The sequence below is a fragment of the Sinocyclocheilus rhinocerous genome, unplaced genomic scaffold (genome assembly GCF_001515625.1).
Source record: "Sinocyclocheilus rhinocerous isolate Xijiao unplaced genomic scaffold, SAMN03320098_v1.1 scaffold953, whole genome shotgun sequence".
Taxonomy (NCBI): Eukaryota; Metazoa; Chordata; class Actinopteri; order Cypriniformes; family Cyprinidae; genus Sinocyclocheilus; species Sinocyclocheilus rhinocerous.
In genome coordinates this window covers 928,357-988,262 of record NW_015643169.1, presented here as the reverse complement: position 1 = coordinate 988,262, position 59,906 = coordinate 928,357, and the positions used below count along the sequence as shown (strand labels likewise).

At 36.2% G+C, this 59,906-nt stretch overlaps 5 protein-coding genes and 1 pseudogene across 6 annotated transcripts in view; 4 read left to right on the top strand and 2 right to left on the bottom strand.

Annotated features, from left to right (window-relative positions):
• Positions 1–320: 320 nt before the first annotated feature.
• Positions 321–6,437, top strand: LOC107757000 (prokineticin receptor 2-like). Its single transcript, XM_016574329.1, has 3 exons — positions 321–392; positions 1,676–2,209; positions 5,505–6,437. The coding sequence occupies exons 2-3, from the start codon at positions 1,749–1,751 to the stop codon at positions 6,229–6,231; spliced, it is 1,188 nt and encodes a 395-aa protein (XP_016429815.1). The 5' UTR covers positions 321–392; positions 1,676–1,748; the 3' UTR covers positions 6,232–6,437.
• Positions 6,438–14,254: 7,817 nt separating this feature from the next.
• Positions 14,255–28,970, bottom strand: LOC107757037 (aprataxin and PNK-like factor). The gene is given in 12 exon segments (XM_016574388.1): positions 14,255–15,159; positions 17,661–17,707; positions 18,674–18,793; positions 19,626–19,818; positions 19,821–19,890; positions 21,240–21,427; positions 22,697–22,781; positions 23,476–23,647; positions 24,608–24,768; positions 26,056–26,127; positions 28,357–28,449; positions 28,861–28,970. Coding segments are annotated over 11 exon segments (1,392 nt in total). The 5' UTR covers positions 28,861–28,970; the 3' UTR covers positions 14,255–14,968.
• Positions 28,971–28,973: 3 nt separating this feature from the next.
• On the top strand, positions 28,974–30,181 carry LOC107757039 (F-box only protein 48-like; annotated as a pseudogene).
• Positions 30,182–31,658: 1,477 nt separating this feature from the next.
• cnrip1a (cannabinoid receptor interacting protein 1a) lies at positions 31,659–35,482 on the top strand. The gene is made up of 3 exons (XM_016574389.1): positions 31,659–31,919; positions 32,288–32,432; positions 33,948–35,482. The coding sequence occupies exons 1-3, from the start codon at positions 31,741–31,743 to the stop codon at positions 34,110–34,112; spliced, it is 489 nt and encodes a 162-aa protein (XP_016429875.1). The 5' UTR covers positions 31,659–31,740; the 3' UTR covers positions 34,113–35,482.
• A 404-nt stretch (positions 35,483–35,886) lies between these two features.
• On the top strand, positions 35,887–53,534 carry LOC107757036 (calcineurin subunit B type 1-like). 2 transcript variants are annotated; one of them, XM_016574386.1, is made up of 6 exons: positions 35,887–36,245; positions 42,000–42,039; positions 48,631–48,807; positions 49,267–49,326; positions 49,527–49,711; positions 51,646–53,534. In XM_016574386.1, the coding sequence occupies exons 1-6, from the start codon at positions 36,243–36,245 to the stop codon at positions 51,691–51,693; spliced, it is 513 nt and encodes a 170-aa protein (XP_016429872.1). In that variant the 5' UTR covers positions 35,887–36,242; the 3' UTR covers positions 51,694–53,534. The 2 variants fall into 2 exon arrangements, with proteins under 2 accessions (XP_016429872.1, XP_016429873.1); XM_016574387.1 differs by lacking the exons at positions 35,887–36,245; positions 42,000–42,039 and adding an exon at positions 48,267–48,347.
• A 5,175-nt stretch (positions 53,535–58,709) lies between these two features.
• Positions 58,710–59,906, bottom strand: part of LOC107757035 (ewing's tumor-associated antigen 1 homolog) — a 5,721-nt gene continuing 4,524 nt past the window's right edge. Inside the window, exon 6 of the mRNA XM_016574385.1 lies at positions 58,710–59,456. Coding sequence (XP_016429871.1) covers positions 59,335–59,456 — 122 coding nt within the window. The 3' untranslated portion in view covers positions 58,710–59,334. The remainder of the gene's footprint in view (positions 59,457–59,906) is intronic.

Sequence of the window (59,906 nt, the reverse complement as noted above, 5' to 3'; positions counted from 1 at the left end):
TGTCCGTTTAAACGTCTGCGTTTAGCTTCAAATGGCGTCTTTGACGACAGTATTCTATAAAAATTATTTGCATTCCGATCTTGACATCAAAAGGCACAAAAATATATTTTTTCTTTTATTCCATGAATTTTACCCATTTACCTCCACTTGTTCCCAGTGTTTTTCTGCAACCACTATGCGCGCGCAGCTGCAAGTGACGTAACTGTACTCTAAATTGATCTATGGGCTCAAGTGGCTGTTTGTATAGCCGCTAGAGGGCAGGAGGCGCTGAGCGCTGCTTCAATCATCCATCAGCTGAGAGGACAGATCACATCCAGCAGAAACTAGAGAAGACACATCTGAAGATGCGCACATGTCCTCCCGCGGAGAACAAGACCACTAATGCTGTGAAGGTAGGATATACATGACTTTTTATTTCTGAAGGGAAAGTGCGATTGTTCAGTGCTTTTTTTCCAGCAGATTTGCGCTTTTTTTTCCTATAGAAAGTTTGTAAGCATTTAAATTTGTTGGGTTCTTTTAAATGCTAATGAATACCAGTAAACAGCTCACAATAAAATCAGTTTTAGAAGTGCAGAATACATGTTATTCACCAAAGACTTAAGTGCGTGCATTACTTGTTCACTGTGCATGCTTTATTGTAAATAATTTATTATAAATATATGTTACTCTGTGTTTGCTGATGCTAATGCAGTTATTTGTGCTTGTTTTGTCCCTGACAATTTCAATCTAATCTAATCTAATTTCATTTAATCGAATCGAATCAAAGTGCTATCTGTAGTTTTTTCTTCATCCTTAAATATATATATATATATATTTTTTTTTTTTTTTTCACTATACAGTTTACATTTATGTAGCTCGATGCAAGTCCATTTGCCCTTTAGGCCAGGTTGGTAAAAAAGCTACGTATCATTTAATAGTACACAGGGACTATTTGTAACACTCTTAAAAAAAGGTTCTTTATTGGCATTCATGGTTCCATGAAGAGCATTTACTATCCCTGGAACCTTTCCAGTGCAAAAAAAAAAAGTTTGTATAATGGAACAAGTTTCTTCAGATTATTAAAATATTCCTCACACTAAGAAAATATTATTCTTTTAGGAACTGCTCATTGAAATATTCTTTGGGACTAAAATATTTATTTTCCATTGCATTGCTGCAAAAACATCCTTTTGTAAACTATTTATAAAAGTACACAAGTACAGAAAAGGGGTAGTGATTTCCGTTCTGTTTGAAAGAAAAACAAGTTAAGTTTTAAGTAAACATGCATGAAAATTGAGCATTATCATAAATCCATCCCTAATGTGGCCATCTGTGAGCTTTTTGCCCTCCAATCTCTCAGTAAGCATCCGAGTTTCACAGAGAGTGAATGAGTTATGAATATGTCTTCTTCCATTAAAAGCACAGTTTTCAAATAATGTCATCAATGAACCATTTTGGGTTTCCCCAAAAAATAACTCTCAGTGAAAGAACCATTTTTTCTTCGGGTAAAGAACATTTTAATAATCAAAAGAACCTTTTTCCACGATAAAGAATATTTTTTGGAATGAAAAGTTTCTTAATGGAACCATCGATACCAATAAAGAACCTTTATTTTTAAGAGTGTAGGATAACACTAGTCCAACAATGAATGTTCTTTAAAAGTATGTTGTGGAAACTTATTTTCTTAATTTTGCAGCCAGCAACAAATGATGTGTTCAAACAAGAATATGAAAGATCCTGGTGCTCTGACAGACCAGTAAAAAGAGACGATGGGAGAAGCAAACAGCACCTCCACCGGAACATGGACTCTCATCCACCCATCGGGGAGCCCCCATGACCTCATGCCCAATTACGACATCCCCCTGGATTACCAGGTTCCGGTGGACGAGATCCCAGACACGACTCAGGGACGAGCGTTCTTCGTGGCTACAATCGTTATCGCGGTGGTCCTGGTCTGCATCATGCTGGTCTGCGGCATTGGGAATTGCCTCTTTATAGCCTCATTGGCACGCTACAAAAAACTAAGGAATCTCACCAATTTACTCATCGCCAACTTGGCAATATCAGACTTCCTGGTGGCGACTGTATGCTGTCCCTTTCTGGTGGATTATTACGTGGTCAAGCGGCTGTCATGGGATCATGGGATTGTGCTTTGCGTCTCCATTAACTACCTTAGGACTGTGTCTCTCTACGTGTCCACCAATGCCCTGCTAGCCATCGCGGTGGACAGGTGAGCATTTGTCTCTCTGAGCTCATGCAGCATGATGCTAAATGTTGTATACACTGTGGGTCAATGTATTTATTAAATAATCATGGTAAATTGGTTTTGGTCACAAGGAAACAAGCTTGTAGGACAAAATCTCCCATCATTTGCTGTAGCTGCATAACAAGGCCAAAATACACAGAAAAAACATCATTACACATTTAAAGCAACAAAATGAAGAACTAATGATGTGCATTAAGTTTTAAAAGGTTCCTGTCATTATGAGAAAGTGCCACTTACTACGAATAGGGTATTTTTTTTCCTTTTTTAAAAAAAAATTCAATTCAGTTCAGAAAGTATGCATTAAATTGATCAAAAATGAATTTACTATTAATCAAAGAATTATTTAAAAAATTCTCAGTTTCCACAAAAATATTAATATTAACTGTTTTCATCATTGATCAGTTTCTGAAGAATCATGTGACACTGAAGACTGGCGTAATGATGTTGAAAATTCAGATTTAACATCACAGGAATAAATTGCATTTTAAAATATATTCAAAAAGAAAGTGATTCAATTGTAATAATTTTTTTTTTTTTACTGTATTTAAAAGCAAATAAATGCAGCCTTGGTGAACAGAAGGGAATTATTTCAAAAACATAAAAAAATCTTACCAACTCCAAACTTCTGAATGGTAGTGTACATAATATTAATATTAAAGCTGCAGTCCGTAACTTTAGGCACTCTAGCGGTTAATAAACAGAACTGCGTGCGTCTTGCGGAAGAACATTGTAGCCGGAACTACTTCTCTCGGTTTATGTCTATGGCGAATCACGCAGGTACTGGTTTACTCCGCAGCGGTACCTACCCGAACCAGTCTAAAATAGTCCGAATATAAACACTTACTATAGGTGTACCGTAGTGATTCAGGACAAGCCAAAAACACGGGTTGGAAAATGCATTCATGGTGTACTCGATTATTATATTCATTTTGTAAATTTTGAACACAAAAAAGTTACGGACTGCAGCTTTAAATGTTACTTTTTTTTGTTGTTGTCTACTTTCTGCTGTCATACAGCTATCACAAGCTCTTATGCAGTTTTTAACATACATTTCCCATAGATTATTTAAAAAGTTTTCTTAACTTTGGTAACAGGGTTGTCTAATTTCGTTAATTTAATGTTGGATAATTTAGCTCTTTAAGTTTGTACCGTATTCATGAAAAGTGTCACGTGAAAAGAGAAACTGCTCAGCTTGTGCATTTTTTAAAAACCAAAATGACTTAAACATGCACAAAATCATATTTACGACTTCCAATCTTCTCAGAAGGACATGAAGGCAGGATTAGAGACTTCAGTTCAGATTTTAGTAGACTCAAATTTGGATTAGGTGCAGACTTCATTCATACATTCAGAGCATGCTTTCTGAGGTGCCGCTACACCTGCATGTGAGGAATTGCACGGAGCTTGCATCACGTTTGGCCAATCCCTGAGGCTAAGCTAGCTAATTAGCATGTCAATATTTGAATGGCCAGGCAGAACATCCTGCATTTAGCCTTCAGCAACAGCCTTAGACGTCAGCTGACGGGTCTGCTAGTCAGAAATTTAGCATCTGACACAACGTACAGTACATTCAACAGTCTCATCGCCTCTAAAGATCTTAATGTGAACCCATTAGTCAGTCCTTGCTGCAGTTTGGTTCTTAATCTATTCGCAAACACATTTCAGCAAATAATTTGACAAGCATTTATTTAAAAAATAAAATAAAACATATCGAGCTGCCTACCTGCTGTCTACTAAGGCAGCATCTTCTAAGACAGCATCCTACCTGAAATTAAGCCTTGTAAATTTAACTTATTGCTATAGATTTTGATATTAGCATGTCACTAAGACTTCCACACTGCTCTTATCTTACAATGCCATTCGTCAAATTGTCCAACCTGTTACTCCCGGCATGCTGTTTCCCATGAACTTTGACTTATTTGTGAACTTGTGAAGTAGCACAGATGATACATATCAATAGTAAATTTAATAAAGTAAAAAAAAAGTCTTTGGTCTTCCCATGCATTACAGTAACCACATGTATTTGGGGCGAAAGTAGATTCTGTTCACTCCTGCCGATCTAGCAGAGACTCCGTTATCCCTGTTGAGCCAGTGAAGATTGCAAAGGTTCCCTTTGGGAAGAACAGAACTCTTTGGAACTTTGGAATATCGGAATTTCAAGCACATACAGATGAGTTAACAAATTAAATTCATATTTACCAGTAAGAAATTTAGAATTATTACAGACAGTGGGACAGATTTTAGTGCATGAGAGAAAACCAGAAGAGCCCTGGGCAAAGATGTGCTGTTAATCAAAATGGACAGTGTTTAAATGGGTAGAAATAGTGCTGTATCTTTCATTTAGAGAACAAGTGATGGAGGAGCCTGTTATTCGTCATGAATGTCAAAAGGTTATGAAATATCTCATTAAGAACGGGGAGCAGTGATCAGATCAGACAGAGAGATCAGAGAGTCAGTATGTGTTAATAGACTGCTGTGCGCCAGACCCATAATCCTGAATCATTTTCTACTTCTGGACTGTTCCGAGGATTTGAGCTTTGAGATGTTTCATAAATACCAATACAAATCTACCATAAACCCCCACACACCAAACACCTGATCCATTCCAATTGCTCACAGTTTCCTAAAGCAGATTCAAATCCAGACCCAGTCCAAATTCTACAATTCAGAATTTAAGAACTGGCCACAGGAAGTTTGAACTGGAATTAAAGGAAGTGGAATTTACTGCATTGCAATTCAGAGAAGTTCAACAGGTATTCCATTCTGGAAAAATATAATATTAATATATCTGGATATATAGATGTATTAAATATAAAAATATATAATGTATATAATGAGTACAATAGGAGTCATTTTAGACAGATTTGTTTGTTCATCTATAAATATCAAATCTTTTAATATAAAAACTTTTTAAACTTTCAGAAAAAGCTTTTATCAAAATTTTGTTTTGATGAACACTCCTTTTCTAGCTAAAAATTGCACTTATTGAAGTCATTAAAAAATATTTGAATTCCAGTTCCTTTTCATTTAAATCTTGGTACAGTATGTTGCTTTTCATGAAGATTTACGTTGTTGTTGTCGTTTTAAATCTAGTCACTACATGTGGCGACATGTGTTTCCTTTTAAATTAGTTTTGTACTAAGGGGTCAATTGAATTTATTTTGTGACAACTATCATGAGTAAGTTGTTTTTTTTTTTTTACAATAATTATGTGCAACTGCATTCAGGCAGTTTTCTCAGCATTTTCTGTATTCAACAGGTACATGGCTATCGTTCATCCCCTGAAGCCCCGTATGAAGTATCAGACAGCGTACTGGATTATTTTTGGAGTTTGGATAATCCCAGTCCTTATCGCGGTGCCGTCGGCATACTTCGCTACAGAGCACGAATACCCACACAGCACGCTCGGCCACGACAAAAAGATCTTCTGCGCCCAGATCTGGTCTGCAGACCAGCAGCTCATGTATCGCTCCTACTTCCTCTTCATCTTCATCGTGGAGTTCCTGGGGCCCGTGGTCACCATGTCAGTCTGTTACGCGCGGATTTCCAGGGAGCTGTGGTTCAAGAGTGTCCCGGGATTTCCGACGAAGCAGCTGCGTAAACGGCTACGGCGGCGGCGCAGGACGGTGATGGCACTGATCGCGGTTCTGGTGGCGTATGTTATGTGCTGGGCGCCGTATTATAGTTTCACGTTGCTGCGCGACTTCTACCCGGCGCTGATCACGCGTGGCCGTAACTCGCTGGTCGTTTTCTACATCATCGAGTGCATCGCTATGAGCAACGGGGTCATTAACACTCTGTGTTTTGTGAGCGTTAGAAACAATGTCACAAAGTTCCTCAGAGCCGTCAAACTCGCTAACTGGCGCTCGCTAACGAGGGCGATTGTTGGCAAGATGGTCGAAGACGACATTAGGACTTCATCCTTGCGAGTGACAGAGGATGTGGAATGTACACGAATAAAGAGAAATGATGGAGAAATAAACTAGGTGATAAAAAGGCCTCAACAATGACATCATGTGGGTCAAGAAATGTCCATAAACAAATTTTGGAAGGAGCCACAGAGTCATGAACACATACGGGAACAAATAAATTAAGAATTAGCCTACTTGTTTTGGAAGCCAGAACAACAGAATTACCACCGCAAGAGGTTCAGATCACATGATAGACCAATGATATGGTTCAGCCAAGAGTTGTGATATGAAAAATTTAACTGATGAGACTGGCTTGTGTAAATGCTCCCAGATTAATATATTTATGTTTAATCCGCTACAGAAATAATTGCCCAGTTGATTAGGAAAAACATTGCTTCAAAGACCCCCTGATGTCAACATGCATTTTCAGTGATCAATGTAGATTTCCTGAAGGTGATAGACCAGAAGTAATGTTGCTGATCAAAACCCGAGTTAACAGATTTTAACAAAAGTGCCAGATGAAATGTTCAGTTTGTAAGTCCTATTCAGACTATTGTTCAATAAAAGTGGCTGTGCCTACATTTTTGCAAAAATTTTGCAGTTTCCAGCTGAAATGGACCAGTGTCAGTGAAACGCCAACTTTTATTGCTTTTCACACAAATCACAGGAGCAGATTATCAGTTGAAAAATACTTTTTCCTTGCACAATATACGTTATGACCCCAAAACACTTTTAACGTATGCATGACTTGTAAACTAATACATTTTGATGTCTGCATCACATAACCAGCTCCTTATATATGGCTTTTCTGATGTAGTAAACTTGCTCGGTAGCGCACATGGTACAGCATTGCATTTACCATGTGTCGCGCTCGGGTAAAAGACTTGTGAAACAATTCACAATAAAAGAACTCAAACACTAATAGAAGCAATCCGAAATGTCATGGTTTTTTGAGCAAATGCATTTTTCTCTCTCGTGTGCTTTTGTTAACACTATCATTTAAGTTTAGAATATAGGGTTTAGTGTAGGTGTACATTATTTATTAACCTTTTAGTGCCACTAAGTTCATTTCATTTCTGAACTGCGGCAATTTGAGGAACGATATACAGTATAATAAAACATTGACAGATTCTCATGCATTTGTTGCAGATCAAATTTCACCCACTTTTAGCGCCTCTCACTGGATATTTCACTTTGAATGTTTCACAAAACGTGCAAGAACCAACGTAATCGTTTTGCAGAAATCAATGCCACAGGTGTTTTACCAATGAGCCTGGGTTATAATCTTACTGTGCATTCATATCGTGTCACTTGGCTGTTCCCTGAATAAGTTTATTTGTTATACAAATAAACAGTTTGCAGTTGTCACTTGACCACAAAAAACATGTTTTTTATTAACCTTCCTTGTCTGTTAGGTCTTTTCAAAACACAAGGTTGAAAATTCATTCAAGCTGAAAAGGAAAAAATAAAAAATTGCATTAGTTCCATTTAGAAGTGTTTTATACAAGTGTCCCAAGGTATAAAAACATGATTAATGCAATTAACGTTAACATTTTGTTTTCTGATTATTGTACATACAATTATCTATTTAGGTTTGTTTTATCACATTTTTCTAATATATTAAATTTCATTGTATTTTTTTAAATTGACCTGAAACAGAAACGCTGTATCTATAATGGATAACAGTCACATCTGGAGTCAATCTGGAAAAACAGTCTGGATGCAACAGCTACCAAGTTAAAGCTACAATAATATCCGCCTACTGGGTTTTCACTAGACCAGAGGAACATTTAAAAACAAACAAACTTGGAAGCGTAAATCAGAGGTTAATTTAAAAACTGCAATTGTTATTACTCTGGGATCTTAAAAATATACAAATTGTAAAGTTAGTTTTCCTAGTGTTCAATCCATAAGCACACATGGGTAAAAGATGCAGTTTTGTGCCAAATCGATAAAAAGATTGTTTCCGTACAATGCCATCAATGGTTTGATCATATTTAAGACTTTCCGAGTCATTTAACGCACTGAGCAAATAGAGAACCGTGAGCAGAGCAGAGCTTGGGAGATATAAAAGTGAACGAAATCGCAGTATAACAAGTCTCGAGCAGCAAAAAAAGCCATCATTAGCAGAACCACTGGTCCCCTTGAGCATCATGAGCTAGGAATTATCATTGTGTGCCTGAATCTGAAAAACACCACATTCTGTTCTCGGTTAACTGCCTACGTAGGCTGCATTTTAAGATGCTATGTTGCCTCCAGACTCTTCGAAAAAATTAAATTTAAGATGGTGGATGAGGAGGGAAAAAAGGTGATTAGAAAAATATCAATCACTGACTAATTATTGAAATCAAATTAAATATATAACCAGGGATGCGCATAAGTTTTTCAGTCTGGTTCTCACGAGAGCACCTGGAGATTTGGAGCTCAAACAGCACATAGTGTGACCCATTAAATATAACTATAAAAAAAATTAAATAATTAATAACAGAACTTTACTGTAAAAAAATATGTTAGGACATTTTTTTGCACAAGCTTACAGACTGAACTTAAAATTTACAGTTAAAAAATATACAGTGGGTATAGAAAAGAAGACACAGTTTATGTTTTATCCAGCTGCATTTACTCCAAGTGAAAGATATAACACCAACATGTCAGAAAAATAAAAAACAGAATCACTGAGTTGGTAAAAGGATCACCCCCTCCTAAAAATGACTTGTAAACTCAATCAGGTGTAGGATCATCTTCTCACACAAAGCCATTTGACTTTCACCTGTGATCAGCTGTGCTCATTTTGATCAGCTCAGCATGAAAAGAGCTTTCCCGGAGCATTTCAGTCTTTGGTAGGTCTATGGGTGTCAAGGCACTGTCAAAAGATCTCCGGGAGAAAGTTGTGGACAGGCACAAGTCAGGAAAAGAAAAAGCCACATGACGAATTCTGGGAATGCATGCTTTAGCCACTATATGTAACTCTGAAATACTTTTATGCATCTTTTAGGGGGAAATAATGTACAAAGGTGTATCTTCTGAAAGGGTACCATCCCAGTGATGGCTTTTGATAGCTTTTTTTTTTTTTTTACCGTTAAAATTCATATTATTTTTACAATCCAGTTCAGTTTCATTTAGGATTCTGTCTATGTCGGCATCTCACTGTTTCAAGGATGTTGTGCCTCAAATAGGAAGAGAACAAATTTAAATAGTAAATAAAATTTTCAAAAGCATTCACACGTAATGGCCACATCCAATTTAACGCCACAACTTCTGCAAGAATTGAATTACTAATGCGTTAGATACCGATTTGTTCTAGTTGTTTGTCACTGAGTGAACAGGGTCAGTGTTGCAGAACTGTGAAGTGTGAAATCTAACAGCATGTGTGGAGGTCATCATGCAACAAAAACAGCGCATTAACAGGCATACAACATTGACTTTGAAAGGTCTGAAGCACTGACGGTAGTGCTTTATCACTTTACTGAGCTAATGAGAAAAACAGACAAACCCTAATGGTTTTAGCAGTTCCTGCTCTTAAAGTTGGAATAGAGGCATGCTAAATGTTAGAAACAGAAATTCAATGTCGCTATTTACCTCCATTCTCTTGGAGACTGATGCTGATTTATAAACAGGCAGCATTTCAGTGCAGCTGAGACCCTTCATAAGCAGTAAAAGCTGCCAATTTATGTATCTACAAATATACTGAATATACCACCATTCAAAAGTGTGGGGTCTATAAGATCAATATTGATAAATTTCCACAAAAATATGAAGCAGCTCAACTGTTTTCAACATTGAACCCTATCAAACACCTCTGCAGAGACCTGAAAACGGCTGTCCACCGACGGCCCCCATCCAACCTGATTGAGCTTGATAGGATTTACAGAGAAGAATGGCAGAATATCCCCCGATCCAGGAGTGCAAAGCTTGTTGCGTCATACCCAAAAAGAATCAAGGCTGTAGTTGCTGCCACCAAAGGTGCTTCAACTAAGTGATGAGTAAAGAGTCAGCCAGGTGTTTTTTTATGTAAGCTGTTTAAAACCACAATTAAATGTCCCTGCTGTCTAAATCAGCAGATTTCAGCTGGCTTTTCTTCAGGTCACTCATTCTACATTTGACCCAATATGCAACTCAACACAGGACCCAAATTAATCATTGTACAAAAGCTGACAAAAAAAATTAAATAGCATAAAAAGATAAATAATAAAATCCTTAAAATAAACACTAAAATATATAAAAATGAACACAAGGCCCAACAAATAAGAAAAAATTATCTGATGATGATATATGAAAACCAATTTTCCTTACTTAAAAAAATGTTTAATTAATATTTAATTGTTTTCCCTTAATGTTTATCTTTGGTCTTGAGAGTAGATGCATGGCTGATCTGTCTCTCTTTTCTGTGTGTCTGGAGGGATTGAGATTAAGCCAAAAAACAATACAAACCCCCCCCCAGATATCACATTCATCTCATTGAAATTTCGGAGAACTGACATCTACCAAAAAATAGGCTTTGTAATTGTGACTGCACTGACAGATGGGAGGTCAGGAATGAGCCTGTGTTGGTGGTAGCATGTTGTTATTTCACGTCTCTTAGAGATCAGCTTTAAATCCTGTATAGTGACTGGGTGAAACACGGGATGGGTTGAACTTGATCTGTGAGCTGTGATTCTCTGACTCAGTACAGCCAGGCCATCAACAGCATGAATTCAAACTGCTTGAGGAATGCGAGACGGATTAGGAAACCAAAACAATGGAAAAAAAACTTTTTTCTTCTTGAAAAACATTTTAAAAAAACAACAACATTAAGAAACACTACAAAAAGAAAGAAATAAAAAGAAAGAAATAGTATCTGTATTTTGGAATTAACTACAAATAATTTTTATAAAATTAATATGCATATTTAATTTGCGATCACAACTAAACTATGCATGACTGTATTTTTTATTACTTGCATTTAATAATATATATATATAAATTTTTTTTCTAAATCATTTATATCATTACCTAACAGTGAACAATTTTTACAGCACGTGCACACACACACATTCATTTATATCCATTCATAACATTAATATTAACATTAAACTTGAAATGTTAAAAATGTATTAGAATAAATTAAAATGCATAAGTTTATTAAAAATAATAAATTATGATAAAGTATTGTACAATGGTAAAATCTAATGCATTAACTGTGACTAATTAAACCTTACTGTAAAAGAGTTACCAATGTTTTTTAATGTCCCATAAAATGTTAAAACAGTGCAAATTTTTCATAAGAATATTTATATAAACTGGTGCATAATTTAAGAATTACAATTTACACTGAAAATTGTTCTGCTTGTGTTGCATAAATGAAGCCACACAGTTTTGTTTCGAATCATAGTGAGTGCCCTTGCTGTCTTCTGAGGGAGCATCCTAAATAAAGTGGAATCTTCTAAATGAATGATTTTGAATGCTCACACACATGAATCCTACAAAATAGTGTGCAAAACGCAGGAGACTTAAATCCCAAAAGATTTCAATAGTTTTAAAGGGCACGTGCAGTGCTGCCAAAGTAAGTGATTCTAGATGGTTGCATAATTACTCTACCTACCCTACCTTCTGGAACAAACTTACATTTGCAGCAGTGTTTAATTAAGCGAATGCTTCCAGAAGGACTAAACGTCTGGTTTGTTTCATGAGCAAGCGCAACTAAAAGCAAATGTCACAACATATCCTCCCTCACACAGTGTTCAATAACCTGAGATAGTAGAAAGAAACAGCATTCTCTCATCCGCCGAATAAAAGGAACTGGAAACATTGCCATGGAGACAGAAGGGAGGGCAGCTGGCACTGATTATCAGGACCATTGCCCTGAGAAAGAATCTCAATTCAACCCAGACCGAACTCCTTTAGATCCTTCTTTTGATGGATTAATTGAAACCTCCACGAGCGCAGCAGCTGATGAAGCAATACAGAGCAGCAATACTCACACAAGGTCATTTGAGGTCAACTACATGATCAAGACTATTTTCTAATTGTTGCTTTTTAGCTTTAATGTTTTGAAAAGCTTTTGAAATTGCATCCTGTTGCATTCTGTTCTCACCGTTTTTGAACCCAAGACATTTTATGCGAAACAACTCAGAATGTCTTAAAGGGATTGTTCACCCAAAAGTGAAAATTTGCTGTTAATTTACTCACTCTCGGGCCATCCAAGCTGTAGTAGGTGATTTTCTTTCTTCAGTAGAACAGTAAAGAAGATTTTTAGCTGAAACCGTGGTCCTTGGTGATTCATAAAATGCAAGTCAGAGGATCACAAATTTAATACCTATGGCTCCTGACAATATATTGAGGTCTTATATGAAGCGAAACGATCGGTGTGTGCAAGAAACTGATCATTATTTACAACAATGTTAGCTGTAATCCAGAACCTCAGGCAACGGGGAAGTTCAATTCTTTTCTGCAAACTGGTTCTTTCAGACAGTTTGTTTCAGTGAACTGGTTCAACTCACTAGTTAATTTACGTAATCATGCAATGACATAACTTATATGCAATTATATTATTACAGCACCCAATAATGATGTGAAACGTGGATGTTTTACATGTCTAAAGCAAATAAACGGAATAAACTTGTTTTCACCAGCTCACCTTTTTACATAAAAATTGAGAAACCATAAAAACGTTCATTTCGCCCCTTCATTCAAGTGCTCGGTTCACGCATGCGCATTTCACCGACTCATCGGACTTCATTCCGAGTCAGAACCAGTGTTGCCAACTTAGCGTTTTTTTCCAAAAAAAGCACCTAGTGACAAATCTAGCGACTTCTTGGACAAACCTCTAGTTTCTGAGACTTCTGCCTCACAAGTGCGAGGTCTTGTTTTCCCGCTGCACGCACACCTCTCTCAGCGAGTGACTGAGAGGAGCAGGACTTTACACTTCAAAAAGAAAGGAAAAATTGAAATCGCATCATATGACCCCTTTAAAATAGATATTCTGTTGCTTCTAACCTGAGTGATCATTTTATATGCAAATATAGCCGAAATCACAGCACAGCCATTCTCTTTATCTTTATGTGTATGTGGTTAATTATTAATCATGATTTTAGTGCATCTTGGAAGGGAGATCTGGTTATGTAGTCTTAATGGCCCACGTTTCAGTCACTATTTCATTTGCATCCCATTGTCTGACAACAGAAGGAGAAAAATGTATAAATGAAAAGAGTTTAGATCTGTGCTGAAACTTAAATTTGTGCTGCTTGAGCCACGGACTATTTCAGACAGTTCAGTCCCATTTGGTCCCACTGGTTCAACTAGTTCACCAAAAAGAACCGGTTCAAAAGAATGATTTCTTCACGAATCAGACAGACCGTTTGCTTGAGTCTATGGATTAATAGAGTGGTGCAGGGTTGACAGGTTTTCACAACAAAACCCGCCCAATTGCTATTTGCTACTCAAAACTAACCCAATCGCGTTCCGGGGGGTAAAATACAGTAAAATTTACCGGCTCCCGGGTAAATATCGCACTATTGGTGTCGCTTCAACCCGCGGACATGAAAAACAACCCGCGGCAACAGTGTTAAAGTAGCCCAATTCCGCGGGAAAACTGTAAATAATGTTCAGTTTCTTGCACAGACCAATCATTTAGCTTAAGTCCTCAATATATTGTCAAAGCCACGGGTATTAATTTTATGTTGCCTGATATGCTTTTTTTTTAATTATTATTTTCAAAAATGTGCAGCCTGCATTTTATGACCACGGTTTCGGCTAAAAATCTTCTTTGCTGCTCTACTGAAGAAAAAAAAGTCACCTACAACATGGATGGCCTGGAAGTGAGTAAATTAACAGCAAATGTAAATTTTTTTGGTAGAACTATCCCTTTAATCAGGTAACAAGGCCTGGTCCAAACACTAGGTTTTGTGATACACTTCCAGTTTTGACCTCACACTTGGAGACTCGTCATAATAGTCAAGTAATTTCAAATGTGCAGATCAATCATGAGTCAAATCTCCCGTGTGGCACGCTGTCAATGCAGAGCGTTCCAAATCAATTGCTCACGAGGGTCCATTTGACATACTGTGCACAAGTACGTGAACACAAACAATTCTGATTAAACCTCCATTTTGGGCGTTGATGCTTTATCTTACAAAACAGAAACAATGCAAGCTGCCTACCTCGACAGCATTTTAAGGCATAAAGGCATCCTTCCGATGTGAATGCTGTTGTAGACAGCCTGCCTACAAAGATACTTCCTTTTGTCCAAATTCTAAAGCTGCATCAGACAAGGTAAACCTCATAATGTTTATTCAATACCTCCTGTGCACTTCACCTAAAGAGTGCTATTTGTATGATGCACAGAGATACTCCCTAAGTAGTGTTCCAAGTCGCTCACATAGGGTTCCATTTCAGTTAGGAAGCCAAACTCATAAAGCAGCAATGTTATACTTGTACCTTTGCTGTTGCTCTATAAATGTCACTGGCAGATAAATAATGATTAAAGTAAAATGTATAAATGCCCAATGCACTGTAATTGTAGCAATAAAAAGCTTCTTTTTTTTTTAAAGTGTGCAACTAAACTAACTATTACCGTTTCTTCAGTGTTTATAATAGTGTTTACTTTTCCTATGACTCTAAACCCTGGTCCAATCAACAGAAAATCAACTATTAAGTATGATAAAGTACTCTATATGAGTTGTGCTAAATACATACATGAACTATTCCTTAAAATACGAAGGTAAAAGGTCATGAAAATAATCTAAGACTTAATAAAATGCCTCCTTGGAGAGTGTGAGATGTTTCATAGTTGTTGTGAGATTAGTGTCAAGAAGCTGTTTTCATGGAAAATACCCTAAACGAAAGTCACTTCTTCCTCGAATGCTTTCGCTTCTTTCTGCAGGCGTTTAATGTCCTCTTTGCCACTGTCGTCTGATTCGGGCACATAGTCCGAGTCTTCATCCACCTCCTCCTCCTCACTCTCATTATTAATAAAACTGTTTTCATAGTGATCATCATCCTCAGCAGCAGCAGCAGCGGTCTTGGCTGGGCAAACAAAACAGCATGAAATGTGGTTTGAATAAAAGATTTTGGACCCAGTTTACACTTGTATTTCACACTGACCCCTTGTGATCACCTAAAACGGTGTAAATATGGCTTGAGAAGCTTAGGCTATGCAAGATGCGGCTACAAGCTTCAATTTTTAAGATCTTCTGAGAACGATAAAGCTCTTAAAACAGCTGTGAGTGTCTGGGGTTTCTGGCTTTGTTTTTGTGAAGCGTTCGGCACGCACTACACCGTTTTCTGGAGGAAAATAAGCAAAACAATCTGTGACTTCATGAAGCATTAAATGCAAACCACTTATCAGTGAAAGCACTGCTAACAATTAAACATCACAAAAGCCTGCTAGATGTTTCTCCTAATATTAATTCTGATTGATGCTGATGCCCATATGTGCAGTCTGTTCCTCCCCAGGCTTCATGCAGCATGTTTTCAATTAGTTTAAGACGAGTTTAATTGCATTAAATGTGACTACAGCCCAGAGGAGCCTCAGGTGACTCACCAAATATTACGCTCATTCAGTCCCATGGAAAATGATTCAGACTCTGGCTTCACTGGGCGAACGGATTTGCGGGTGTTAAATATGCATGGGTTGTAACAATAAACATATTGTTTATTCTTCATCTCAGAATGTCAAAGTGACTGCATCTGCAGTGATGACCAATGCAACAAGCCTAGTCATTTTAAATTAAATTACAGATATAAAATTCCCCAAAACCCTTCGGATGAGGATTAAGACATGATGATTTTTAGGGAAGATGCCAGAGAGCTTTCAAAAAGACTGCTGTACTTATATAACAGGACCTTTCCTGGGGCAAAATGCCATTTTGTTGTAGATTATGTGATAAAGTGATAGAATTGATAGACTTTAGACAATTTCAAATAATTGTTTAACTTAAATGATTAACAAATACATTTTATAAGCTTGTCTACATAGGATATATTATTCGGATGAGGATTAAGACATGCTGATTTTTAGGGAAGATGCCAGAGAGCTTTCAAAAAGACTGCTGTACTTATATAACAGGACCTTTCCTGGGGCAAAATGCCATTTTGTTGTAGATTATGTGATAAAGTGATAGAGTTGATAGACTTTAGACAATTTAAAATAATTGTTTAACTTAAATGATTAACAAATACATTTTATAAGCTTGGCTACATAGGATATATTAGTTATTTTAGGGTAAAAGTAGTTCAAATATACCTGTATATGCACACACACACACACATTTTCTTTTAAACTAAAGGTTTCTTTATGTTTTTAAAAGACATCTCTTATTTTTACCAAGGCTGCCATTTTTTTTCAACAATTTATTTAGCATATTTATTTTACTGTATCAAAATACAGGAAAATGAAATAAAAAATGAAATATTATTACAATTTAAAATAAATATTTTCTATTAGAATATATTGTCAAATGTAATTTATTCCTGTGATCAAAGCTGAATTTTCAGCATCATTACTCCAGTCTTCAGTGCCACATGATCCTTCAGAAATCATGAAGATATGCTGATTTACTGCTCAAAAAACATTTCTGGTTATTATTAATGTTGAAAAAAGTTGTGCTGCTTAGTATTTTTGTACATTATCATTATAATTCATATACACACATATTTGAATTTTCTCTCTCTGTCTGTACATCCAAAACATTCTGGATTTGAAACATGTGCATCTAAATTTTTTTTAGCAACTGACCTTTAGTGTTCCATCTTTAAAGAAGCTATTAAGTGCTCCATTATCAACTAAGCGCCTGGTCATTTGAGACGTTTAACCTTCCAAAGCATTTCGAAGTAGAGATTTATGTTTCTAATTCAAGCGGCTCACGTAGATTTCGTGTTTTCCACCGCACAATTTATCACTGATGAAAACTTAAATGCAGGAAAAACCCTGTATAATTCTGACAGCAGTCCAGATGATGATCACAGCTCACACTTCTCACATCAACGCCGTGGCCTGCGGTGCAATTTCTCACTGCTCAACGGGTATATAGTGCAAATTAGACAGGACAGCAAGAAAGGAGAGGAGACCGGCAAGAAAGACTGATGGCATTTTTAAGAATTAGGAACAGTGTTCTGGAAAGCGCAACTAATATTTTTCCATTCCTTCTTAGATGAAAACTATTTATTTCACGTTAGAACAGCAATAATGTGGCGATTTAGCATGCACAGTCATAAAACGACATATTGCCCAAAAAAAAAACATTTTGGCAGCAATTATTAAGTTCTGGGGAGTAACTAAATCCATTTCTCTATATTTTAATTTATTGCCAAACAGGATCATAAAAGGAAGTAAACACGACATTATTCAGTTTAAAGTTGAGGACTGACTGAAACCTCTTACTCTTAATTAGTGGTGTCTGCTAAGGTAAGCATCACTTTTATTATTGCTAAACTTAGAGCTAGGGATCTGAATAAACCCTTTGTCTTACGCCAAGTATTTAACTGTGACACACAATTCACATTAATTCACATGTAAAAATACTCACGTGGTGATTTAGTGTGTTTGTACTCTTTCTTGTGAAGTAGATTCTTCCTGAAATATTGAAGCAAGCACAAAGAAGAAGAAACTTTAAACAAATGCTAGAGTTACACTTAATCTAATAGACTTTTCATTTAAGGCAGGCAAATTAAAACAAGCAAATCCATTGTTTTTTAACGCAATGGTCAACTTTGATATATTGGGCTATTTTGCTTACTTAAAATATCTTCTTTCAGACTAGTGGAAAGAAAGCATTCAAATTACACATTTAAGTGTTTATTTGATTCATTTTTATATATTTGTGTCTGTAGATTTCAATTACAATACATATTTTTGAAGGCTGTTTTCTCAAAATGAGTTTTTACACCAATCTTTCCAGTTTTTATCTTATATTCTGAGAATTTTACTGAGGGGTCTATTCATATGTAATTGGCCTGATTTAAAAAAAAAAAAGTATTTTGTTTCTGGCTGCTGACAATACTTTCTTATATGTGGAGCGATAAAATGAGATATACTCTGTAAAAACCTTTATGTCAACAAAATGGAAAAAGAATTTTGAACCTGGCTTTGTCCAGTGTTCAGATTTCTGTTCTGAAAATATGACAATGCCACGCTTGCATATTTAAACCTAACATTTCTGAAAACTAGTAATACAACATGATTTTGTTAATGTACTATGATTCATCTACTGGGGAAAATATGGTGATATCAAACAGTTCAAATGTTTACCCCATTAAACTGTGGTGTCTTGCTTTAATGTTGTCTTCCTGAGCTCCACTTATTGTGTTTCTTATAAAGATGTGTAAAAGTGGACAGTCTGGAATTTTTTGCATTTTTGTTTCATGTTTTGCATCTTTCTTTCAAAAACCATTTTCACTGAGAAGGAAGTTTTGAGTTCTAAAAGTAACAGTTTTCATAATACAATGAATTCTCAATTCAAAAGATCAAAATACTGTGATTCAACTCTATCGAAGCATTTAAATGAGGTACTGTGCTTTTGTTAAACTCATCTGTCGTCACCTGTAGCAGTGGGTGCCATACGGACAGTCCGGCCTGTCACTGTCAGCATCCTCTGCCTCCTCTTCCTCATAGTCGCTGTCTCCAGGGTGACTGCACTCCTGAAAGTGGACCGGATTTTTCCTGGCGTGAGGAAAAACACAATTGCCGAGTGAACTGCAATGCATGCTGGAACACAATAAGGCAAATAAATTCAATCACGAGCATTCATGCAACTTAATTACACTGACCGCTAATCTAGTTGGAAATTAAAGTACTATTCAGTAGCATTTCCGTTGTTAATTTCAGTTTGTCGTTATCATTCTATGACCCTTCATAATGCGATATTTCAATTTAGCTGTCAACAGAATGAAACGCTGAAAAAAATCATTGATAAATCACAACTGCCGCCACTTTTTTACCATGTAGTTTCTTTATGACCGTGCCTAAAGGACAGTTTGGAAAGGAAGGAACAAAAAATATGCAGGGTATGTGAGTCCCAACAGAAAACTGAACCGCATACAAATGCAAACAGTTTATCAGTGCACGTCACGCTTCACCCCTGCGTTTGAGGACAGCGCCCTCCAGCTACAATACAGATTTTGTGTTTTTATCTCTCAGCTTTTTAGGATTAAAAACAAACGTCAGCGAATAAGACATTAGGGAAAACGTGTGTTTGTCTTTGAAATACCATGCCAACCATTTCAGTCGAGCTGATTTACGCATTTTAAGCATCTCAGAGAAGCTTATGCTTGTGATGGTTTCATTCTTAATCCTCTTCTAGCATTTTATCTTGAGATAATATGAACTACATCAAACTAATTAGAAAATGCAGTGTTGATCTTCAAGGAATATTTCGAGTTATGTTTATGCCATTATGCATGAAGATGCCTGAACGTTGGCTTGTTTAAAGGCACAGTTCATAAAGCAAAAATTAATTCAGGGTTCTTCAGGCCTCAATCTTGCGGTACAGTACCTGTAGCAGGAGCTGCCGTAAGGACATGGAGTCCGTCACCGTTTTTTCACCTTACTGGTGCTCGTCTTGCTCTCTGTGATCTTTGAGCTCTGCGGCCGTCCCTGGCTGACCTGAGAATCACTGGCATCTTCTTCTTGTGTCTTTGAGTCTACAGCGTGAGCTCGTCTGACCTCAGCTCCTCTTCCCTCCCCATCATCACACCAGTGCTGTTCTCTCCATCCGGGACTAATCCGACTCTGCTGCTCTTGAGAGTGGGTGCATCATCCTGTCAGGACATGCATGCACACAGTAAATACTCCGTTCTGCTTACATTTCAATGCAACAAAATACAGGTATTAGCTCTATGTGACAATTCATGTAAACATATCTATCAGGATTTACAAATAAAATGTACTATTAAAAGTTAGAAAAAATTCAAAATGTTTAAAATGACAAAAATTTTACAGTGATTAAAATGAAAAGGAAGAAAATGTATTCACTATTATTATTTAATAATATTAATATACTGTACACAAAATGACAATATGCCACCAGAGTGACACACTGATTTATTAGGTAATACAAACATAAATATAAACACAAAATGCACAAGATTTTTATAGGTTACAGATTTTTTTTTAATAAAAATGTATTATATATATATATATTTTTACATTGCTAATTTTATAAAATGACAGCAACAGCAAATTATAAAAGTCAATAGATAAATAGTACAATTTATTAATGATAATACATAATAATAAAAATAATTATTACTGCTATTATGGAATCATGGTTTATAATAATAATAATAATAATAATGTTGTTGTTGTTATTAAGTACACAGCATTTATAATAAAAATAATTATTATTAACAATCATCATCATCATTACATTTTTCTACCTTGTGATATTTATAATTTGCTGTTGCTGTCATTTTATAAAACTGTATAATTATATAAACAGTGCACCCATCAAGTAACCACAAATTAAAAAGTTAATATTATATAATAAATAAAATATATTGTTACATTATTTATATAACGTAGTATTTATATAATATGATATGATATGATATATGAATGATATGACATCACATCACATCACATCACATAATATAATATAATATAATATAATAACATAGATAAATAGTACAATTTATTAATGATAATACATAATAATAAAAATAATTATTACTGCTATTATGGAATCATGGTTTATAATAATAATAATAATAATAATGTTGTTGTTGTTATTAAGTACACAGCATTTATAATAAAAATAATTATTATTAACAATCATCATCATCATTACATTTTTCTACCTTGTGATATTTATAATTTGCTGTTGCTGTCATTTTATAAAACTGTATAATTATATAAACAGTGCACCCATCAAGTAACCACAAATTAAAAAGTTAATATTATATAATAAATAAAATATATTGTTACATTATTTATATAACGTAGTATTTATATAATATGATATGATATGATATATGAATGATATGACATCACATCACATCACATCACATAATATAATATAATATAATATAATAACATAGTGAACAATAATATATTGTAATGTACTGGGGTCAATAATCCCACATTGTGTACAATATCTCAGCTCATTTACCACAGGCGCAGACTCGTCTCCAGAGTCACTCTTCGGTCTCTCTGCTTTTCTTTTGGGCATCACTTCCTCCACCTTCTCTTCCTCAGATGACACCTGTGCGGCACGAGCCCGTTTGGGTCCAGTTGCCCTCTTGGATGTAGCTCCTTGTTTGGGTTTTGTAGGAGTTGCCTTTACCGCTGAGCTCTCGCCTTCTCCAAAATAGACAGAAAAAACACTGTGTTATTGATGGATAATGTCAATACTCACTTTTTCCTGAAACACCCCAGAGGGGCTCCAGATGTGACCTGTGGCACTGAGAAGGTCAGAGATGAGAGGTGACATGGATGTTTTGCAGACAGAGAGAACAGTACAGTACATGAGTCAGCCAAACATCTATCCATCACGTTAAGTGTGTGCAGAGGAAACAGGGTCTGATGGGAGAATATTCATGAGGATCCTTAATTGAATCATTGAGAAACATTTGCAACCAATTTCACTTCCATAATGTAACAATATTCAACAAGAAAACAACGTAGCACTTCATTGTATCCATGAGGAATCATTTCAGATTGTAAATGTGTTTCAAACATTACTCTCCATAAAATTATGTATTTTGATGTTATACAAAAAATTGCTTAAAATATAAATCTTAAATAAATAAATATTATAATTAAATATATGACATGCTTAAAATATTAAATAAATATATACATACAAAAAATTATCCTATGCACATTTATTTATGTAAAATTAAGCTCACATTTCACCAAAATGATATATTTTCAGAGAATTAACATATGAAACAGAAAATAGTAGTAAATACGTCAGTGGGATTTGATGCATCACCTCTTTCACCAGTCTTTTTAATTTTATGTTGCCATTAATAAAGAAATCCAAAAACCAGATGACAGCAATATAAAATTATGGGTAAGGATGTAACATCACACCCTGAATGGTTAAAAAAGGCTTTTGAAGACTTGTTCACTGTAATGGACTTCATGTATCAGAGGGTTAAATACTGCTTGCTAAAGACACAAATCTGTTCCTACATGAGCTGAATAATGTTTTCTCAAGCATGACCCTGAATGCTGGGTATAGTGCCACAAGATCTAGATGGAGTGCTGAATATGACAGGATTGGTACTAATGAGCTGTTTGAGAAGTCTGCAGCACACTTGTTCTTTTTTCCGAGCAAATTAGCGACACATCTGCATTTCTGGTGAGCTGCAGGATGCATGGGAGTAACACTGAGGATGAGGAGGACATCTGGGCCAAATCTGAACCTTGTCTGGCTGGGTCGGAGTCACAGCACTGTAACTGATCTGACAAGTGGATGGGGACTAACTCTCTCTGCATTCTCCATGCATTACTCAACAACTAGGCTGAGTAGAGTTGCCGTGACGACCAGACACTAGGCGGATGTGTTCTTTCTTTTTTGAATGGGTGTGAACACTGGATCTGTTGCCATGGGGACAGCACCTTTGGCTGAGGTCATCATCCAGGCCGGCAAAATACGCTTCTTCTGTGGCAGATCAGACTCGCCCTGTTGGCTCTTCGTGGCTGCCTTGAAAATACAAAACATTTTAAAATAGATGAGAAGTTATAGTATATAGGATATAGTCAAGTAGGGTATAGAAGAGTATACAAAAATATAGATACATATACAAAAAAAAGTAGGGTTTAGAGGAGGATAGATAAGAAAAGTAAAGCATATAGAAGATGAGTACAGAAAAGTAGAGTACAGAAATATATGTACAGACAAAGAGAGGTGTAGAAGAGAGAAACTTAAAAAAATATATATATTTTTAATTCAAATAAAATATATATTAATTGAATTACATTATATTAAATATATATATAAAGTTGTACATAAAAATAAATAAATATAAACATTAAGCTTTTCTCTCCCCAGAATTATCTATTTTGGTGTTACAGGAAAAATAGCTTAATGTTTAGAAATCTATATAAATAAACAAATAAAAAAATTATTGCAAAAGAAAATAGTAGTCAATATTTCAGTGATACAGCACAGTAGGTTATAGAATTATATGAAGAGAAAAATAGAAGAGAGAAATTACAGAATTGTAAGCATATATATGTAAGCAGATTTTTTTAATGCATAGGAACTCTGACAAGAAGTCTCTTATCAGGATTCCTATGCAATAAAAAACGTCTTATCTACCCAAAAATCTTTAAACGGTAGGGTATACTGTATGTGGTATTCACACACACACACACACACACACACACACACACACCTCATTTGGAGAGGAAAGAGTGTGTGAAGGATCACCGGCTCCTTTATCTTCTGTGAGTGTGGCGCTTGGGCTCGTGGGCATGTTGTTGGCTTCAAGTGTGGCCGAGTCTAGAGAGAGTGCTGCTGGTCCACTCGAACACTTTTGCACCTCCTCCTCAAATGCCTGACTGTTTCTGTGAAGAACCAGCAGTGAAAACCTTCTCTACTTCTCTAAGTTAAGCACCACACTTTGGTAAAATCCCTTAGATAAGCTTCAATAATGTAAAGCACAATCAAGGCTTGTAACTCGCCAGTCTTTAAAACTATTCATCATTAACCAAAAAAACAATCCCTCGTCAGTGTGCGCGAGCGCGCCATAAAGAAATTAAGCCGCCTAATAGTCTAATTTCACAGATGAAAGGCATGACTTTTAAATGCATGCAAATCAGCACATTCAGAATCAATTTGTCACAGCAGCACTTATCATTTGTTTATCATCTGGGCGTTATCAGAGCGTCTGTTTTGAACGTGTCCATTCAAGCCCAGTGTGCCTGTCTGCTCATTATAGAGAAAGACAATAAAAGTGTCCTTTGATCTGAACCCAGTGGTCACAGATTGGTTTTAAGGTAAAAGGTCAAAATGAAATAAATCAACCAGACACTCATTATCTTGACTGGAGGGAATATAGATAGACGAGATAAATGACTGGCCTTAATAAAGGGTGCTATTTTAAGATGACAAAGAATGATAACACTGCATGCATGAATGTTTTAGAATATTCATGAAGTTGAGAATATTCATGAGGATCCTTAATTGAATCATTGTGAAACATTTGCAACCAATTTCACTTCCATAATGTGACAATATTCAACAAGAAAACAACGTAGCACTTCATTGTATACATGAGGAATCATTTCAGATTGTAAATGTGTTTCAAACCAGAAGGAAGCCAAACTTGAATTTAGTAAGAAAATTTCATGTTGACTTTAAACAAATGCATTCAACACCAATATTAACCCTTTCCTTAAGGAAGTGAAAGAAATAAGAGAGGAGATTGCAAACATGTTGTACTCGGTCAGAGCACTGCACAAAAAAACTGTTCTCTGTTGTTGCTGAATAATAAATGAATGCTTGTGAGTGACAGGCTGAATCACCTGGGGCTTTGATCATCGTCTTTGACACGCACTCTGTAAATGTATTTCCCAGGCATGAGAGAAAAGATGTCACCCTCCTTTAGGCAATGCCACTGGTCCTTCTCCAGCGGCTGAGGGGAAGCCACAATGTTCGTCTGAATAAAACATGGGTTCAGGTGTGTCTAGAGGATAGAAATGAGAGGAATACTGGTCGATCACATGCAAATAGTAATCTTTTTTGCATATGTCTTCTACATACAGGCCTATTCAGTTACGTTGCCACCTTGTGTTGAAAGAGACAAGGAGGAGAGGAAGAAATCAGGCTGGATTTGTCTCCTGTATGAGTACAATGGCTAAATATTTCTGACACATGTGCACGAAATGCTAAGCCACGGCTTTGACAATAATTTCTCTAAACAAAATTTCTACATTTAAACCAATGTTGTTTTAGTATCACTTATTTTTATTTATTTATTATATATTTTATTTAGTGCTGTCAAACGATTAATCGCGATTAATCGCATCCAAAATAAAAGTTTTTGTTTACATAATATATGTGTGTGTACTGTGTATATGTATTATGTACATATAAATACACACACATGCATGTATATATTTAAGAAAAATATATTGCGTGTATATATTATATATATTTATATGTGATATAAATTATATGAATATAAATATATATATATGTAAATACAGGTAAATATTTTCAGAATATATGCTGTATGTGTGTGTATTTATATATACACAATACACCAACATATATTATGTAAACAAAAACTCTTATTTTGGATGCGATTAATCGCGATTAATCCTTTGACAGCACTAATTTTATTTTGATTACTTTTGATTTAGTTTAAGTTTTAGCTATTTTTTGAGCGTTTGCCATATTTGTTATGTATTTTTCTATATATTTTAGTACTTAGAACAACTTTTTAATATATTTTTTGTATTTATTTTTAAAATAAATTTGTTTGCCGTTTTGTTTAACTTTTTCCATCTAATATTTATATTTTGTTATTTCAGCTTTTCAATTATTTATTATTTCAATTAACAATACTAATTAATAGTTTTAATTAATAATAACAACAATGAATCGAGCTTGTGCAGCTGGGAAAAAAAAGTATGTTTAATGAATTAACTCAATAATCCGAATATTTATGAGATTTTTGAAAACAAGGGCTTGTTATATACTCGAAAAGATCAATGGAAGCGAACATTACCCAAATAACACAGAAATCATTGTTGCTATGACAGCATGAATAACAGGCTATAACGACGACACATGTAATTAAGAGAGACAGCTGCTCAAGTGAGAAAGATGCGAGGAGAGAGCTCATATTTAAACGCTTTTGATGTCTTAACATCAAAGGTGAGCGCCGCTTTTCTTCGACAGAAGAGCGTAAAATGACAAAACCACCATCCCGACTCTCAGCCCACATCAAATCAAAACAAAAACCTACAGGCTTCAGACGCAGCTGACCATTCTGGTTCTCAAGGATGCCGTGGTTCCTGGACACTCTCTTATCATTCACCTGGAAGAGAGCAAAGACGCAGTGAAACAGATATATAACTCTTTGCAAAACTATATGACGATAAACTGTATCTTGAAAAGTACGAATGCTTCTGGTGAATGGTACAAAGGTTTGGGGTCAGTAAGATTTTTATTGAGCATGGATGCATTATTAAAATGATCAAAAGTGACAGTAAAGACATTTTTAATATCGCAAAAGATTTCCACTAAAATATGAAGCAGCACTACTGTTTTCAACATTGATAATAATAAGAGCAATAAGAGAAGTTTCTTGAGCAGCAAATCAGTATATTAGAATGATTTCTGAAGGATCATGTGACACTGAAGACTGGAGTAATGATGCTGAAAATTCAGCTTTTCCTCACTGGAATAAAATCCTGTCTATCCCAAACCTTTGAACAGTAGTGTATGTATTCCTATATGAAGAGAATTCAATGTCACTTCCAATCATAAATGTTGAATGGCGCCCACCACTCTCATAAACATTGTTTGCTGTAGCTCAGTGTCATTCATCATACGTGTAGCAGAACATTACAATGACTCTATGAGGGCACTTCACTGTGAGCTGGGTGATTTAAAGGCACCATGATATGAAACGATTCGAAGAGCACAGCAATCTGTTTTGTCTTTTGACATATTTCCTTATGAAACAGGAAATTAGCGTAAGTATATACAGTCATGGCCAAAAGTTTTGGCAGTGACATAAATTTTGTGTTTTGCAAAGTTTGCTGCTTAAGCTGTTGTGGTGTTCGTTCACATTGTTTCTAGATTATTGTGTAGAGTGATCAGATGCATTTTAAATAATTGCTAAAAGCTTCATTGGCCAAAAAATGAACTTTTCACAAAAAAACAAACAAATTTCACTGTTTTTTGATCCTGACACAAAATGACCAGCTAACATTAATTGACTAATCATATCAGCAGCACATGTGAAAGTGTGAATGAGTACTAGTCAGGTGAAATCACTATCATACTAATTAGATTGTAAGAGCAGACTGATTGCTATAAAAGGAGGGAAGAAGCGCTTCCAATCATTGTGTTCTTGTTAGCAATGGTTACCTCCAAAGAAACACGTGCAGCCATCATCAATTTGCATCAAAATGGCCCCACATGCAAGGAAATTGCTACAAAGAATATTGCACCTAAAATAACCATTTACCGGATCATCAAGAACTTCAAGGAGAGAGGTTCGACTGCAGTGAAGAAGTCTTCAGGACGTCCCAGAGGGCAAGTGCCAGGACGTCTCCTCCTGAGGAGTCCGCTACGGAATGTGCCAACAGTGAAGCATCCTGAGGCCATCCATGTGTGGGGTTGCTTTTCAACCAAGGGAGTGGGCTCTCTCATAATTCTGCCCAAAAACACTGCCATGAATATAGAATGGTATCAAAACGTCCTGCAAGAGCGACTTCTTCCAACGATCCATGAGCAATTTGGTGATGATCCGTGCATTTTCCAGCATGATGGAGCACCATGTCACAAAGCAAGAGTGATAAAGAAGTGGCTCAAAGATCATTACATTGAAATTTTGGATCCGTGGCCAGGCAACTCCCCGGATCTCAATCCAATAGAGAACCTGTGGTCAGTCCTCAAAAGGCGAGTAAGTAGAAGTCCACAAATTGTGATGAACTCCGAGAACTAATAAGGCAAGAATGGATCGCCATCAGTCAGGATTTGGCCCAGAAGCTAATATCCATCATGCCAGAGCGAACTGCAGAGATTATGAAGAACTAGGGTCAACACTGTAAATATTGACTTATTATTATTATTATTATTTATTTATTTATTTATATATATATTATTTTTTGCCAAAAAAAGCCTTTAAAACTTTTTTCAGTATACCATAGAAACATGTGGAAAAAATAATCTTCAAATACTGAAGCAGCAAACTTCGCAAAACACAAAAATTGTCAATGCCAAAACATTTGGCCATGACTGTATACATACACTCACTGCAAAAACATAAACATAATAATATGTAATGTTTTTAAATAACATAACATTATAAATAACAAAGACAGTTTTTATTTTCCTTGGGTAATTCATCCATGCCTACTGAGCTTTACAGTATTTCTGTAAAAGTGCACAACAGACTTGGCTCAAATTCAGGCACTTGAGTTTATTAGTTATAGCCTGATAATTTGCACAATGGTAAGAACATTAGCATGCTATCTAATATATTTTTAAGACATATTAGTGAAAATATACTGCATAGTAGTAATGGTTACCCTACCCCTAGAAATAGTCCTCTCCCCAGAACAGTTTCTCCATAGGGCCGCTCTACAGGACTGCCACCGTCCACCTGCTCCAGCTCGAAGCCTGGCATCTGTGCATAAGACACACAGACCTGTTTGGACTTCATGTTCAGTGATCAAATATCTTTAATGTGTATAGAAATGCTGTAAAGCAGATTTGAGCTCGCCCGCGCTGCAGACTTGAATCTCTCAAAACAAACTCTCCCATTATTACTTTAAGAAAGAAAATACTTTCTATTTAATTAGGTCGCGAAGACGAATTCGTTAGAGTCAACTTTTCGCCGCTTCTTGTGCATGAAAAACGCTAAAGAAACTGACTGAGAAGTGCAGCAAGAAATTAATATTACTGATTATTTTTCGGACTTCCGGTGAACTCCGCGATGAGCATGCGCTGTATAAACACGCACGTGGGCTCTTTTCTAAACTTTTACCCAAAAGGTGGACACATTTTGTACACAAATAATATAAAATGTAGCCTATACCTCATATTCTGCATTATAATAATGCGGAATCAAAACAACTTCAAATTTCCGCTGAAGAGACGCGCATGCGCAGTGAGAACGGGGCGTCGTGACGTTTCTGGCGTAAACAAACGCAGACGTTTAAATCCTCAGCTGTCACCGAGACGCCTCCGCCGGTATGAATCTTTACAAATAACATATTATTTTAATACATTTCTTTAGTTTTTCGTACTGGATGCAGTTATATAGATGTATTTGTTTTTAAAATCTATTCTAGCCACTGGTTAGCTAGAGTTACGTACTGTAGGTGGTGGCTTTGTCCACGAACGAACAGATATCGTTACTGCGACCGTTCAATTACACGCACACGATAACCTATGTATTGCTTAAAGAATGGATTATTTGTAAGTCAAATGTTCTGTCATTCAAATAACTGGTGTTGAGCTCAATGAAAATCAAACTGAAACTCCTCTAGGACGCTGAGAGATGCAGAATGTCTGTAAAAGGAGCAAGAGCGCCATCTTCAGCCCAAAGCGAGGAGCCACCTTAATGATCCCTGGTGGCCAGGATCCACTTCAGCAGAGCTTTACAGAGACCCTTCCTACTGAGATGAGCGTGAGGATCTTCAGTGAGCTGGACGTCAGGAGATTGTGCCGGGCCTCGCTCACCTGCAGACACTGGAATGACATAATTGAGGGCAGCGATCAGCTGTGGAGGAGCCACTGTCTTTCGGTGCTGGCTATTTGCCGGAGGGAGGTGGACGGGGACAGGCTTGCTGGGTGTTCATGGAAGGTTTGTGTTATTGCTGTTAAAATTAAGTGATGTTCTGCTTCATTTTGTTCCTGTCTCTGCTGTTTGTTTCTTATTTACCTTTCCTTTTTGTGCCAGGTTACTCTTGTTCGTAACTACAGGAAAGGCTGCGTAAAGCGGAGGTGGCTGAAGGGCCGATACAGTAACATCCGCTCTGCTGACGATATCCCATCCAACAGCATGTGTCCACTGGACGTGGAGACCTGGGGAGAGATACTGGAGGCGGAACTGGATAGATAGAGCAAACAGAGACTGAAATACATCAGCTGTGTCTACAATGGAAGCATTATGACTGAAACACTTGCTGGGCAAATAATTCTATGGAATATTTTGTAATCGGTATTGCAAAAAAGCACAAAGGCTAAAAACATACATGATAATGTGGCTTTTGTTACCGAACATTTTAGTTGTATTACTGAAATTTGCTTGAGACTGTAATGAGGTTTTATAGGTTTCATATGATGGAAGCGTTTTGCAGATGGAACAGAGAGAGAGAGAGATATTCTCTCTTTTTTTATAGATCAACAAAACTGTGCACATTTTGATTTAAGTATTGATTTTTTATTAATTTATTTGATTTTTTTTTTTAGAGTCACTGCCAAAACATGTTTTGGTTTAAATAGTGCAACTATTATTTTATCAAAGCTAATATATTAATGAATATTTTGTGTCCCAATGCTGTACTTCCCTCTTCATTGCTGACCTCTCTTTCCATTTCTCTCTTTCTGCTATCTGTATGCATATGTCTTATCTTTATAACCACATAATCATTTAAAACATAGAAATATTGTTACATTTAAATGCACAATTTTTGCTATGTGAAAAGGCTTTTTTCGTACACACAGTGAGAAATCAGTATGTATGAACTAGCATTGCCTTGTTGTGAAATGGAAAGCTTATTTAATTTTTAAAAAGAGACTTCAAAAGCAATTCTGAGTATCTTTTCAGTCCTATCAGACAAAAAAATATTTTTTACTGCTAATAAGTAGCATTGTGCCATCTCAAGCTAAATTAAAGAAAGGCATTAATTGATAAATACGTTAATTTATGGACTGGAGTTGCGTGAATTATTGTGATGTTGATGGCACCCATTCACTGCAGAGGATCCACTGGTGAGCAAGTGATGTAATGCTACATTTCTCCAAATCTGTTCTGATGAAGAAACAAACTCATCTACATCTTGCATGGCCTGATAAGTGAGTGCATTTTCAGAAAATTTAATTTTTGGGGGTGAACTATGCCATATGAACTCATATGAAAATTATTATTAATGTTAAATGAGAATATAATTTGCCTGCTTTTGAACTTCACTCAAGTCACTCAATCACTCAAATTATGTATATTCCTCTCATTATATTTTTTAAAATGGCATAAATGTCATTTAAAATGACACTTATTGGTCTGACTGTCCATTAAAAATTTACACACATCCTGTTTTAATTAAAATTAATGTTTTTATATAACTGCTATTGTTGCAAAGCTTTCTGCAAAGACAAAACTGCATAAACATGCATATACTCCTTCAAAAAACCTTCATAACAGCCAATTAAAAATGGGTTTATAATTAATTTAGTTAATTATATTAATGTTTTATTAACATTTCAAGCTCACTAAACACGTAATAGCAGTGTTTTGTGTTTAGTGCATTTAAAATGTACTTCTTTCACTAAAAATGGCTCAGTAGCCTACTGCAGGCAGTATTATTAGCGTAGCACCACGTGATTCTTCAGTTTCAGCACTTTGGACAGGGACTGTTTTTAATCGCGAGGATAACGGAGATGGACACAATGGGATTAGGATCTAAATCCAATGCTAATAAGCTATTTACAATATTTTTGAATCCTAGAATACAATACAAACATGACAAAAATAAACAAACAAAACAATCGATAGGGTAGCAACGCCTATTTTAGCAATGCCATTTATATGAGCCCAGTTTGGCCATATGCATAAATGTATGCTGCATGATTAAATGGGCGTGATGGCTTGTGCAGGCGTCACAGCATCTCTCAACAGCTTCCTGGGACCATCCGCCATTCCGTTAATGACCGGGAGCCCTGGAAATACATCGACCTCCGTTATCTCGCAGCTATGGCCGACGTTCCAGCGATAATAAACATCGCGATTTCTTTGAAAATCCAACCCAATGACGGACCCGTGTTTTATAAAGTGGACGGGACGAGGTTTGGCCAGAGCAGGACAATCAAATTGCTAACAGGGTCGAAATACAAAATTGAGGTGATCGTGAAACCGGGTAGCGCGGAGGCCACGTAAGTCCATTCAGTATGAACGCGGTCAAATTGATCCTGTTTATATGCTCCTGATATTATAGGTGGTTGCATATAAATAGCTCTTAGCACTCGATGGTTTTCGCAAGACTGGGGCCGAAAGCTGCACCTGCGCTCCTGTAAGAAAGGAAATATATCGTGTATGTGATATAAATAGACTGCAGTATGTATATGCATTAAAGTCGATTCTTTATTTGCGCAGTAGGCCTACGTTATTTAGAAATGCTGTGAAACTGAACCATGTTACAAGTACGAGTCGTTAATGTTTTATTGACAGAAGGAATTTCAGATGTGTGTCAAATAAGCTAAACAGGCAGATAGTCTGACACTTGTTTAAACGGGGTTTTCAGCACAATGGGAATCGGCGGAAAGAGCTTCCCATTGGAGCAGCAGTCCAAAGATGAAGAGCAGGTCGTCTACAATGGCACCTACGACACTGAGGGAGTGCCACACACCAAGAGCGGGGACAGACAACCTGTGCAGGTCTTCATAGAGGTAACACAGCCCAGCCGGGAATAGAATAGAATAAAATAAAATAGAATTCATTATGAAATCACACGGAATTGCTAGATGCTAAATTGTTCAGGAGGATTTGAGATTTGAAGCTAAATTCAGCCTTCGCATTAGATTTCACTTGTACCGCACTGTTTTGGCTACGGACCTAAATGATGCCTCAAATTACTGAGGAGCTGGTGCTTGTGTTACTTTACAAGACTCCTGATTTGCACCTGACAGATGATAAAACAGGCAAAAAAATCGTAGTTTTGAGTCATATGTGGAGGTCAGAATGTCATACAATTTGGGGGATGTGCTCCTTGACCTGGGAGCTGGTGCTTGTGTTACTTTACAAGACTCCTGATTTGCACCTGACGGATGATAAAACAGGCAAAAAAATCGTAGTTTTGAGTCATATGTGGAGGTCAGAATGTCATACAATTGTGCTCTTTGACCTGAACCAGTAAGAAACCACCCAGAACACCATACAGCAAACTCATATAAACACCATGCCAACTACCTACCAATGCTTGAGAAATCATGTCAAAATATGTTCTTCCGTTACTTTAACTCGTCAAAATAATTGAACCACTTTCAACTTAATTATTTTATTTTATTATATATTTTTCCAGACAATTTGAATACACTTAAAAAAAATAAGCAGCAAATGAACTTAAGTGTCAGTTGAATTCAGTGGAATTTTTTTTAGTGAGGGCAATAAACTCTTAAATTTTCTTCAGAAAATTGTAGAAATATAGATTAGAATTGGTAGATTACTTTGTTAAATACCAGTCTCTAAAATTCTAAAATTGACGCTTTAAGGGTGCAAAAAATATATATTTATAATTTTTTTTTTTTTGGCCAATATTGTTATTTACAATATATTTTAACGGTAATCTCCAAAACATATATCAACCTTGAAAATTATATTTTCAGTTTTGAATATTTCATCTAGCCTATATTAAAAGGAAAGCAAGTGACCACACTGAAAAAAACAAAAACAAATTGGTGAATGTTTTACTTTTAAACAATTTTCACTCAGAAATTACTAATAAAATTTCACACAAAAAAAATTCCACAAGAAACGGCAAGTAACATGTTGAATTAAATGTGAAATTTTGAAGTAGGAAAACTGAAATAGTATTTTCTTGTGAAATGTACTGCAATAATATGTTTTGTTTACAAATTTCTTAAAAATATATATTTTTAAAGTGCAGACAAGTGCAACCTGTAACACCTAAAATAATCGCAAATATGCAAAAAAAATAGTATAGACTGCAAGCTAAATCTATGTAGTCAGATTGCTGCTGTACTTCTAGGTAACAAGCAAGACATGTTTTTTTTTTTCTAACAATGTCAAAGCATTTTTTGTTCATTTTGCAATGTGTTATGGGAGTGCAAGCATGTAAACGTTCATGCATCTGTAACTAAAGACAAATCACTCAGCCAACTGATCAAGTAGAAAGAACTGAACTGTAAAATGTTTCTAACCTTCCATCTTCTTTTTGTTGCCAGTTCAAAGATGCCGGTATGTTTGAAACTGTATGGCAAGTGAAATACTACAACTACTACAAGAGAGAACACTGCCAGTTCGGCAACAGCTTCAATTGCATCGAGTACGAGGCCAAGCCCAACGAGACCCGTAGCCTCATGTGGATAAACAAAGAGGTCTTCCAGTAAAACATGAGCAGAGTTTCAGCAGCAAACCTGCACAATATGACCTGTAACCATCATGGGGCCGCTGTGTGTGAGATGGATGACTGCAAAGTGCTCAAGTGAAATAAGATGTGGCTATTAAAGGCTCCAAACAAGTGATCCATCAGGGAATCTGTTCACCAGTCAAGCACTGTATCTATTTGTTGTACCACTGGTCATGCATGATCTGAACGTTTCAGTCTGAACAGAATTTCTCCTCATTATGTCTCCTCCTCTTTATCATGCCTGAGCTGGTGAAACTGAAAAGGATGGTGATATTGTGGGCGAAAGTCTCCATGGGAAGGGATTATAATGAGACCGAATTTTCAGCTCTCTCTTGGTCATTTGCACAGCACATATCTGCTCTATTATGGTTACAAATACACCGAGACCATCTTTCAACAAGACTCAGATGAGAAAAATACACTGCAGGCCTGTATTTAACCCAGTGGTTTGCTGTTGTAGAGACGGGCAGTGCTCCAAAAGGCTTGCTCAAAAAGGTGCTGTATAAACGTACACAGGCTATACATGATACTCTTTATTAGTATGTATAATATAATATTATATAAGTGAAGACCAGTCAGTTAATATCGTGGTCTTTTGGGACCAGCGTAAAACAATTATTTGTGACAGGCATGTCTGTTTCTGTATGGTGTGAATGGATGTTTAATTCTTTCCCATTTTGTGTTACTGTTGTTCACTGCTTAAACTGTTATATACGTTGCCTATTTTTCACAGAAGCATTATTTCACTGGTGAGAGTTAGACGTGAATCAGAAATGCAGTCAGTGCTTATTTTTGCTTAATTCTATGCCTATTTTCACTCATGTTCTGATTATTTGTTTGCTCGTGGGGTGTCTATGTGTGTTGCTGAATATCAATCTTGATTTTTGTGTGACTTTGAGCCAAAAAAAACAACAATCTTGTTGCTTGAAGTTCTGTTCTAATAAATATATTATGGTTTAATACAATACCAGCCAATAAAAGACCAAAAGAAGAAAAAGAAAAACATACAAAATATGCAATACATAGAAAATAATACATGTGGTGGTTATTTTTAGCTTAGCATATTGTTATAATTTAGTAACCGTATACCTGATATACATTACCTATAATATCTATCATATAAAGCTGTATTTGTTATATTTTTTAAAAAGCATGTTTATAGACACACAACTGGAACACTTTCAGATGCAAATACCTGAATATTTAGGAATAGTCACCAAATTTTAAAAATGTAATACAAAAGCAGGCCTCACAATAAAACACTCCAAGACAGATGAAATGTGCCACAGCAAGAACAAACAATAAAATCGGAGAAATAAAGATAACACATAATTTAAAAAGTGAAAAATATTAGATATTAAGCTTTATACTTTTCATTGTATTTAGGAATGGTCACCAAAAGTCTTTTAAAAGTTTAATACAAAAGCAAGCCTCACGATAAAAGTCCTTTAGGACATAGATTAATAAAGAAAACAATTTAAAAAAACATCAGGGATTTTCATATAAAGCATGAAATGTATTTAAAAATGTATTTATGTGATTGTATTTCGCCATAATTCCAATCATATTTATTACAAACTACAAAAAAATAATCGGGTATTTCAACATGAATTTATACTAAAGGCCATTTCAAATTAGGCCTATATTTGCACATTTAAATAATCTGTGAAGTTAGTATGAAATAAATTCCAGTCCATCCCCTCCTCTTCATTAAAGTCAGCTACTAGGTTTCTCTTTCAGACTTGAGATGCAAACTCATTTGATTAACGGTAATGATGCAAATGCTAGTGTATTTACAGAGAGAGCAAATCAGGCAGAAATACCCGGATGTGCTGTTCTAATATGCCCCTCCCCCCTCCGCTCGGCTCGCTCCCTCCCTCTCTTTCTCTCTCCACCACCACCACCAACTCAACCCACTGCCTCTTCCCCCTCCGCTGCGGACCTACCGAAGCCACTGCAGTCAATCCGTCATCCGTCGACTGAAAGCCCGAGGACAAAATCCGAGCGACGCGCTACTGCGACTTCCTCGCCCAGAAAAATAACCGTCACCGAGAGCGCCCGCTCAGTTCCGCGAGATTCTGCGCAAGGCGAAGACAACCCCGGCGACAGAATGGTAAGGATCCCTTACAGCACTCGCTAAACCGCTGCAAATATATCCGAGATAGCCGATACTTCCGATACTGCTGCGCTTCGGGCGTTTAACGCGCGTTTCTTGCTGCCGTGACTGGCTGGAAATGCGCTCGCGGTGTCGTGATCAAAGCCGTTGTTGATAAAACAGAGCCATGGCTGTCAGTGTGGCCCACGTTCAGGGCTGCTAGGCTCTGTACGCTATGAACGGAGAAACACACAGAAAACACATCGCTGTCTTATAGATTCCGGTGTAACTACTGTATTTGAGCGAGCAGGGATCAAATATAATGGCGCGGCGGGGAAAGAGAAACATTGTATGGCAGCTAGTAGCTGCTACTCGATCGATACGGCTGTCAAGCTGATCGAGAGCTGGTTTGCGTGTCAAATAGATCCGTTGACAACTTGAATCGACTGGTTGATTCTTCAGAAAAGCTTGAGTTTGCTGGGCCATTCATCATAAGATGGGGTTTCCTAAATTTGGGGACATTTTCTGTCCCCTGGGGTCATTGTAAATGTATGCTTTTTCATTTAAATGATAGGTTACAGTCTCTTTGAGAATTACTTTTTCCTCCTTTAAATGTTTACATTTGCCATGTTTCTGTTGGTCTTGTCTGTCGACCCAGACTTTTAATTTATAAAAAGTGTTAAAACTGGGGTAATTTTGCCTTGCTTGCATTTTCATAAAAGCATAAAATCATTTTCACATCATATATTAATTTGAATCACTGTACCGAACACTGCTGTCATTACCACCATGCCAAGCATTGTAGATTACATCTGTGTTTCTTAATATTTGGTTATGATGTGACAGTAGTTTGCCAGGTTTTAGACATTATGATTTGAGAGTGGGTTTATTAGGTGTCACTGGCCAAACAGATAGTATTCAGATGTTTAAATCTAGAAATATTGTTGATGAACTGTGTTTATGTGGTCTCATTGTAATATTTAGTCTTGTATATGTTATGACATTTAATGAGTTCAGTGTTCAGTGACATAAGAGGCAGTCGTATCTCAAAATCATGTTGATGCAGTTCAGTCCATATCTGAAATCAAAGCTGAAGAAATGAGCGATCCACAGTTATAAAAACTGGCAAATATCCTTAAGATCCTTAAAGTCATATTAGTATTAGCTGTATTACTGATTAATAGGGATGCACCGAAATTCTGGGCCAAAAACGAAACCGAAAATGCTTTGTAGTAATTATTTATTATTTTATTAAATAATATAAAGTAATTTTGTAAGTCTTTTTAATTTAACTCAATAATTTAAATGATACTGAATTTAAAAAACACAAGCCAAAATAACCACACTTTTATTAAAAGTAACAATACAATTGGACAGATAATGTATATATATTAAATATCAATATATTATTTTTATTCAGTTCTATGCAACAGGATCAGATATAACTACTATTTATCCAAATAATGTATAGTCCTACAAAGCTATTATTATCAGGGCATGTGATAATTTTTGGAGGCCGAAATTTCGGTGCATCCCTCCCTACATGAATTTGTGCCAAAATAGAGTTTGAATGGATGCATGCCATATGAGATAAAAATGAAAGACATGGGAAGTAGATATTTGAACTATGAATGATTATGTGGTTAAATTTAATTGTATTTGCGTTTTTTCCACTGCTGTCCGTGACCTTATCCGAACAGAACTGCAATCCATTTTTGAGTCTTGACCCACCAAAAATAATTTATTTAAAAAAAAAATTCTAGTGAGCTATAGCGACCAGTCAGATAATGGAAGCTCATTGGTCAGAAGCTGTGGGCCTGTTGTTTGTGTGGTACGGATATTAAACCTAACCTCAATTTACACCAAATTGCTATCATCAGCAGTGTGGCCGATACAATGCAGATATATGTATAATTAATTATAGCAAACAAGAGAGACACAATATAAAAGTTTGGAACTGACACTAGTTGCAATGAGCACACTTTGTTTAATCAGCTCGGCCAATGAGAGAATCTCGGTCTGCATATCTGTGTTTCAATGCAAATTACCTTATAAGACCACACTCCGTTCAAAGAATAGGAAAGTATGCATACTTGGGATGCATAGCATAGGATTACATGCTCCAAGGACTAGCTTCACAGACCCAGATTTAGCCTAGTCCCAGACTCTACCAACACCATGTCTATATTGCATTTTAATTTCTATCCTGTCTGTGTCAAAAGACTCTGGGCTCAAACATTTCCTCTGTAGTGCCTTAAAGTCAGGCCTAGATGATATCTGAGGGTTTTTTTTCACAATTCCAACACTGATTTGGGTGGAAAATGAGTGGAATAGATTTTAACATAGTAAAATGCATAACATGGAGCTGAGAGTGCCATAATACCATTAAAAATAAAAACTTAACTAGATTTACAATGTTAATAACTGTAGAAGTGCATCATCAGAAGCTGTGAAAATGGTCCATTGCAGAAGTCCTGTATACAACCCCATAGAGAAGGCTGCCATTTTCACCAGACGATCCAGTTGACATTTTGATTCAAAATTATGAGGTCAAAACATAAAAAAAAAAAAAATGAAATGCATGCACAGATTAATTATTCACTTTAAGATCTATAACATACATTTTAAAAATAGATTTTCATTTCATGCTTACATTTTTAATGCTTTTTTTAATGTCTGCTAAATTATGCAAGTGAACATCTGTTAACCAAATGTTTATAGATAAAGGCATGATTTGCATATTCATTTCAAATCATTACTTTTCACCTGACCTTTCCCTTTAAAAATACGCAATAAATGCAGTATTTATTGGGTATACCCAAAGAACACTCATTAAAGTATTTCTTCAAACATATAGCACTGGAAAAATTTCCTGGAAAAATACTAAGTCATGGAAGTAAAGAAATCTGTCCAGAAGCCAGTTGCTTCAGATGATCCTGATGTCTTATTAATAAGCGTTTTTACTGAAGGAGCTTCTTGATTGGACGTGATTGGGAGTGTTGTGATGTCATAAAGAGTAAAACGTAGCCCAATCGAACATTGCTACATTAGTATGAAAGTTTCCTCCACCTCTTCTTTTGCTTTGAGACATCTTTCCTTGCCTGTCGACTCGCTCATACTTGAGACCGTACCAGATGAAGTAATCCTAAACCCTCAATCCACTTTAAGTTCATTTGCTGTCTCTCTACCACTAAAGTCAAAATAGCACAGGGCACTCAACCTTAGCTAACCTACTAGCTATGGCAAAACACTGTCTGCTTGTAGTGCACGTGAGCGCTCAAACTAATTTTAGAGGGAGGGACATACTGAAATGGCTATGTTTAATACAGTAAACTAGAGAAGTCAGTGAACAGCGTTCGACCACGCAGTGACTCAAGTGACCTGTCTCACACACTGTTTAATCTACTTCTACACCATATGTGCAAATACACACACTTATGTACACACAGCATGGAAATACACCCCCTTTACTATCTCGACTACATGGTTTGTCAGTGTGCTTGAATTTTTATCTTAGAACAATATTAGAAAACGTCTCCTTTTATTTTAGCGTCATGAAATAGCTCTAGTATGTAGTCGCACAGGGACTTCACTTTGTAAGTTATGAAACTATGTAATAAACGTCTAACGGAGAGCTCTAGATATTCTGGAAGTTGCACTAGAAACGTCTAGGCACAGTGATGTCCCGGTTTATCTGTCCCGCTCTCTATTAGGTTGTGGCAGATTTGGATTCTCCCTGAAAGTCATAACAGGCCTTCAGCACACAGCTCAATGAAAGCATCATTCCTCTTGCTGACTTGAAACAACTTGATTTTTGACTGCACACCTTTCGACCTTTTTTTTTTTTTTTTCGGAAATCTTGCCCTCTTCTTGTCTCATCTGTAGTTCATTTTAAAATGAAAACTTTCATAATTTACTCTTTCTAATGCTGTATTATTTTCTTTCTACCATGAAACCCGAAACAAGATGTTAATCAGAATGTCCAAGCTGCTCTTTTTGCAGTCTCTTATGTTCACCAAGGCTGCATTTATTTGATAAAAAAAAAATACAGTAAAACAGTACTATTGTGAAATATTATTATTATTAATAACTTTTTTTTTTACTTGAATATATTGTAAAATGTAATTCATTCCTGTGATCAAAGCTGAATTTTCAGCATCATTGCTCCAGTCTGCAGTGTCACATGATCCTTCAGAAATCATTCTAATATGCAGATTTGCTGCTCAAGAAACATTTCTGATTATTATCAATGTTGAAAGCAGTTGTGCTGCTAAGTATTTTTGTGAAAACTGATAAATTTTTATGATTTTTTTTTTTATTAACCGAAAGTTAAAAACAACAGCATTTATTTGAAATATAATTTTTTTTGTATATTTATAAATGCCTTGATTGTCACTTTTATATCAATTTAAGGTGTCCTTGCTGAGTAAAAGTATGAATTTCTTTAAAAAACATTTTACTGACGCTAAAATTTGAATCAATAGTGTATGTATATAGGTTATATTAACATAATTTTAATCTTTTAGCATTAAATCGAGGGCAGAATTGCATTGCTAATAGAGAGAGTTTTTAGCTCTGATGTCCCTGTTACAGTGTCTCTCTTTGTCTTTCCTTCCTCTTCCTCTACGTTTCTTCTCTGGTATATATTCTCTTCTCTCTCTGTCTCCTGCTATTTCTGCGTGTCCCAGTGTGCTGAAACTGGATGGTGATGGGGTGTCCTGATTTCTTTCTTGGCTTATTGCAGTGTGTATTTCCACTCTAATGTATGACAAAGGAATGCTTGGCTGGTATGACTCTATCATGTGTCAGTCGCTAGAGATTTAGCAATTTAGATTTTGCTAGAAATCTTTTTCCATTTATATTGTGGTCAATACATGTTTGCCAGTGGCCCTCTAGTAATGAAAAAGGTATAGTAATGTATAGCACAACCGTTTTCAACATTGATAATAATAAGAAATGTGTCTTGAGCATCAAATCAGCATATTAGAATGATTTCTGAAGGATGATGTGACACTAAAGACTGGAGTAATGATGCTGAAAATTCAGCTTTGCATCACAGAAATAAATTACATTTTAAAATATATAAAAAAAGAAAACGGTTATTAGAAATTGTAATATTATTTCACAACATTCCTGTTTTTACTGTATTTTTAATTAAATAAATGCAGCCTTGGTGAGCAGAAGAGACTTTAAAAAACATTAAAACATTTTACCAAACTTTGAGTCATCAGCCATTAACCACACTTCGCTCTAGCTTTTGATGAGTTAAGTCAATCAAGTCATTAGTAAAGGATGTTGCAGTTTCCCTTTCAGGATGATTGCTGATATGATCATTGATTATGTAGTGTCTATGTCATCTACAGTATTATACACAGCAAAATCCAGTCTCTTCTCTGAGACTGATGGCCTCCTGCATAGCACTGTAAACTCACTCCTCAAATCTGATTAGCTAATTAACTAAAACACATTAAGAGCCATAGTTGTGACTCTGATGACCCTTTCACCGTGTGACAGCTGTATGTCATGTAGAGAGAACATACAAAGATTACTAAATCGACTTTTACATTAGAGTAAACAGTAGCTTATAATAGATGGCATGCTTTGTTGAGATATTTGATGAGGCCGAGTAATTGATTATGCTGTTAGAAGTGAACTTCGCCCCCTTTGGATATTTTTTCTATGTCTGTCAAGCTTTACAGAACCTGTAGGACTGATCAGTAACATTTTATGTGCATTGTCATGCTGATTCAGACTCTTGTTCTCTCTCTACAGGGAAATGAGGCAAGTTATCCTTTGGAGATGTGCTCACACTGTAAGTATTTTGGGCTGTTGCTACATCTTACCTCAAATTGTATTTGTTTTTTTGTTTCCTTAATTTCACCAGAGGTACTGAAGCATCAGCGAGTCAAACTAAAACTTCAGTGGTTCTTCCCATATACTGTATATATATCAGTGATTAAGAGGCGCAGCTCTAGTTGCAGAAATAAGTGTGAATACTTGTGATACTGACGTTGTATCGAAAGGATCGATCCTCACATTAAAAAACTGATACCAAATGTTTCTAGTAATTGTGCTTATTTATTGTGACAATGAATGTGCAAAATAAACTTAGTGGGGGAAAAAGTAACAGACAGCTCTCGTTTAAACAGAGAGAGAGAGAGAGAGAGCTGATACTGACAACTTCACTGTATTACTATGTACACTATATATAACACACTATATAAAAGCCACAGCTAAATGTGACATTTATTATAATGGGTTAAGTGAAGATTGTATTAAGTTCCCTTAAATTAAAAGTATATATATATTTTTAATGTTCTTTAAGAGTTGGGCCTATTAAATGTTGAAAATGATGGCACAAAGTAATGCTGAATTACTAATGTTGTACATATTTTAACCCCAGAAATTACTTTAAAAAAAAAAAAATTTAACAGAGGCATCAGTAAATAGGTATCAACAATACTAGCAAAAAAAAAAGATTTAATTAAACAAATTCTTTTTAGTAATGTTGTAATATTTTTGTTGTTTTTATTTATTTTGTTAGTTATTTCCATTTAGTTTGTATTGATTTTTATTTTACTTCCAGTTTTAGTAATTTTAGTACTTAAACTAAATGAAAATTACTAAGTGAAATAAAATACTAATAAAATAAGCATTTTATTTTTGTTAACATTAATTTTTTTATATACATATTAGTACATTTTTACAAATTTTTGTGTCATTAAAAAAAAACAAAAAAAAACCTTTAGGTACTTTTGCATACTTTTTGTGTAAATGGGGTAAATCCAGTCATAGTTTATGTAGCTTAAGCAAAATTCTGAGCTAAATTATTTTTGGTTAAGTGCTAGGTCTAAAACGATGTTTTAAACACCACCCGTCCATATCTGGATTTGTTTCAGCACTCTTAAAAAAAAAAAAACCCACAACAATATAGAAAACAGTGATTATGTAATTATTGATCTACGTATTATGTAGGCAAATACACGGTTTTGAAAGTGTGTTCAGCTCATCTGGTGCATATTGTGCGTTTTTGTTTCATTAATTTTTATTTCAGTTTTAGTCATTTTAATTTTAGTAATTTAAAGTGCCCCTATTATGGGTAATGAAAGGTTCATATTTTGGTTTTGGGAGTCCCGAACAATAGGTTGACATGCATGCAAGGTCAAAAAACACTTTCATTGTCTTATAATATACATTTATTTTTACCTTATTTGCTCAACGACTACCAAACGATTCGTTTAACGATTCATTTTTCCAAACCCCTCCTTTGGTCTCCGTTTCATTGCATCATGCCTGTAATGCCTGATAAAGCAGCGTTTGTGAGCGCAGTGCTGCTTTGTGTACAGCGTTACCGGGGAAACCGCTATTTTATCTCCAAAAGCGGCACCTAGTGGCAAAGAATGAATTTGCAGTTTCATTCAGACCAATGCGAAAAGACCAACGAGTGGGCGGGCAATATGCTAATGTTTCATGTTGACGTCAACATGAAACGGCTTGGGATTCGTTTTAAAAACGACTCGTTTCAATGATTCAGAGTCGACTCTTTCTTTTGAGAGACAATAACTTTATACACGGTGCACTTTCAGATTTAAAACTTTGCAGGATTTTTTCATTCACTTAGAGCTGTGTTACACACCGCATGAAAGGTAATTTTCAAAAATCCATAATAGGGGCACTTTAACTTAAATTTTAAATTTTGCACATTCACATCATAAACAGATGACCTGTGGTTAGTCACTTACATGTTGCTCGTGGTGGGTGATCAGACTAAGCAGTCAGTGTAGTCTAGTCCGGCCCTTTAAACACCTGTGCCTGTTGCTCTGGGATCAGCTGGAGATCAAGATGTGAGGCAGAGGGTATCCCCTGGATCAGTGGGGCTCTCCGGGTTTGGAGCAGGGCCAGCGCTAGTGCAACCAGACTAGACAGGGTGGCGTACTGTGGAAATAAGGGCTATAAATGCCTCCAGCTGGTAAAGGTTAGTCTCGGGGCTGCAGGAAGAGCCTGTTTATTTTTAGAGTTGGTGGGAGTGAGTAGAAGAACACGAGGTGATGGTCCAATTTTAATAGGTTTCTTTTTTATGGGTTTTTTTCTGCTCTATTTTAGACATTGTAAGTACTGACAAACACATTAGAGGAGCTTTTGGACTGTTGACACCTCTTTTTTTAATGTAAAAGTGCTGACCAGTGCTTGACTGAAAAATCTAGAGCCTATCCTTTCCATTTATTTAAAGGGACAGTTCACCCATAAATCAATATTCTGCCATCATTTACTCAACATCATGTTGTTCCAAACCAAAAGGAGATATATTTTTGATATTTTTGTCCAAACTAGGAATGTCAGTGGAGTCCAAAATATATATATTTTTTTATGTTCAACAGTAAAAGTTATAGGGTCAAGAAACTTTTAAGAAAAAAAAAAAAGTCATACGGGTTTGGAATGGCATAAGAGAGAGTAATTGATCACAGAATTGTCATTATTGTGTGAACTGTCCCTTTAAGAAATGCATTTGGATGTAACTGTTACTACATAACCTTTCCACAAATAGACATTGCTTTTTGATTAGATAAAATGTACTGATGTGCAGAAATTTGTAATTTTTTTTAAATACACTGTAAAATAAAAATGAAGTTGTAAATGAAACAAATTAGAATACAAGAAAATACTATTTCAGTCTTTCTACTTGAAAATGTCATTTTTAATTCAATGTGTTGCTTGTCATTTCTTTATTAATTTTAAGCAATTTTGTGTGAAATTCGATTCGAAATTCTAGTAAATTTTTTTTTTTTTTTTTCAGCGTATGTGAACATTATCATTTTTTATATTGAGCCACTTAAGATCAGCTATGTAGAACTACATTACCCAGAGTTCTCTGGGTACAAGCACAGGGTTCCCTTAATGTTGCTATGGCAACTTCACTGGCACAGGTTTCCAAGACCACAGAGGGAAGACCATTGGATTAAGATGAGTCTTACTGATACATACAGTGCACAGCAAAGAGTAAGCTGCATGTATGTGTCCTGTGAATAAGAGGACAAACCTCTTAAAGATCTGATCTGACGCTGGCATGCCACTAACCTGACAAATCCAGTGATCAGTTCTTCTTCATTCAACCCAGTAATGTTGAAAGCAGTGGGAGGTCAAGATGAAGGTGAAAGATTAATTGCTTCATTCCCAAGAGGTTTTGCTGCAGAATGAAGAGGCAACAGTAATTAATTTTGCAGGGCTGTAACAGGGTGAGAACAAGTATGCTGCTGTGAAACTGAGCCACCTGTTGGTCAGATGGGTGCTTAGCAACCACAAGCTCTCTCCAGTTAGTGACTGTGGTAACAGGACACTTATGACATTGTCCCAAATCATTTTTGTAGATGAAATGCATCTGGCAAACACAGACTGTTTATGTGAAATGCAAGCGATTAGATGGTCACCAGGTTGAGCACAACAATATAGCACTGCATCGTTATGATGGGTCATAATTACTAGGTTACTAGAGATGTGCAAAACTATGCATTTTCAAAATTTGCTAGTCAGTCAGTCGTCTGAACTGGTGTTAAGGTCGTCCTGTATAATTAAAGCAGTATTCTGGGTAGCATTTGTAGTGTAATGTTGATTACCACAAAAACGATTTCGACTTTAAATAAAATTTGGATCATTTAAAAGCAGAATTTATGAATGTAAGCACTTGCATTAATTCTTTTGATAAAACTATTAGTTGAGCTATAAAACTTTAAATAATTTTTAAATAAAATTGGATTTACACACACAAGTATAGTTATTATGCAACACATTGTTTACTTTATTATTGATAGTATTTTAATATTTAAAAATTGACTCCGTTTACTTCCATTGTGCAGTAAGTGCCTCACTGTAACCCAGATGCCCTTATTTCTTTTAACAAAAAGGCAGAGCAAATAAAAATGAATATCTGCAGTGGTAACAAAGTCCCTTTTAGGAAAGTCATTCACTCGGTGGCCATCTTTGAAATGCCTCTCAGGCAGCTATTATTTCAGTCCTGCAAGTACAGCTCTTTGAATCTCTTTGAATGGGGAAACACCAAATTCTCCAAAGCTGTTCACCAAGGTAATGATTAAATTTCATATTTGAATTCACCAATGAAATCTGACAACAGTCCCGTAAATTGTTTCTTACTCTCAAATAGCGTTAAAAACCTTATTTTTCAGGCCAGACCTGCCAATGTGCATGTGCGTCTAGAAGTACTGTTTCTATAGCAACTGGAGCTTCTAAAGGCAGCTGCAGTGATGCGATGACTTTATCAATTAGTGATTGGCTCTTTTGTTAAGGCGGGACTATTCCACCTCATTTCATGTTGCACTTTCTCCCATTCATAAGTAATAGGAGTGCATTATCTTTAAAAAACATTATGCCACATGCTGTAAGTTGAGCTTAACTTGTACTGAGCTTTCTTAAAGCATTAAGACATGTTCTTATGTTTAAAAACAACTAAATGGAGCAGAATGTAATGTCCTTAGACACATTTTTAAAGTGAAACAATTATTACCACAAAACAGTGGTAGAAATGATATTGCGGCAGTTGACACATTTTTATAAACCATCATGCGCTAATGAGCACGTACACCGCTGCTCTCCCTCCGCTGGGTTGACCGTCCTTGTTGCTAGGGGGCTTTTCTGAGAGGCACTTATCAGCCATTACAGTGGGTGAGGGTGAGAGACCAACCATGGAGGATCAGCATGACCGCTATAAATATTTCCCCTCTGGCTCTCCCATCTCAACATTGTTTGAATACTGTGGCTCAGTGATGCAACTGCCCCTGCTGATGCCGAATGGGCCGTAGTGAATAGCGTGAAAACTTTAGCTCTTGTTTTTATTCTTCTGTTGCCTTGAACGCACCTTTAGGTAGCGTAAATAACACTTTCAGTATTTGTACTGTGACACTGGCATGTTTTGTCCTGACGTCTCGGTGAACGACAGATGCATGATGGTGTAATACAGTCACCTGGTTTAATGACACACATTGGCACTAGCTGTATCAGGGTTAATCTATGGCATATTATTAGATATGAAAAATAAGCGGTTACATCATCCGCTTGAGGGTAATCAGAGAAGTGTCCACAAACTCAAAATAGCACAGCAGAAATCAGCATATGTCTCTTTACCTCTTGTGTCTCAGAGAATAATTGGATGTACAACACCAGTAAGGCAGAGCTCTTTTTTCATCTGCTTGCTTTTCATTGAAACGGCTATTTTTTGGAACCAAGTCAACTTGATATTATGTTATTGTACTGGAATATTGTAAAGAACTTAAACGTCGTCCTGAGACCCAGATATTCACTTTTGTCCTCAATGGAAGACACTAGTTTAGTTTTTCTGAATTTCTGAGTATGCAGTACCTCATGTATATTCAAATTATTGTAACTTTCAATTGTTACAATTATATTAATTATATTTAAAATGGCTGAAAACTTCAAATGTTTTATTTGATCTGTTTGTTCATGCAAAGATATATAAATTAAAGCGAAATAAATAAAAAAATCTTGTAAATTTCCATTTAGTGATTTTAATGTGTTAACACAATTGCACTCACTTAAAATTAGCATGCCAGACATTTGTATTTAATATATTTTTTTAATGTTTAACTTTTTTTTTTTTGAAAAGCATATAAAATTCAAATGAGAAATCTAAAATTAATCATTAAATTAGTGATAAATTCAAATTAATCTTTCATTTTATCCATGTTTACCATGTTTAGTCTTCTTAAATGGTACACTTGACCTCAGTATTTATATCAGCATTTTTAATCGTTATTTCCTTTAAAATGTCTATGTTAGTTGAGCAGAGTGAGTTATGCAGAAGTACAAGTACTTTCTTACAGATGTATTGGGGCCTCTGACATCGAGGGACCTGAAGTGTTACAAAGGTTGAGAATCGCTGCTCTCGGCCACATTGTGATTTCGATTTTTAATTCGATTAACTGCACAGTGCTATCAGCAAACCGCCTGGCAGCCGATTACTGGAGGTGTGCACCACGTGGCTGTGTGAATGAGATTAGGCCATTTAGCGGACCACAGAGCACAAGAGAGCGAGCTGTAGTTGAACAGCAGTCCTCTGAGGGATGACCATGACTGCCAGGCAGGAGAAACTGGGTAAGGTTCATTCTGGGATGAGTTCTGGCTTTCTGATGGCACCCAAAGGTGAATGGAAGTGTGTGTGAGAGCCCTGGATGTGGAATATTGCGTCCCTGTGTGTGCGAGTGCGTGTTTTAAAACTTGTGCAATCTTTGAAGCTGTTTTAAATTGACATTTTAAAGATGGATGTATGGTTATAGCTAAGGAAAATCAAAGAGAAAAGGATGTATTGTTTGTGTTTTGTGTTGAAATGACTTGTTCTCACTATTTGTCCATCTCTCTCTCTCTCTCTCTATTTCAGTTGATGCTGATGAGATTAAAAGACTAGGAAAGCGGTTTAAGAAACTCGACCTGGATAACTCGGGTTCTCTCAGCGTGGAGGAGTTTATGTCTCTACCCGAGTTGCAGCAGAACCCGCTGGTGCAGCGAGTCATCGATATATTCGACACAGACGGAAATGGAGAAGTGGATTTTAAAGGTTTATATCTGTTTATTTCAGTTGATGTGTAGTGTACATTGTTTGGGGGGTGTCGTCTACGCAGCAAGATGGTGATGTCGTTGCAAAGTATACTGGATTCCGATTGGTGCTTTTTGCTTGCATTCATTTGCATGCTGAATTGTGATTGGTCTTGTTTTCCTTGCATATTTTTAACCATTCATAACTGCCTTCATGCGAATCAAAGGGCTAAACTCTTTTGGAAGAACTGATATTTCCTACAGGAAATGTAAGATTGTGTGTTCATTTTCTGACCCAGATCTCAGTTGAAATTGTTGCATTGAGAAGTCCAGTGCACTTTTGTGGAAGCACAAGATTTACCAGAGTTCCATGCTGGTTTCAGAGGCTCTCTTTTCTAGAGGAGTTCAGATGCATGAACATAACCCGATTAAAGGTGAAGAGTGTAAATCACACTCCCATTTTCCGTGTTTTTTCTTGCAGAGTTCATTGAAGGCGTCTCTCAGTTCAGCGTCAAGGGCGACAAGGAGCAGAAGCTCCGCTGTGAGTGTCTTTCAGTCTTGAATTTCACCAACACTTTCCTCTAGTTAAGTTTAAGTGTTTAGTACAACTATGTTCATCCAGTGTTGAGCCAAACCAAAATAAACACAAAAAACCCTCATAAAACTAGTCTGTAGTGCACTGGAGCAAAGCATTTGATCACACTTTCTGGCAGGTTTTTCACTCTTTCTTTGTTTCTGCAGTTGCGTTCAGGATTTATGACATGGATAAGGATGGCTACATATCCAACGGTGAGCTGTTCCAGGTGCTGAAGATGATGGTAGGGAATAACCTGAAGGACACCCAGCTGCAGCAGATCGTCGACAAAACCATCATCAACGCAGACAAGGATGGGGACGGGAGGATATCTTTCGAGGAGTTCTGCATTGTGAGTCATTTCATTTTGGGTCTGGTTTTTAATGTTGGGATACAGCTAAATCTGACACACCAAACACTTTCTTCTGCAATTGCCATGTTCAGCTTTTGCTGCAAGAGAAAATAAGCTGAAAATAAAACAAAGGGTCAATTTTCACTAGTGAGGCACCAGAAGTACTTTACCGAAACTAAAAATTCAAGTTTATTTAATAACCAATTGAATAATCAAGTTATCAACTTTCTGATATAATTGTTTCTACTCCAATATGTTATTAAAATATAAACATTTAAACTGTGTCTGTAATAAAACCGTGTTTTCATGAGATTTATTATATGTATATGAAATAATGAGGACAACAGAACAAATATAAAGACTATGTAATAGAGCATATTTAGCAAAATTCTCCTCTCTAGAAGCTGTTTTATTGACGTCTTTCCATAGTTTACCTGTTGTAGCTTATCCACATTGTGTGCACAAATAAAATGCTGACATAGTCAAAACACGCCCTCAGAGAAGCACTAATTAAAGGGGTGGTTGATTGCGATTTCACATTTTTAATGTTAGTTAGTGTGTAATGTTGCTGTTTGAGCATAAACAATATCTGCAAAGTTACGAAGCTGAAAGTTCAATGCAAATGGAGATATCGTCTTTCTAAAAAAAACGGCTGGTAGGGACTAAAACAAGTTACTTCCCGGGTTCGTGACATCACAAACCCAGATAAACCCCACCCTCGGGAAAAGGCAGCAAAGGGGGCGAGGCCATACTGCGCTGCTTTAGAGAAGAGGAAGAGAAAACTAGAGGTGCATGTAAAAATCTGTTCATATATGAATCGCGATTCTGTCTTCTAACGATTCTAATGGATTCACAAGTTTCAAAATCAATGTTCAAAAGCAGCAGTTCTTAATATAATGTTGCTGTTTGAGCATAAACAATATCTGCAAAGTTACGAAGCTGAAAGTTCAATGCAAATGAAGATATCGTCTTTCTAAAAAAAACGGCTGGTAGGGACTTAAAACAAGTTACTTCCCGGGTACGTGACGTCACAAACCCAGATAAACCCCGCCCTCGGGAAAAGGCAAAAAAGGGGGGCGAGGCCATGCTGCGCTGCTTTAGAGAAGAGGAAGTGAAATCTAGAGGTGCACGTAAAAATCTGTTCATATATGAATCGCGATTCTGTCTTCTAAAGATTCTAATGGATTCACAAGTTTCAAAATCAATGTTCTAAAGCAGCGGTTCTTGATACTGTTCCTCGCGTCCCCTGCTCTGCACACGCTCTGCATCTCTCTCTCTCATTCAGCTCAGCTCCAACAATGAACTAGAAAGCCTAGAAAAAAACCACTGAACCACCCCTTTAAACATAATTTTGGTCAAAGATTTTGGCCGAAACGCGAAATAAATTTTTGAACGAGTCTTTTCGGATGCCGAAATTTTGGTGCATCACTCATTTTAACCCAAGCATTGGTTATTACCGGTTTCAGAGTGTATTTTATTTTTAATGATTCCTGCATTAAATGGAAAACGTGTCCGTTTCTATTAAATGATTTTGAAAAATATATATATATTGTCCAGTACTCATGAATGACTGAATTTATAGATTTTTTAGTAAAGTGAACATTAAAGATAATAATTAACATTTAATATGAATATAATTGACATGTTCATAATAGTATTTACCATAATATCTTTAATTTTTTTGCTGTTTTTCAACTGTTGGAATCTAAAGTTGTCTCTAAAGTGGGTTGCAATAGTAGACTATGTGTCGAACAACTGACTAGTTATTGATATTTTTCCAGTTTATGTTTTTAGTTTTGGTATGTTTTAGCAGTGGTGCTTTAATTAATGTGCTATAAGAGTTTGCACAGTAAAAAATTGCCATCAAATTATTATGCTTTTTTTTTTTAATGCACTGACATTTTTCGTGTCACCCTTTTCCTTCTCTTCCGCAGGTGGTTGGTGGCTTAGACATTCACAAAAAGATGGTGGTGGACGTGTGAAAAGATGGAACAGGCCCTTCACTGAACACCCTCTTTTCACTTCTCCATTTCTGAGAATCAGCTCCAGATGTTCCGCTAACACGCTCTCTCTCTCTCTCTCTCTGTCTGTCGCTCTTTTTCTTGCTCTCTCTCTTTCTATGGAAGTATTTCTCTGAATGATGCCTCTGTTCTCCGTCTGTACTCCCTGAGCCTTGTGACGCCTGCCATCCTAAGTGTTATAGAGCATGAGATTCTTCTGTCCACATTCTCGGGTATTTAAGGACAGTCAGAGAGACGATTTCTCTATCGATTACCGAGCGACTCAGTGTGGTGGAGAAGGAAGAGAGGAGGGTGTGTGTGTGAGCGTGTGTGTGTGTGTATGCATGTTCTTTATTTTTCTTTTTGAAGGGGGGATTTTTGTATTTATTTTGGTCCTGTCTTTTTTTAAAGATGATCTAGGTCTACAGGGAATATGTGTATGTGAGCGATATATATGACTTGACACTTGATTTCAATACAACACTCTTCAAGCATGAAGTGCCAATCGAAACATAGGCCTATACGTGGGATTTAACAATAGCTGAATATTGGAATCGCTATCTGATGTTCTTCATGTCATGGGGAGATTAAAAAAAGTTTATCATCAAGCTTGTTTTTTTGCTTCCACCTCTTTTGAGCAAATATCTGCTTCAGATCTCATGCAAAATGCAAATCCGATTTGAATGTTTTTACCGAAAATGTGTGAGTGTATGTAACGTGTGCGGTGTTAATATTGTCAGGGAGTTCATCTACCGTCTTGCTTTCTCATATACAGTAGACTATAGGATAAAAAGCAAATATATTTGAAGTTGTGCACATATATGCATATGGTTTACTTTTAAGACCGGTGTTTTATCGCACGAGCCGGGTGGGAAGGGACGATCAGATCACACCACGTTACTGTAGGATGGAACAGTGCCATCAGTAAAACTTCTGGACATTTTTATGCGTGTATTCTGGATTTATTATCATTTTAACACCGCAAACGAGTAATTTTGATTTACCTCTCGACATTGTAGTTACATATGAGGATACAGTGCATATTGTGGCAAACTGAATCCACAATAACACCTGATTTGAATATTTGTGTGTGGAAATTTACGGTTAATTTTTTCCAACTTGACTGCAGGCAGCATTGTAAAGACCTAAGTAGCTTATATTTGTATATTAGGGATTGAAGGACAGATTGTGTGTTTTGTGGGTTCGGGGTTTTCTAAGCTTTAATCGAGTTGGTTCGCAAAATCAGATCTGACTGACTGATCAGTTTCTCTTTTCCTTCGTCATTTCAAAGATTCGATTGTTCAAAAAGGAGAGACCAAACCGGACGCTTTCAGTGGGGATGAATAAACTCGAAGCGTTCGGTCACTCCGCTGTTTTGCTTTAAATGTGATTCTCCCGCGCAAACCGGCGTTTCGCGCCAGTTGCTGCACGGTGACTACGCTTAAATATGTCTTTCCCGAAGACCGTCGAGGTCTTGTGATGTGCTTGCATGATACGGGAGGGTTTCCCTCTCTCTTTTTTTCTGTTGTGCATGTAGATATGATTTTTGGGGGGTTAAGATTCTCTTGTTTACATATGAATCATACTATTGAGATATTATAATCAGAATGACAGTTACATATAAATATATGGACGTTGCCAAACTTTTGGTAAATGTTTAAATATGGAAACGATTTTAAAGCGAGTTTCTTCACTACATTTATCCATAAATATTATTATTATTATTATTATGAAAATTAACAAATAAAAATGTGAGTTATTCTGGATTGGTGTCCGTCACTCCCATCGAAGATTTTTTTTTCTTTCCTCTTTAAAAAAAAAGAGGGAGTTATGTTTTATTTTTCTCCTTTTCCGTTAATGGTTTGGTTGATTTTTTTTTTTTTTTTTGTACAGAATGTGTCTGTTAACTCCTAAATCAAACTAGTTTCTTTTTTGATTATAGGATTACTCGCCCAATAGCAATACATTATTTTAATTATCAAAATGTATTGATTCTCCCTAAATCTTTTTCTCATCTTTTGAATATTCCTTTCTAAAACAGCATTATATCCATTGAGAAAGTCTTCCAGTTTTATGGACATTCACACAAAGACCAGTCACTAGGGGGCTTTAGTCACACAGAAAAGATGCCACACAGCATTTGACCACTGAATTTACAAAAATCATTTCAATTTTAAGTGTTTTCTTAACATTTCAAAATTACATCAACTACTGATGAATGCATTCATTTTTATTTGAATCACTCAGTGGCTTATTTAACAACGTATTACTATGTCTTTGGAAGGCTGTCTTTCAAACACATTAAAATGCAAGTTATTGGTTGCATATGGTTAATGGTCACATGACATGCAGGTAAACAAATATTGCATCATTTTTGGCAAGTATTTTACTTTGTTATTTAAAAATAATTTTAATTTTACATTTTTATTATTTTCATTAAACTCATTAACCCCCTGCAGTCTCTTCACAAACCCCAGTTTGGGAAACCTTCACATAATGTTTAATGCGCTTTATGTTATTAGTAACAACGAATGGAATTTATTTTCTTTCTCTTTGTATTTTGTTTACCAATATAGAACAAGATTATTGTATTCAAATCAATGTGATAAATCAGTTAGGTCAAAAGTAATCTGATTATATTACTTAGAATATGTAATGCAATGGATTATGTTACTAACTACAATTTTTGTCATGTAATTTAGAATCAGTGACAATCTCGTTTTCACCTGTCAAACTCAGTATGTCGAACCTGATTAAGGCCTATTCCATTTAGTCTCCAGCAGAAATGACACCTATGAAAAAATGTTCAGAAGAAACGTTCACTAAATCAAATGGTATTAAAATGTAGTTGTACCTTTCAGAAGAAGGGTTATCTCAGTAGTGTTTCATTAAAAACCCATTTCCCTGGTAAAGAAATCAAACTAAATCAACCTAAATTGGGGTGCGTTTCCCAAAAGCATCGTTAGCTAACTATGGTTGTTAGTTCCATTGAACTCTTTTAGTAACGACGGAACTTGCGACCATAGTTGCTTTTGGGAAACGCACCCCTGGTTTGTAAGTCTCAGCCTGTTTAAACTGCACTCCCAGCTTGACTAAGCTGGTCAGCAAGCAAAAAGATCCTTAAAAGCGGTTCCAGAACAGCAGATACATAATTATGCTTCAGCCCCAAGCGGCAACCTCCCGGTCTCTCTTGTGAAACCAACACGGAAGTGACTAAAACTGCAATTCATCGACTGGCCGCTAGAGGCTGGCTCTAAAAGGGAGTCAGTCCCATAGACTCCCCATGTTAATTTTGCCCTTCATGACAACTGTGAGGGGGGTGCATTTTTTTATAACTCATCCGTTTAAATTATATTAAGCCTTAAAGTTCTGCATAATTAAGGGCGTGGCCACTTGAGTGACAGGTAGATTGCCGCTGCTGTCACCACCATTGAACTAGGTGGGCGTGGTTTCAGCAACCTGCTCCCGCCTCTTTGCCCATTTTCGATTATCTGGGAGTGACGCGCTGCCAAGATGGTGACGGCCCGCTCCGCCCACTTTGAGCTTCAAAAACTCTCTTCAGAAACCAACGGGTGACGTCACGGACACTACATCCATGTTTTTATACAGTCTATGTTCAGCCCACATCAGAGATCTTTAACTACTTTCTTTCGAGGACCAGCTTATGTTTTACATAAATGTAAATGGCCATGCTTATTTTCAGTGCAGAACACATATTGAAGTCTATTAATTGCCGACTCGGAAAAATGCTAAAAAATATGACCCAAAATACCCTAATAAATCAAAGGGTAAATTTACAGACATTTTCCAACACGTCATTTTTTTCTTTTCTTGCAAAAACTGTGTCCCGTACAGGATCTTTCTGCGGGAGAGATTCAAGACCAGCTGTATCAGTCAACATCAGGTGAAGCACAACAGACAAATTAGAACATCTATCACTTACAACTACACACACACACACACACACACACACACACTGCTGTTTCCCACACACATGCATAGACACCAGAGGACATTGATCCACTTCCAGAATCTGTGCCCCGGTAGCACAATAGTCTTGGCCTTCGCAGGTTGGCTTTTCTCAGGCCCAGTGTCTGAAACAGCGAGCGATACTTTGTATCGGTGTCCGTACTGATTGGGAAGGAGAATAACTGATGAAAGTGAGAGAATCGGAGTAAAGCAGAGAGGAGAGCGGGTTCAGCTGGAGTTCAGGTGTATTCTCAGATGACTTTATTTCTGCACACAGGCTGCTGATAAGCATGTTTATCGAGCAGACAAAAGGACAGTGAGGATCCTGTTGCTGCAGTTTAAACCTGTTCTCCATGTGCTGGCGACGGGACGCCAGCCTGGCTCTAAATGAAGCAACAAAATACAATACAGGCATAAACGGTGCAGTCTCTTACAGCGAATTTGTAATCCTATGGATTCAAACACATTTGACCAATGAATTTCCATTTTTTAAAGAGGTTTATGATTTAGTAAACATCTTTTGACAAACAGAATGGAAAATCAAGGTTCCCAGATCTTTTGGCCAATGAATTTCATGACTTTTCCAATCATTTGTTATTACTGAGTACAGATTACACTCACAAAAGAACAAATCTTCAGTCGATTAAACATTTTAGAACTGCAAAACAAATAGGAATATTAATTTACTATAGACATTTTTTAAAGGATTACCATTACTTTTTCCAGTCCCTGATATTTCCAGGTTTCCCACGATGGTGCAATTCTTAAGCACGATTGATCAAACTTGATTGATCAAACACAACCTGCCTCAAAAACTTGACAAGCTACCAAAGTGCTGTAAATGGAGATATTTTTCAGCTTAAACAGCAACCTCGTCATCCTAATGTGTGTACTTGCTAGGGAACCAGTGGTTAATGAAGCATAGATGTAGACCTTTGACTTCAGCTACGTAATCCTCAGTCAACCCCATATCAAAACACACACTAATCTCTGCATGTACGACATGAAGCTCACCAGAATGCTCCATTCATGCTGTCCTCATCAGAGTTCAGACAACACGCGGTGCAGTAAGTGCCTGGATGCTCGGCTGGTCAGGTGAAACCGCATCTCCGGCCCGCGGGGGCTTTTCATAGTTCTGTGCGCTAGCTACAGTTACACACCGGCAGGCTGATAACAAGACTCGACTTTCAGGAGCACTCATGTGTGCCGCAGGTGTCCGAGGACAGTGGCGTCAGACAGGTGTCAGAGAGCTAATGATGAGAAACAGACCCGACGGAGAAGCCTTGAAGCCTTACCTGTTTCCCTGAGTTTAAACACTTAGTAGAGACTTAAAAGAAATAGTTCACCCCAAAATGAAAAGTTACTGAAAATCTACTCACCCTCAGGGCATGCAAGATGTAGATGAGTTTGTTTCTTCATCTTGACCAATGAATTTCCATTTTTTAAAGAGGTTTATGATTTAGTAAACATCTTTTTTTTTTTTTTTTAATTCAGACTGATTCACTGATGAACCACTTAGATTCTGACTGATTTTGATGCTTTAAAATGAACCAACTCATAAGACTGATTCACCAACAAATCAGACATTACACTGTGACTTTAAGCAAATTCTGCTTTGCACAAAAGCAAGTTAGCCAGCTAAATATTTGAAAAATGAATAGTAATAAAATGTCCATAACCTTTCCAAGCTTAGAAAACACTAATTATATTAATAATTTACTAAAGAAATGCAACAAAACCACACAGAAAATGTGTATTTCAGATAGCTAAGAAATTGTGTCAGTAAATTGAAGTCAACTCTTGATTTAATTTACTGACTGAAATACACATTTTCTCTTCATTTCCTGTGCTTGAAAGATGTGTATGACATAAATATTTGTTTCTTTACTAAACAGTAAATATTTAAATATAATTGTGTTGAATATAAAATGTTATATGAATAAATATTAAGTTCTCATTAATTCTTTTAAATATAAAACAAAAATCTAACTTAGTAGAGACTTAAAAGAAATAGTTCACCCCAAAATGAAAAGTTACTGAAAATCTACTCACCCTCAGGGCATGCAAGATGTAGATGAGTTTGTTTCTTCATCAGAACAGATTTGGAGAAATTTTACAAACACGCAAAAAAAGCTGCGTGTTTGTAAGAAACTAATCCATCATTAAGGTGTTTTAAATTTAACCTTTTGCCAAAGTACAAGTCCATAATCCATAATAAAACTCTCTGTTGTCTCTCACATCAAAATCCACCAACATTTGTTTAGAACTGTTTTTGCTTGTAAATTATGCTTGACTTGTGCATATTTCTCTCCTGATTTAGACGAGATGACTTTTAGGACTCATATTTTAGCCAGAAGTGACAGTTTAAAGTTACAATGTCTTAATGATGGATTTGTTTCTTATAAACTCTCAGCTTTTTTCTTCACTAGATGTTAATTGGTGGACTGGAGCGGTGTGGATTATTGTGATGTTTTTATCAGCTGTTTGGACTCTTATTCTGACGGCACCCATTCACTGCAGAGGATCCACTGGTGAGCAAGTGATGTGATGCTAAAATTATCCAAATCTGTTCTGATGAAGAAACAAACTCATCTACATCTTGAATGGCCTGAGGGTGAGTACATTTTCAGCTAATTTTCATTTTTGGGTGAACTATTCCTTTAAATATGTGCTTGGTTGAATCTGAAAATGCAAATAACAATATATGTTTAAAAGAAGAAGAACCAGCCAAAAGAGCAATAAATATTTATATTAATTGCACCCATAACTTTTCCACTTTTTACTTTCTATGACTAATTTTCTGAAAACACCTAAATTAATGTTCCATGATTGTGGGAACCTGAAAATAAATTTATTATAAGTGTCAGCGTGGTCATCAATCTGCAGCTCTTGATATGACTTGTATAACACTTAGATAAAAATCAGTTAGATAAAAAGATGAAAAATACAGAATATTTTTATTAAAGTTATTTATTATTGCCTTAATTACATTTACAATTCCAACTCAATAAATACTATACATCACTCACTTTAGGTCACTTTAATATTCTGGGCTTCTTCTTTTAGACTCATAAAAGGACAAAAACAATCAAATCAACCAATCAACATTTTTATAATTTCTTCTACATCATTATAAACGTTTAAAAAATGAACAAGAGTGATTTACTTTAAGTAATGTGAACATTTTTTAAACAAATTGAAGAAAAATATGTATTATACTATTTACATAAAATTTGAATAAAAGTGACAGCTACTCCTGATTTTTAGTAATGACCAGTGGGGATCTATTGAGAAGGTCAGCATACATGTTTATCAGAACAGCTGTTGATCTAGGATCTCTGATGCCCAAACAGGCATAATACTAAACATATGTCCTTAGATCAACATTTCTTTTTTTGAGCAGTCAAATGTTCTACTCATAAGAATGACCCTTAAAACAACAAAAAAAACAAGTTCCTAAAGAGTTTCGGTAACACCTTGTCCATGAACAAGCGGCATGATGTGGGAAAATTAAATGTGCTTCCATTATAATCCAAGAAACGGCAAAGATGTGTTGCTTATAATGGCAATAGTTCTAGTTGCGGTGTAGACACAGTGTAACTCTTTATACACACATATACCTGTTTTGTTGTGCGTCTCCATAGCAAAAGTGAATCAGACAGGAGCTCTAAGGTTCTGATTGGCCAGCATCCTGAGTCTCTGCCTCTCCACAGCCTGCTGCTTCTTCGCCTCAATTTCAGCATCACTGCACCTCACGGCTCCAGAGTTACACACATCTACAGAAAAACACAGTCAATAAATATTATTTATTTTGGAAACCTTGATGCAAGCGAGAAATGTAATGAATATAATGCCAAGATCTAGGATTTTTAATTAAATAAATGTTAAATTACTTTTGTTTCCTTTTTAATTATTTAACAGATCTAGGACCAACAGTACCATTCAAGTTTTTTTTGAAAAAAACAAAAACAAAAAAAAACAAAATGAATACTTCTGTTCAGTAAGGAGGCAATAAATTGGTCTTAAAGAGGTCATATGATGCGTTTTCAATTTTTCCTTTCTCTTTGGAGTGTTACAAGCTCTTGGTGCATAAAGAAGATCTGTAAAGTTGCAAAGACTAAAATCTCAAATCCAAAGAGATATTCTTTCTAAAAGTTAAGAGTCAACCACGCCCTCCTAAAACGACTCGTTCTAACACGCCCCCACATATCTACGTCACGATGTGG

What these genes read in the sequence shown, in the direction of transcription:
- LOC107757000 (XM_016574329.1), top strand. Translation starts at nt 1,749, where the DNA reads ATGGGAGAAGCAAACAGCACCTCCACCGGAACATGGACTCTCATCCAC. An exon ending in CTAGCCATCGCGGTGGACAG is followed by an intron (nt 2,210 to 5,504) that starts GTGAGCATTTGT and finishes TGTATTCAACAG; the next exon opens with GTACATGGCTATCGTTCATC.
- cnrip1a (XM_016574389.1), top strand. Translation starts at nt 31,741, where the DNA reads ATGGCCGACGTTCCAGCGATAATAAACATCGCGATTTCTTTGAAAATC. An exon ending in CCGGGTAGCGCGGAGGCCAC is followed by an intron (nt 31,920 to 32,287) that starts GTAAGTCCATTC and finishes CGGGGTTTTCAG; the next exon opens with CACAATGGGAATCGGCGGAA. An exon ending in CTGTGCAGGTCTTCATAGAG is followed by an intron (nt 32,433 to 33,947) that starts GTAACACAGCCC and finishes TTTTGTTGCCAG; the next exon opens with TTCAAAGATGCCGGTATGTT.
- LOC107757036 (XM_016574386.1), top strand. An exon ending in TTTGGAGATGTGCTCACACT is followed by an intron (nt 42,040 to 48,630) that starts GTAAGTATTTTG and finishes TCTCTATTTCAG; the next exon opens with TTGATGCTGATGAGATTAAA. An exon ending in CAAGGAGCAGAAGCTCCGCT is followed by an intron (nt 49,327 to 49,526) that starts GTGAGTGTCTTT and finishes TTGTTTCTGCAG; the next exon opens with TTGCGTTCAGGATTTATGAC.